General features: G+C 37.1%; 1 protein-coding gene and 1 non-coding gene across 2 annotated transcripts; both read left to right on the top strand.

Annotated features, from left to right (window-relative positions):
* Positions 1 to 19,741: 19,741 nt before the first annotated feature.
* On the top strand, positions 19,742 to 19,848 carry LOC141616053 (small nucleolar RNA R71). The gene has a single exon (XR_012530430.1). It is a non-coding gene; the product is annotated as a small nucleolar RNA R71 (small nucleolar RNA).
* A 23,773-nt stretch (positions 19,849 to 43,621) lies between these two features.
* Positions 43,622 to 59,514, top strand: LOC141612088 (uncharacterized). Its single transcript, XM_074430798.1, has 11 exons — positions 43,622 to 44,285; positions 44,387 to 44,465; positions 47,912 to 48,069; positions 48,156 to 48,367; positions 48,603 to 48,943; positions 52,653 to 52,913; positions 54,334 to 54,664; positions 54,745 to 54,842; positions 54,938 to 54,993; positions 55,417 to 55,466; positions 59,201 to 59,514. The coding sequence occupies exons 1-10, from the start codon at positions 43,940 to 43,942 to the stop codon at positions 55,443 to 55,445; spliced, it is 1,911 nt and encodes a 636-aa protein (XP_074286899.1). The 5' UTR covers positions 43,622 to 43,939; the 3' UTR covers positions 55,446 to 55,466; positions 59,201 to 59,514.
* Positions 59,515 to 72,089: the final 12,575 nt, after the last annotated feature.

Genomic DNA, 72,089 nt, shown 5'->3' with positions numbered 1-72,089 from the left:
CTTGAAAATTGACGGACGATTTTGGAAGTAAAATTTACGTATCAAATTGAAATGTGATTAAATGAGATACGGTCTGAGTAATTGAATTGTATCATTACTCGGATGAAATAATTGTTTAATGTAACAATTAAATTGAATGAATTGTTATAAATACAATCAGTTGTAATTTATAAATGGTAAAATATTTTGGCACAAGTAATTATAAAATTACTAAGTCGATTTTTGTATGTGACGTATTTTTATTAATACGTTGATTTTTAATATGTTAAAAATACATAACAAATTTATATCACATATGACATGTGACATATTGACAATTGACAAAAATAATATGGAATCCATATTATTAAGTGGGCCGAAAATTAGAGGGTTGTTGAGCTAATTATATGTTGATTGTAATTAGTGGAAGGCATGATGATTGCACTAGTCACTAGCCATGCAAGCCTATTGTTCATTGTGAAGAACAATTTTTCCATGCATTGGCTCCCCTAAAGCTCTCCTCTTACACGGTTTTGGGGAAGAAAAATCATCATTGTTTTTCTATAATTTTTACCTAATAATATACTAAGTGTAGTGTATTATTCATTAATTTTCTATCTATCATCCAAAATACAATTTTAGAGAGAATAAAAATCCTCCTCTCTTTCTCTCTAAAAACCGAAATATTCAAAGTGTTAAAAATATTTTGGTTCAATTTTCTTCTTGATTAATATTATACTAGTATTTGTAATATTAATTAAATTAAGAGAAAGCCTTGGGTATTAAGCTTAGGGAGAGATCTTACACTTAGATCTTGTTCATCCATAAGGGAAAGCTCAAGATCAAAAGAGAAAGGTGATCTCTTTTGTGCCCTAATAACCGAAAATCACCAATGTAAGGACATGATTTCTCCTCTATTTTATTATTGTTTGCATGCATAAAATCCGTTTTAATTTTATGACAAATTTATTTAGACATATATGAGTATGTTAGTTTGTATATGGATCTACATTTCCTTCAATTGGTATCAGAGCCACGGTTGTTTGCATGCAAATTGGTTAAAAGTTTTTCCGAGTTATAAGAATAACAAATAAAACTTGTAAAATTTGTGTTATTATGAGATATCACGAAATCAATCCATGCATGTTAATATTTCTGGTCCTAAAATGTTTTAGGATATTTTGGTTAATTTTTCGGATTTTTATTGTTCATATTTTACAATAATGGCATTTAAATATGATTTTATGAGTAAAAATGTCATTTTTGGTCTAAAATTAGCTATACTTCGAATTTTCACTTGGTTTTTGGATATGATGTCACATATATTATTTTGAGATAACCTGTAAATTTTCATAAATTTTGGACTTGTTATGCTCGAAAAATGAATTTTTCATTATTAAATTCGGATTTAGGTGAAAAATAGGTTAATATGAGTTAAATTTCGAATCTGGTCATAGAAAATTAATATGTTGTCACATGCAATTTTACAAGATGTGTGTAAAATAATTGTCTATAAAGAAGTCTTTTTGCATGATTTATGAATTTTTGAAGAAAAATAGCATAAATAGTGACATTATTAGTGGAAAATTAATAAAACATAATCTATGACTTAGGAAAAACGTCTAATGTTGCATTTTATTATATTTTTCAGATCTAAAATTGAAAAGTTAATGAAAATAATTTTTCCATGTTTTTATGATTATTTTATTAAAAATCGATAAACCGCAACATTGTTTTTCCGGTAAATTTTCGAATTTTTTAACCTAAGATTTTGAACATTATGAGTGTCATGGTATTTTTCCAGAATGTTCATGAATTTAAATTTTGAATTTTGAATTTATATGAAATTTTGTGATTTATTTGAAGTTTAATAGCTTATTTTTGTAATTTTTGGTCCATTTATGAACAATTTTGTTAATATGGGTTAATTATGGTCAAATTATTAGTGAAGACTATATTTTGAGTCCTAAGAGGTTAGGGTAATTAACTTATGCATAAATATGAGTTTATGTATTTTTGTGATTATAAAAATGTTGAAATCACGCAAATCCGTAAAAACCGAGTAATATACGATATTGGCTAATTAAAAGGCGATTTAGCATAAAATTGAGCATGTTCATACATATTATAATGCTGCATTTTCTTTATGATTGTCATAATTTTAATTTATGTAATTTTTAAATTATGTAATTTTACTTAGTATGGCCTTAGATTTTAATTGGTATTTCCCGAAATGTATGGGAATATGGATTCGGTTGTAATTTTTATTGTGATCTCGTATCACCGTTTTGTAATTTAATAGATTTATTTTATTTTAGTTACAAATGTATAATAGGAAATTATGTAATTTGTTATGTAATTTTATTCATTCCGGAGTTCCCAAAGACGAATTCTTCAAGAATGGCGATACATAAATACGGTGTTACCTCGAGATGCGTGCCACAACCGAAGTTCAAGGGACCAATGGAGTTGGTTTCCGAATATGTAATAGTTAAATAGTTTTTCTATTTTAGGAAAGGCCATACTAGGATTTATTTATCTTTATGCTTGCATTTTATTTTATGTCACATGCATCGCTAAATCGCCATAACTAAACATGCATTGTCTTATCGAGTTTATCGACCGTGTCAAATATAATTATCATAGTTCACCGCTTTAGTTCACTTAAAACGTGATAGATAATAATTTGACATGACCTCTCGCTAAAACAATTAATTGAGACATAGCCTTACCAAAGAGTAGAAACCATGAAAACCTATTTCGCGAGGGAGTGCACTCGGCTACCCCGGGGTACAAACCTTGTTACGTAGGGGAAGTGGGTGATAAATGTCTAATCCACCGAATTCATGTTGATGAGGGTTTCATCGGCTACCCCGTGCCTAAGTTAATGTGGGTTTGGATAATGGACACATTTATTCGAAATTTGGATTGAACTCAACAAAAGTAATCGATGAGGGTTTCATCGGCTACCCCGTGCCCTTGTTGATGTGTTTTGGGCTATAGATAAATATTAGAGTAATTTTATCGACCAAGAGTTCTAAAAGTAGAATCGATTAAAAGTTAATCCACCGAGTTATATTGATAAAGGTTTCATCGGCTACCCCGTGCCTAAGTCGATATGGATTTGGGTCTTGGAATCATATATCTAGTTGGGTAGAGGTCACTAGAAAAATGCATAAAACTTGTTTAAATCATACATTTTTACGAGTACTATTAAAACGACATTTGTTTTACTCCTTATATTTTGTTTTGTAGACCACTTCTTTTTCATAACAAATGGCAACATCAACACCAACTCCTAATGCTACACCACTCGCTAGTTCGTCTTGGCTCCGATCCTTTATGGATCGATGTAAACTTGAAAAGAATGGGTCAAATTTCTCCGAATGGGATGCCCAACTCAAATTAGCCGCCGAAGGTGACGACAAGCTTCGTTACCTTACCGAGGCCTCTCCACCCGAACCCTCCACTAGGTCCACCGCGGCCACTAGGGAAGCCTATGAGACTTACCAAAAGGAGTCCGCAATGAAAAATGTCTTAATATTTGCGATGGAGGCGGACCTCCAAAGGAGAGCCTTCAAAATGGGCAATGCTAATGAGATTTACTCCAAACTTGTGACCATGTTTTCACAAACTCCGCGGATCGTCCAATATGAGGCGGCCGTGGCATTCTTTGATCTCGACTTCAAAGAGGGCCAAAAGGTTAGCCCTCATGTGCTCAAACTCATGGAGCTTGTCGAGACCTTGAAAATTCAAAAGGTTGAAATCCCTAAAGAACTCATCGTAGATAGGATTCTACACTCCTTGTCCAAAGTCAAGGCATATGTGCAATTCCGGGTGAATTTCAACATGCAAGACAAGGACGTGTCTCTTGAGGAGTTGCACAAGTTACTTGTGCAAGCCGAGAGGGACATGGGGTTAAATGTGAACCCTCCCAAGGATGTGCTTAACATGAGCACAAAGAGTAAAGGGAAGTTCAAGAAGAGTGGAAGAAAGGGTAAAAAGCAAGCTCCCACATTCACCAAAGCTAAGTCTTGTGAAGCTAGCACTTCCAAAGTCAAGAAGGGTCCTCTTGATAAGTGCCATTATTGTAATGGAATGGGACATTGGAAAAGAAATTGTTCCAAATACCTTGGTGATATCAAAGCTGGAAAGATCACTCCAGTAGGTAAATGACTAACCTTCTTTTATGTTTCTAATTCAACTATGGTATTATGATGCAAAGTTGTGATAATGTATCTCCCTTTTATTGTAAATAGGGCCTCCACCAAGCAAAGACAAAGGAAAGGAAAAGCAAGCATAAGAAACCATGGAGAAGCTAAGGATAGCTTTTATGGAGCTTTGCTTTTTCATTGTCTTGTTTTAAGTTATGTTTTGGATTTTTAGAACTTTAAGTTTCCATGTTTGACATGGAAAGGTATTTTGGATAATGGGTTGTATTTTGGATAATAGTGACTTGGTTTGCAACCCAAGTCACCCGTTTTATCATTTATCCTTTTAATGTTCTAAAATTCATCTTTAAATGCTTGCGTTTTGAAACATAAGATCATTCACTTAAAATGATCTAATAGACAAATATAATGACGGGTTTCATTATATGTCCACATGCTTAAGGCATGTGTATGATCATTTATAAAGTGATTTTGAGTCTATGAACTCTCTTAAAGGAATGTCAATCACCAAGAACTCATATGAAATCAATAACAATTAGTCAACCTATGAGGTAGTTCTCCTTATACTTCAACATCATTAATTTGTGTCTCATATACTATCTTTGAATGTTTAGTGTATTTATTCTAAAGATAGAGTGGGAGAAAAATGAGAACACAACACACAAGGCAAGATAAAATTGTGTACTTGTATAAAAGAAGATCTATGCAAGAGAAAATGATTTGAATGAAGGTGTATCTATTTACATAGTATGCCAAATAGATGAGATCTATGGTCTCAAGTAAGTTCTATATGACTAATGAGACCACGTGAAGTACTCGAAAGAAATATTCTTAAGAATACTACGTGAGGACACCAAAAGTTAGTTTTGGAAGAAATGACTAATGTAAAGTCTTAACAAGTTTTTGACTAAGTTTATGAATATTTGACCAATTGTTTCAACCATGAGATTTACTTAAGAGCCTAAATGAATCATAGTAACATACTAGTTATGATCGAGTTGCAAGGATTCATATACCGATATCTTCAATAGCCAAAGTTTTAACCACGTAAATGTCATGCTTAACCTCACTATGAAATGGTTAAACCTCCTTCCAAAAGGGTATTTGCGAAGGATGTATTCTAAATATTGTTTATATTTGAAAATGACATTACTACACATCATTATGACATGAGTGTGTTGGAGATTTAAAATCTCTTTCCGTAAAGTTAAGATGAGACTACTTCAAAATAGGCATTTTGAAAGGATATGATGGGAACATATATGGTTTTATCCTAATAACTTGGCAATGCAATTCATATTTCAATTCTTGATAAATTTCGATTGAGAAGTCAATTTCGAAATGTGTAGAATTGAGTGGGAGTTAAGAAGATCTCATGTAAAGACATGGAATTTAGTGGGAGCTATCATCCTTTAAATGTTTACAAACTCATCACTCATTAAAGAATGACGAGCTAATACTTTCTTTCATAAAGAAACCTTTGAGTTTTCAATTCTGGATGAAAATGGACTATGATGAATCCAATTACATCAGGGATGTTGGATTAGTATTAAGAGATACACATCACATCAACATACACATAGGTTATTCATATGAATGAAAATGGAATTGCCATTAGCAGTCATGGTCGTCCATAGAACCCACGAACGGTTGATCTCATGATCATTAGTAACTAATGTTTCCGCCATTAGAATAATCATGTACATGTCCAATTATGAATCATATGCATAAGAGCATGATGATTGATTGGTGAGCCATAATGGAAACGTCATGAATTCTCAAGAAGAATCCGATGAGCAATTTCGGTGTTTAACGGAATACTCCATTATGTGATAAGAGGTTGCACATATTGTAGAAAATCCGAGCACATATGAGGATTTATGAGAGTCCCAAATCTTTCAAGCCTAGAAAGAGAAATAAGAAGTTTTGGAAAGATGCTTGGTTGAATAAGAAGTTATTCAAAGATAATCCTTCCTAGTTAAGCTAGGACTTGTGAGAAGTACTAAGCTAATAATCTTGTCAATTGTTACAAGATTCTACAAAACATATACCTAGTGCATTGTGTGTGAATGGGGTACTTGATCAGTACAAGTTATATCATTCATCACAAATTTAGTCATTATGTGATAGTCGATAAGAAAGTTCTTTCAAGTTAAAGAACCGAAACCAAGGTCGGGAACCTTGATGTGTACTTGGTAAGATTCATGCTATGAGAGAGAACATGAATGTGAAGGAAAATGCAAGTGTAAGAAGTTTGAACACATGGACACATGGGATGTTAAACTTCTATTGCAATCAATAAGTGTTTACACTTATTATAAACATCACAAGGTTGTAATATGATATTGACTACCCGAGTGTGATGTCGACATTTGTCGTTTGAGTTATTATTAACTCACCTTGTACTTTGTTGTATCCAAACGGGTTGTGGAGACAATTGAACCCCGTTAAAGTGAACACGGATTAACATTGTATTTGCCCATAGTTACTTGTATGAGGTGACGTCTCGAAGTGACTAGAGTGTGATGCGATTGATGGCAAGTTCAAATGCCATAGAGTCATGTGAGATGACTAGTCGATCACATAGGCAGACTGTTAGGAACTTTTTGTCGGGCCTAATGACCGCTTATAGAGTTCTGGCAAATTTATATAGCCTGGTCGTGGCGAGAGCTACTATAGTATTCAAAATGAGTCGATTCTTTTGACTAAAGGCTATTCGCCTAAGATGGCACGATTTGATTAACTTTGATTTGTGTTACTACGACCTTCGTAAATGGGGTCAAATGGGCATATTTTGGGTTATGATGGTGTGGCTAGTCGAAGGGAATGAGTGCGATAGGAATTGTCCACCCCTAGTCGGGCTATAACAATATCTCGGGGCCACTCGAGGAGTAATGAATCGGAAATGCGTGGCCACGCTCGGAAGGTATCCGAGTGGATAAATCCGGTCAATCGCTTATTCTCCGGATCGAGGAAACCACTCTCGATATGATCACTTGCAAGTACGACCTGAAAGACACCTTGCATTGAGTGGGAGATAGTAATAGGACAAGAGAATTGGTGACGCCCACTTGTCGAGGAAAAGTGGGAGATTGTTGGAATATGTGTCCTCCGACAATAATGCGATCACGACTGGTGATCATGATGATCACATGTTTAAATCTCATTATAAAGAATACAATTGGGAAGTAATTTTATATCGTCAATTTGGTCAACATATATCGGTAATGATGGTGACTAGAGTTTGACATTCGTCGTGCGACGGTGGTGATCAGTTGACCCCCTAGGTCATACCTATAGGGCAACACTCTTAATTGATTATTTAATTAATCGTATAATGTTGCGAGTTAATTAAATTACTTGAAAATTGACGGACGATTTTGGAAGTAAAATTTACGTATCAAATTGAAATGTGATTAAATGAGATACGGTCTGAGTAATTGAATTGTATCATTACTCGGATGAAATAATTGTTTAATGTAACAATTAAATTGAATGAATTGTTATAAATACAATCAGTTGTAATTTATAAATGGTAAAATATTTTGGCACAAGTAATTATAAAATTACTAAGTCGATTTTTGTATGTGACGTATTTTTATTAATACGTTGATTTTTAATATGTTAAAAATACATAACAAATTTATATCACATATGACATGTGACATATTGACAATTGACAAAAATAATATGGAATCCATATTATTAAGTGGGCCGAAAATTAGAGGGTTGTTGAGCTAATTATATGTTGATTGTAATTAGTGGAAGGCATGATGATTGCACTAGTCACTAGCCATGCAAGCCTATTGTTCATTGTGAAGAACAATTTTTCCAAGCATTGGCTCCCCTAAAGCTCTCCTCTTACACGGTTTTGGGGAAGAAAAACCATCATTGTTTTTCTATAATTTTTACCTAATAATATACTAAGTGTAGTGTATTATTCATTAATTTTCTATCTATCATCCAAAATACAATTTTAGAGAGAATAAAAATCCTCCTCTCTTTCTCTCTAAAAACCGAAATATTCAAAGTGTTAAAAATATTTTGGTTCAATTTTCTTCTTGATTAATATTATACTAGTATTTGTAATATTAATTAAATTAAGAGAAAGCCTTGGGTATTAAGCTTAGGGAGAGATCTTACACTTAGATCTTGTTCATCCATAAGGGAAAGCTCAAGATCAAAAGAGAAAGGTGATCTCTTTTGTGCCCTAATAACCGAAAATCACCAATGTAAGGACATGATTTCTCCTCTATTTTATTATTGTTTGCATGCATAAAATCCGTTTTAATTTTATGACAAATTTATTTAGACATATATGAGTATGTTAGTTTGTATATGGATCTACATTTCCTTCAGTGGTTTGGTTTTAGGCGGAATATGATGCATAACTATCATGTGAATGAAAAGCAATAGGAATGAAAAAAACGTAAAAGCAATAATAAAGTCCTAGTGTGGCCTATCTTATAAAAATGAACATTAAATACAAGTTTGGAATCCATCCTTGGACCCGAGAAGCTTGTCTCGATGTTCCATCTTGATCCAAGCAGCGGAAGTGAGCTCTAATCTCCATCTTTAGTCTTCTTTGAAAATTAAAATAAATAAATTTACATAATAAACCTATTTATTACATTCTAATTTCAAAACCCAAAACTAAAGGAAAAAAAAAAAAGAGATTCGAGATCTCATAATTACATAAAAAATCATGTTTCCTTCATTACGAAAACATAATTTGACTAAGGCCACACTAAGTATTACAAATTACAACCGATTGCAAAAAAAAAAAACGTAAATAAATTCATTCAACAAAAAACATAAAATGCATCAACTAAAAATAAATTAAACATACATGACACAATTCCTTAATTATGTTGATTAATTTATCCAAACCACCTATTTAAATTAAATTAAGTGACCATTCCTCAATTAATCACATTAATTTCAATCTTAATTCATATTAAACTTGTAATATGAATTTAATCCATCAATATTTTAAACTGCTTTAAAATAATTAGGTATCTATTAATTATGAACCGCTTCACAATACTCAAATTGGCCAAAATAAAAAAAAATCTTTTTTTTTTCTTTTGGTCTCGGCTGAACAAAAAAACAGAAATTTTTTTTTTTATATAATTTCAGCACGGCTAGGCTAAAAAAAAAACAGAAAACAGCTTTCCATATTTTTTCTTGTTATTGTTCACGATTTTTATCTGTAAAAAACCGAAACAAGACAAATTTTTTTTTTTTTAATATCTGTCCTCTGTGAACAGTAACCACATGAACAGTAACAGAAAAAAAAAATCTTTTCTCGGATGCTTTTCAAATCGGCATAAACAAAAACAACCGCAGAAAAAACTTTAATCGGTTTTTCAGGAGAAACCGAAAGAAAGAAAAAAAACAGAAAATATATATTTTTTTTAATAATACTGTTCATCCGTGAATAGTAACGGAAACGAAAAAAAATTCCACGGCTCAAAAAAAAATCCAGCCGATTATATATTTTTTTCTCGCAAACCCTAATTATTGTTTACAAACAATTTTATGAAAATCATCAAAATTAAAATTCGTGGCATTGGCTCTGATTCCACTTGTGGGTTTTATCTGTATGCATCCCTTTAATTTTAAGGACTATAACGAATTATAATGATGAAACTAGTCATAAAATTAAATTGCATAAACAAAATTGTAAAGGATTAAGAAATAACCTTCGGTCCTAGCAAATACGGCCTAAGAACAATATCAAAGTAGATATTCGCCTATCAGTTGCACCCAAGACGATATGAGAAATGCCCTTTGATTATGCTAGAATCGATCCAAAAATTAACTAAATAATTTTAGGTTTTTTGTGTTTTTCTGATGAGAGGAGGCAAGGTTGAGTTAGGGCAAAAATTAGGTTAGAATGAATTCACCCATCTCATCCTCTTAAACCGTGTATGAGGGTGGACTAGGGTGGATTTTTCATCCTCTAATTTCCGGCCCAATTACCGAAACAATAAGGAGTTTTTAATTCCTTATTTTCGGTTTCCAAAAATGTAAAAATGTGTTAAATATAAATTGTCATCTAGTGAGGATCGAACCCATGACCTCTTGGTTTGAGTACCCTCACTATTACCACTATGACACATTCATCTTGTTGATATTAAATATAACCGATTACATTTAATTACGAATTAACAGATTAATTCGTCCAAGCTAACATTACATACATTTAATTAAATATAACTTATTATATTCAATTTACGAATTGAAAGTTAATTCGTCTCAACTAATATTATTTAATCTTCATTAAATAATTGTCTCATCAACACATTGACTAACTGTTTAGTCATATAAGGCATCAATGTGATTATATTTCTATAACCACATCTCTCAAACACATCCTATAGGTATGACCTTTAGGGACCAGTTGATCACCCCCATCTGTATGATAATAACGTCAAACTTTCTAGCAAGCCAACCGTTATTAGGTAAACGTTAATCAACTGATTAAAATACGAAGTATACCCTTGTGAACCTGTAAGAGATTTACAAATGTTATCACACTAATTTGTGGAGAACACAAGCTCCTACATGGAAAGTGGAAGAAGGTAGTTTGTTCGATGAGCACTTAATCGGCATATCTTGGAAGGCAAAGTGAAACATCTAGCATCATTGGTTAGCCACCCATAATTGTTGTCAAGAGAGTTATGCTTGACCCATTTGTACTTGTAAATCATGTCATCCATGTCAATGAGATGACCCCCTTTGATCGCCACATAGGTGTTATCCTTGTTGAAATTTGCGTCAAAGTACTTGGCCAAGAGAGTAACTAGACCTCCATTTACAATATGAGCGGTGCCTTCCTTGCCACAATCAACATTAAGCCATCTTTCCATTAAAAGCCTTAGAGCATTGTAAGGCTTAGTGAATTCCCTTCCAACATTTAAGGCCGGCTCAAGTAGAACACAATCGAGCTTTGTAAAGTGATTAGTGCCTTTTCTTGCAATTATAGTGTTCCCGATGACCTTGTGCCACACTCTAATGCCCGGATGGTGGACTAATAGAGCGCGACAACCATGAAAGCTCACAAATTTCTTCCCGGAAATCGCCTCTCAAAGAGGAGCGGGATCATACTTTTCGGGCATCTTATGATAATATGGTGTATCACTAAGGCCTAATGCTTTACTCAAAACATCAAAGGTGATGCGCCTATTCACATTGGCAAGACGAAACTCGATGTATTCTCTAGTCTTTACCTTAGTCACTTTCAATGAACTTAAGAATTCCAAGGTAAGGGAGGGGTATGTCAATTCTCTTGTAGTGAACAATTTTCCCAGCCCCATGGCTTCAAAGAAGGCTTTTGTTTGTTCAAGGACACCCAATTTGTTCAAGGCATCTTCACAAATGAATTTGGTGGGCAAAATGGCTTTCTTAGCATACTTGGCAAATGTATCCCTATGGGAGTTAGAAATGAAAATTACCTCCGGATAGTTGGGTAATTGAGCGATTTTCGGAGTTGTTGTTGTTGTTGCTTCCAAGGGAGGATCTTGTGGTTGTTGAACTTCCAAGTTTGCACTAGAAACCACCATAGCCATTGAAGCTTTCTTTGCTTGAAGGCTTTGTTGCCTTTTCGAAAGTGTCTTTGCCTTGAGTGCCTTTATTGCTCCTTTTGTCCTTGCCATTGTTGATTATACCAAGAAAAGATTGAAAATCTTCAATTTCTAATTATACCCAAATCGATTTTTAAGATGAAAGGATTTGTCTTTGTATTTCAAAAATCGACTCAAAGGTTGAAGATTTTGGTGCTTGGATTGATTATTGTTGCAAAAGGAGTGATTAATTGTTGTTGTAAGGAAGTTTGGATTTAATTTTGTTGAATTTGGTTGAGGAAATTTTGTTTTTGGTGATGGAGAGGATGAGGGTTTTGGGGTTTATGGGTAGTGTTTGAATGAATGAAATGAATGTGGGAAGGGGTATTTAAAACACCCGAAAAATTCAAAACTGCAGGGGGAAGACGAGCGGATTCCCTTCGGGACGCTCAGATTCTGCTCAATTTGGCTTCAGGAAAACTCGCCTAAAGACGAGCGTCTTTCAGTGAAGATGAGCGGATTCTGCAATTCAGGACGAGCGGATTCTCTTACAGCAACTTTGCTAAATCTGCACTGGCAAAAATACGAGCGTCTTTCTACAAAGACGAGCGGCCAGTTTCAGACGAGCGTCTTCTCAGTTGGGACGCTCGGATTCTCTAACAGACCAAAATTTTTGATTTTGCAGCTCATTTGGACGAGCGGATTCTCCCACAGACGCTCGGATTCCTATAAGACGAGCGAATTACCCAGAAGACGCTCGGATTCCACCTAGTCTACCCGGATTCAGGTCCATCCGTGCCCTTGCATATCCCGTGGCATTTTCATTCTTCAAATCCCGTGTTCTTCATTGTAGGGGCACTATAAAGGCATGAATAGCCTAGGCAATTGCTATCCCACACTAAGTTAAAGCACTACATATCAATAAAATCATTAGTCCCTCCCTCACTTCTCTCAAAAATGATGAATATCTTGATCAAGGCACAAAAATCCAAAGATGACAAAAATGCAATGTAAGAATTAAATGCAAGTTAGGGAGTTAGAAATATTTACAAATGGTGGTTTGGAGAGGACTCCACCAAACTCTCATCCTTACAGAGATGTCATGGGGGCATGGCCAAGGTGTTGTTGATGTTACTCAACACCTTGAAGAAGTAGTCAAAAGCTTGTTCATTATCATGATCCACAAAAACCTAGAGATAGAGAGAGAATGAGCGATTAACAACCCGTGCCGCCATAGATTTTCAAACTGATGGCTAGGAAATCTAGCCAACAGAAGCAACGAGAGATGAATTTAAGAGGAAGAAGTATTCCTGTTAAGGCTAAAAGTGTTGAAACAGAAGTTGAGGAAGAAGAAATAATGGAAAGTAGCAACCTTAATGCCGTGACTGCTGGACCAAATGTTGAAGAGGAAAGGAGAACCAAAAACGTTCATGATATTGTGGGAATCCCTGAATTGGTCGTGGAGACTGAAGAGGAGGATGAAACAGATGAGGAAATAGTTGAAAGTGAGGAGGAGGAAGAATATGTTTGTGATAGTTTGGAACAGAGGAGTGAAGATCGTGAAAAGAATGATAAAACAGAGACTGAGGATTTGTTGCAAATTCAGCCTGAGGATGTTGCAGAAGAAATTGACTATTGGAAGCAGGCAGTGATATGTTTTATCCTAGAAGCCAATCCTCCTTGGGAGATAGTTGAGGGCTTCATAAGGAGGATATGGACAAAATTCAACATTGATAAAATCTCGTTTATGCCAAACGGGATTTTCTTGGTTAGGTTCAAAACAATGGAGATGAAAGAAAAGGTACTTGCATCAGGTCATTATTTATTTGACAATAAACCAATGATAGTAAAAGCATGGGAGAAAGATTTGGAAATGAAAAAGGACGATGTGAAATCTGTTCCAGCATGGATTAAAATTCATAAGTTACCAATTAAGTTCTGGGGCAAGAGTTTATCTAAGATTACTAATATTGTTGGTAAATATGTCAAGTGTGATGTGGCCACGGAGGAACGTACCAGATTAGGATATGCTAGGGTGATGGTGGAACTGATGGTTGATCAGCAGCTACCTGCTCACATATCATTTAAAGATGAAAATGGAGGGGTAGTGCAGGTGGACATTGAGTATGAATGGAGGCCTGTTAAGTGCACGATATGTCAAGGAATGGGTCATGAAAAGGAGCAGTGCAGGAAAGGAGAACAAAAGAAACTAAATCAGCAGCCTGTTAAAAAGGTTTGGAGACCGGTTAATAAAAATTTGGCTGTTCCTGCATCTGTACCAGCTAAACCAGCCATTCAGAGCCTTAATAAGCCTGTCCAAATGGAAGGAAGATCCCCTGTAGGTCATCAAACTCCTCTGAAACGACTGGTAAAGATGCACACGAGAGAGGTGGTTCATGCTGGCTATAGTACTGATACTTTTGGAGCTTTTTCCTATAAAGAGGTAGCAGCTTCCCCGCCAAAGAACAGAAGTGGAGAAAAAGGTGATGAGGTTAGCCCTAATTTGTCTAATGGATAGGATTGGTTTTTGGAACATTAGAGGAATGAATAGAGTAGGAAAGCAAAGAGATGTTAATTATTTTTTGCAACTTCAAAATATAGGATTGTTTGGTTTACTAGAAACCAAAATAAAGAATAAGGCCTTTTCTAAGGCTGCAAGTACTTTTTCTAATTGGTGTATCACAACAAATAATGGTTATCATTCTGGTGGACGCATTTGGGTAGTTTGGAAACCTAATCTCTTTAGGGTGAATGTGTTGGAGTATAATGCTCAGTATATCCATATGAAAGTGGATTCTCTGGAGGATAGAAGGACTTTTTGGATCACTATGGTCTATACCTTTAATGGGATGCATGATAGAGAGCCTTTGTGGGATAATCTGAGACGGGTTGCTTGTACTGTATCAGGTCCTTGGGCAGTTGCAGGGGATTTTAATTGTGTTCTGTCTGCTTCAGAGAGAGTAGGTGGGAGTACTCCCTCTAGTGAGATGGAGCCTTTTAGAAGATGTGTGTCTGACTGTGGGGTGATGGATATTACTGCAGTAGGGGCATTGTTTACATGGAATAATAAACAGAAGCCTCAAGATAGGATTTACAGCAAGCTTGATAGGTTCTTGGTGAATAAAGCCTGGTGTGACAGTTTTACTGATGTTTATGCACAATTCCTGCCAGAGGGGATTTTTGATCACACACCATGTATTCTTAAAAGCTCAAATCAAGGCCAAAGTCAGAGATGCTTCAAGTACTACAATATGTGGGGTGGTTCAAAGAAGTTCTTACCCATTGTGAGAGAGAACTGGGATAAAAATAGGCCTGGCACACCTATGTTCAGACTGGCAAAGAATCTGAAGCAGTTGAAACCTGAGTTAAAGAGATTGAACAAGGAGGGATACAGTGACATTGAGAATGCTGCTAATATTTTGCAGAAGCAGGTGGAGGATATGCAAGAGGTTATTAACAAAGATCCAACTAATATGCAGCTTCTCTCTGAAGAATATGAAGCCTCACTGCAATTACAGGAGTTAACCAGGGCCAAGGAAAGCTTCCTGTCTCAGAAATCCAAGCATGAATGGATTAGGGATGGGGATGTCAACAGCTCTTACTTTTATTGCTTGTTGAAAAAAAGGAGGAGTATGAATAAGGTGGTTATGGTAGAAGATATGAGGGGTAAGTTGTGTGATACTCAAGAGCAAGTTCAGGATGCATTTCTTGAATACTATCAGAACTTGCTAGGTACCAGCCAGGACATAAAGAAGATTCATAGGAGTATTATAAACAAAGGCCCTGTATGTAATGATGCTCACTGGGCTAGCTTGAGGAGACATGTAACAGGAGAGGAGGTAAAAGAGGCCATGTTTAGCATTCCTGATATTAAGTCACCTGGACCAGATGGCTACACTAGTAAGTTCTTCAAAGATGCTTGGGGAGAGGTTGGAGGGGATGTTATAAGAGCTGTTCAGGATTTCTTTCAGAATAGGCAGCTACTTAAACAGCTCAATTCTACTACTCTAACCTTAATTCCTAAGGGTGATAGGCCAAAGAGTGTACTTCAATTTCGACCTATTGCCTGCTGTAATGTAGTGTATAAGGTCATCTCCAAAATCTTATGTGCCAGGCTTGCTGATGTGTTGCCACACCTAGTGGGACAGAATCAAGGTGCGTTCATCCAACAAAGAAGCATTCAGGAAAATATTCTTATCTGCCAGGATTTGATAAGATTATATGAAAGACCTTATGCATCTCCAAGATGTTTGTTCAAGATAGATTTGCAGAAAGCTTATGACACAGTGGAGTGGGCTTTTGTAGGGCAGCTATTAGAGGAGCTCAAATTTCCATCTGAGTTTATTGAATTGCTAATGCAGTGCATAACTACTACTACATACTCCCTATCTGTAAATGGAGAATTGTTTGGGTACTTTCAGGGCAAGAGGGGCCTCAGGCAGGGGGATCCCTTGTCGCCTCTGATATTCACTTTTTGCATGGAATACTTGACCCGTACTCTGAATTATGCTACCTCAAAGTATGACTTCAAATTTCATCCCCTATGCAAAAAGCAACGGTTAACCAGTCTGATGTTTGCAGACGATGTTCTTCTTTTTAGTAAGGGGGATGCCAACTCCATCATGCTGCTTTTGAAATCTTTTGCCACATTCTCCAAAGCAAGTGGACTGAAAGTTAGTGCTCAAAAATCAAATGCATATTTCAGAAACGTACCTGAACAGATAAAGAATGAAATCTTGCAGGTTTCAGGATTCACTGAAGGAAGCATTCCTTTCAAATATCTAGGGATGCCAATACAAACTACCAGGATTGGAAGACAAGACTGTGCATGTCTGGTGGATAAAATCTGTTCAAGAATTCATGGATATGGCTCTAGGAAGTTTTCTTATGCAGGGAGACTGGTCATTGTGAGAAGTGTCCTTAATTCACTGCATTCATATTGGGCTTCCATCTGTATCATACCCAAAGGAATTATGAAGCGAATAGAGGCAGTTTGCAGGAACTTCCTTTGGGACAATAGTGCAGACTATAGGAGATCTCCTCTTGTGGGGTGGGATACTATATGTAGACCAAAGGAAGAAGGGGGACTAGGACTTAAAGATCAGGAAATGTGGAACAAGGCCGTGATAGGTAGGCTTGTTGACTGGGTTGCAGCGAAAAGGGATTCAATCTGGGTTCAGTGGGTATATAATAACTATCTAAAGGGACAAGAGTGGATGGAGTACTCCCCTACCACGAATTCAAGTTGGATTTGGAGAAGAATATGCAAGGTTAAAGAGGAAATGGCTGCTGGATATACAGATGGTAAATGGGTGATACAGCATGATGGTTATACACCAGCTGGGTGTTATAACTGGTTTAAGGGGAACTGGCCTTGTGTCACCTGGTATAAAGTAATCTGGAATGGATGGGCTATTCCCAAGCATCAATTTTTGGGGTGGCTTATTGCTCATGAAGCTCTGAACACGGTTGCTAGATTGAAGAGCTTTGGTTTGGACATAGAGGACAAGTGCTACTTATGTGGAGTGGATGAAGAAACTGCAGGTCATTTGTTTTTTGAATGCACGTATAGCACAAGGGTCATCATAGAATTAAACAAGCAAACAAGGTGGGATTTTCCCATGAGGAATGTGGTGCACTGGTGTGAGCAGAGGACGGGAACAAAGGCGCAAAAAGAGGTACAGTCAGCTCTGATGTTGAGTGCACTCTACCAGGTATGGAAACAGAGAAACAAAAGCAAGAATGAGGTTGTTTTGATACGGCCTGAATGTGTGGCAAAGATGATTATGGATGAGATGAGGTCACGAGTTCGAGGATTGGAAAGAGCTACCCTAACACAGGCCGAGAGAGATTGGTTTATTCAAATGCGTCTAGTAGAAAGATAATTGTACTTATGTTGGCTTTATAAACTCTTGTAATTATCTTTTGATATATTTATATTACACTCACATTTCACCAAAAAAAAAAAAAAAAAAAAAAAAAGATCCTCAATAGATCTTTGCACTTGTTGTCCTTCATGTTGGTCTTGATCGATAGCATTACCAATGTAGGGATTGAAAATCCCTTCAAACTCATCGTCCCAAAGACCACAAACTTCGTCTACTTGATCATTAAAAATCTCTTAAGTTGATAGAGACAACTCTCCTCCTTTCCTGTTTTGGCCAACAAGGCCCTCTTCTTCACTTGTCATGGGTGAGATTTTCAAGCTCTCTTTGTTACAATTCTATTGCTCTTTTGATGGAGCATCATCAACTTTCTTTTTCCATTGAAATTCTGACTTCTTCCTCTCATCCTTCCGGCTATAATGATCAACCATAAAACATGGTTCATGTAAACGGGGAGCTCTCATGGTCTTGTCAATATTGAAAGTTATGCTCTCATCTCCCACCTCTAGAGTGAGCTCTCCATGATTCACATCTATCACCGCACCCGCGGTGTGCAAGAAAGGTCTACCTAGAATGATTGGAGTATTGGAGTCTTCTTCCATGTCAACAATGACAAAGTCCACCGGGATGAAAAATTTCCCAACTCTTACGGGAACATCTTCCCATATCCCTAATGGTGTCTTCGTCGATCTATCGGCCATTTGGAGTATGATATTGGTACATTTAAGCTCTCCCATCCCTAACCTTTTACTCACCGAATACGGCATAACACTCACACTAGTCCCTAGATCACATAGGGCTTTGTTGATCGTTGTGTCACCAATGGTACACGGTATTGAGAAGCTTCCCGGATCTTTAAGTTTCGGAGGTGAACTCCCTTGAAGGATTGCACTACTCACCTTAGTGAAGGCGATAGTCTCAAGCTTCCGGATCGACTTCTTTTTCGTAAGGATGTCTTTCATGTACTTTGCATAGGCCGGCACGTGATTGATTAATTCCGTGAAAGGAATCGAAACTTCCAAATTCTTCACAATTTTCATAAATTTTCCAAGTTGGTCATCAAATTTGGGCTTGGCTTGACGACTTGTAAAAGGAAGTCTAATCACAATGGGTTCCTTCTCCTTGGCCTTGTCTTCATTTTTCTTTGAAACTTCTTTTTTTGATGGTTCTCCATCCTTGGAGTTTTTCACAACTTCTTCTTTGTCACTAGCTTCCACCACTTCATCCTCAACTTGCTTCTTTGGTGCCTCATATCTCGTACCACTCCTCAAGTGAATGGCACTAACCGTTTCATGTCTCGGGGGATTAATTTGAGGTGGTAATTGCCCCTTTTGTCTTTGTGAGCTTGAAGATGCTAGTTGAGTCAATTGGGTTTCCAAAATTTTGGTGTGGGCTAGGATGTTGTTGATGGTGATTTTCTTTGCTTGACTATCCTTTTGCATTTGAGTGAAAAAACTCTTGTTGATTCTTTTGCATTTGGAGGACCGCTTTTTAAACATCAAAACCTTGGTCATTTTGTTGATTGTATGGAGTTTGATTTTGGTAACCTTGGTTTTGGTTGTAAAAGGGTCTTTGATTTTGGTTTCTCATGGGAGGTGGGGTGTATGTTGGTTGAGGGTTTTTAACATTTTGGCTTTTGTATGAGAGATTTGGGTGGAATTTGGTATTTTCATTGTAATAATTTGAATAAGGGGTACCACTCTTGTATGCTTGAAAAGAATTCACTTGTTCATTTGTTCCCCTACATTCACTTTGGTCATGTCCCAAATTTCCACAATTTTCACATATCCCACTTGGGATTGATGAAGATGCCGTCATGGCATTAACATGATGTTTTGGTGATTTTGAGGCTTCTTCAAGTCTAGCCATAGCTTTTTCGAACTTCAAATTGATGGTATCAATGTGAGCACTAAGTTGAGCACCCAATTGAGTAATATAGTCCACTTCATGCTTTCCTCCTCTAGTAGCCTTGCGAGGTCTACTATATTGTGAATTATGGACCGCCATTTCCTCAATCTTGTTCCAAGTTTGATTATCGTCAATTTCGGTGAACATACCATTTGATCCCATGTTGAGAATGTTTCTTGAGTCTTCATAAAGACCATTCCAAAATTGTTATACCAAGAACCACTCGCTAAGTCCATGATGAGGACATGAGCGACAAATTCCCTTGAATCGCTCCCAAGCTTCATACAAGGATTCTTCATCTCTTTGCTTAAAGCCCGTAATTTGAGCTCTTAGCATGTTAGTCTTTTCCGGTGGGTAGAATTTTTTGTAGAAAGCTAGAGCCAATTTCTTCCAAGAGTCAATTCCGAGAGTAGCCTTATCATGGCCTTTCAACCATTGTTTTGCGGTGCCAATTAGAGAAAAAGGAAATAAGACCCATCGAATTTGGTCTTGAGTTACACCGGTTTGAGAAATCGCATCACAATAGTCACAAAAAGTCTCCATGTGAGAGTGAGGGTCTTCACTAGGCATCCCCCCAAATTGGCTTCTTTTGACTAATTGGATAAATGCGGATTTGGCAATGAAATTTCCGGTGAAGTGTTGTGGTGTGGGAGTACCATTGGGTAGGCTCTCCTCGGTTGGTACGGAATGTGATGAAAATTTAGGCATTGTGGGTTGATTTTGTGTTGGATTTTGTGTTGGGTTCTCCTCACCTTCTCTTGCAAAAGGGTTGACGAACTCAATAGCGTTTGGTTGAATATCTACAACCTCACCAATACCTCTCAAAGTTCTCCTAGCAAGTCTTCTATTGTTTGTCAAAGTCCTTTCAATTTCGTGATCAAAGGGTAACAAGTTACCTTGTGATCTTCTAGACATGCAAAATATCAAACTTGAAAATAATTAGAACAAAACTTGAGGAGTTTTACTTCCCCAAGGCAAAGAAAGACACAACTAATAACAATCTAATAAAATCTAAATCAAGTTAACACCGTCCCCGGCAACGGCGCCATTTTTCGCCAGCCTCTCTTGAGAGGTTTAGTTTTCGGTACTTGTCGTTAGGAGCACCTAGACCAAAACACTATTTATAACTCCACAAACAGCTCTACAATTAGTAAAGAGGCAAGTAAAGGTCGGATCCCAAGGGACGGGAATTGAGATGAGATTTTCAATCGCAACTAGCGGTGTCTAGGGGTGTCACAATTTGGGGTTTTGAATAGAAGATCACTAAACTAAATAGCAATGAAAGTAAACAAGCAAGATGATTAAAAAGGGGTGTAAACAATTGATAAAAGGCACTAGGGTGTCATGGGGTCATAGGGGATTCATAGGAATTGATCATACAAACATATTCTCAAATTATAAGCAAGCAATTATTGTTGTGATGGATCGAGTTGGCTTATATCTTACGATCCTAGGAAAGTTTGGGTCTCGGAGCCGAATCGATTAGATTGTACAACACCTACAAGTCGACTTAATCTTCCCTACTCAACTATATGCATGGTCTAATGAGACTCGAGTTGGTTTATGTCTTACAAGTCTCATTGAAAAGATAGGTGATGGGTAAAAAATGCAAGGATTCATAGGCTCGCATTTCATCAAACATAACATGTGCATAAGTTGAGATCACAACAAGCAAGCAAATAAACTATGAAAACATATTAATTTAAGCATGAATCATCCCCCATGTTGGTTTCCCCTAATTACTCATTAACCCTAGCTAAGGAAACTACTCACTCATTATCATGTTGAACATGCTAGCAAGGTTGTCAATCATACCAACAAAGTAAAACATGATGAATAAATGATGTTAATTAACAATAATTAAAAAGGGATTAAGAGAATTATACCTACTAATGATTCCAATAATAAAGCAAAGAATAATAGAAGTACTTGATGATTGATTGGAAGGTTGTCAATCTCCCAATAATAACCCAAATCATCTTCAATTACCCAAAATGAAAGATGAACAAAAGAGGGAAATGAGATTTGTATTAAGACTTGATTAAAAGTTGATTACAAGATTAAAGAGAGATTAGATTGATATAAACTACACTAGAGATTGCTAAGAAGAACATGATTATCTAATTAGACTAATGGGGTATTTATAGTGGGGATTAGGTACACAAATTAGGGTTTACTAAGGGCTTAAATGACGATTAAGTCCTTGAGGAATCGCTCCTCTCAGAAAAATATGCGAGTCTCCTTTTTGCTAGTCTTTCCCAAGGTATGCGCATCCTTCATAGAACAAGTAGAAGACGGATTAGCTGTCACACAATCCGAGCGTCCAGGCCACGGGACGGGCGGATTGTGAGTCTTTTGGACGAGTGGATTTGTGGGGTGGACGGGCGGATTGTGGTGGTTTTGGACGAGCGGCCTTCTGAGGAAGACGCTCGGATTCCTTCTCTTGGACGGGCGGATTGTGGGCAATCCGCTCGGATTGTAGATCAGCTTCTTCCTTTCTTCTTTTCTTCCTTTCTCTTCATACAATCCTTGAGGATTTCCTCGGGGATGCAAGGATCTTTTCTCATCATTGCCCATCTACTATAGTATGTACAAAGGTCTTCTAGTCTTGTCTTCTCTTTGATGCTTGGTCATTGAATTCAATCAATTTAGCTCCATTTTGCCATGAAAATGCAAGGTTTGCACTCCTTTCCTACCAAGGGATCAAAACCTCAAAGAATATGCAAAACAAAGGACTAAAGACAATAAATGACCCAAATATGCACTAAAAAGCATGGGAACAAGGCTAATTCGGGGACTAAATACGCTCAAATTATGGTCACATCATGGAGTCACATTAGTCAGTTTTTGGGTCCTATCTATCCGGTTGAAGTTGTTCAATTCTTTGATAGTGTGTCGATTAATAAGGGAGTCTTGCATGCGGTGGTTAATGGGGTTGATGTGACGGTCTCTGTTTCGGATTTTTGCTCTGCTTTTTCGGTTCCCGATGACGGAATTGAAATTAATCCGAGTCTTGAATGGTCTAATGTGGTGAGTGAAAAGGAGATGTTAGTTAAAAGGTATTTTGAGGAGGTTGGGACGGACGGAGGTAATATTGTGGTTCGTCCTCTCTCGGCTAAAATCAAGTTCCTCTTGAACTTTCTTTGGAACACGGTTGTGCCGAGGAGAGGAGGTCGTGATAAAATTTCGAGTTATGAGGCTATTGTAATTTATTCATGGTTGGAGGGACAAAAAGTGAATTTGGTAAGTCTTGTGTTGCATCGTATCATTCAAACTAGTCTCACGGTTACAAAGGAAAAATTAAGTACAACAATCGACTTACCATATGGGATGTGGGTGTCTCAGTTGTTAGAGATAAAACAAGTGATGGGACGGGATAGTTACGGTGTAAGTGCACGGGATTGCATGTGTGATCGGTTGATCAAGCTTATGGGTCTTGTCGTTGATGGACCCGAGTTACTTCTTGTTAAGGATGTTGAGAAAAGCCCGGGTGATTCGGGTTTGGGGACTATGGAGGCTAAGTTGGAAGGGTTTATGAGTGGTTTAATGGAAAAGTTTGAGGAGCATTCAACAAACTTGGCTACGGTATTGTCACGGGTTGGACCATCTCGGTCTTTAGAGTCGGGTTTGGATGCTTCTCGGGTTTATTCTTGGATGGATGCTGTGGATAAGAGGTTAGAGGGGTTTGAAAGGGAATTGAAGGCAATCCGTGGGGAAGTGTTCCCACATGGTGACCGTCTTACTTTCCTCACGAGTCAAGGTGGAGCGTTGGTCATGCACGGAAAGGCTATGGCAAGTGATCAATCGCTTACATTGGAGGCCACGAAAGCTTTGTCTTTGAAGGTGCTCAACTTTGAGCGTAGTATTCAAACTCTTTCTCAGCTTGTGCGGAGTTCCTTTGATCATCTCGATGCCTTGGAGCATCGAACTCGGCCTGACTACGTGAACCCTTACCGAACCCGCAATATTTGATCTACCTCTGCCTTACCCTATTTAGCCCTGCCTATTTTCAGCTTTCTTTTTCATTTTATTATGGTGTGATTTACAAACTTATCATTCGGCCCAATTTTGGCATGCACTTGTGGATTATGGCCCAAGTGTTTCTTTAAACATGTGTTTCATTCTGCCCATCGGCTATAAACATGTTTCTTCAAAGTTTGTTTGATAATTAATTTTCTTGATGCTTTTAGTTATGTATGATAATATTAATTTCTGTGACGTTTTATCTCTTGTCTCGTCTTATATTATTCTAGTCATTTTTGATTTGTTCTTAACTTTTCGATGATGTCAAGAGGGGGAAAGAACGTCTATAGTAATCATCTACCTAAGCTTGCTCCTTGTCAAGACCAATTGTCTCTTAAAGTCCTTAAAGTTTCGGTTTTTGATAAATCGTTTTGATCTTGCGTTGAACTTTATTATTAAGATGACAGTATTATATTAAGGGGGAACTCTTTACTTAGTCACAACATTAGGAGGTTTGCCATCATCAAAAAGGGGGAATTTGTTGAACCATATAGCTTATATGTTTATGTTTTGATGATGTCAAGGTGTTTTATGTTTTATATACTTGTTGCGTGTAATCGTTTGTCTAAGTGTTTTAGAATCAACTTATTACAAGCAAGCAACAAAGAAGATTGTGATAATAGTATGAAATGTTCAAGCCTCTATTCAAGATCAAACGATATAAAGATTCATTCAAGATTTATATGAAGACGAAGTCCGTCTAAAGATTAATCAAGCTTAGATGATGACGTTGTTGGGAAATGTGTCCTCAACAATAGTGCGATCACATGATTTAAATATCATTATTAAATCTAATTACAAGAATACGGAAGGGATGATACATTACATATATATAGTCAACTGATCCACACATATCGGTAATGATTGGCTGGCTAGAGTTTGACATTACTGTCGTGCGACGGTGGTGATCAGTTGATCCCTTGAGGTCACACCTAAAGGACGATTCCCTTAATTGAAAAGGTTAATTAATTGTATACCGTCTGATTAATTAATTCCTTAAAATTGAACAAATTATCATAAGAGAGAAAATGACATCTTATTATAATGTGATTAAATGAGATTTTATTTAGTAATTTAAGAAGTTATATTACTAAAATTAATCGGTGTTTGCGAAACGCGCGAGATGAGAATGATAGGTTAGTTATAATTACAAGATATTGTGAATTATACTAACTAGTAATTAAATGACCATTTTATGAGAAAGTAATTTTACATTACTAGTCAATTTGTTAAATATGATTTATTTAATTTATAAATGATATTTAATTTGTTAAATATGCATTTTAAATTAAAACATGACATAAGACATGTCACATGTCACATGAAATACAATTGTACAATTGACAAAAATAAAATGGACTCCATATTACAAACATAGAAACCGAAATTTGGTGGACAAGGCTTTAGATTTTTGTCTTGTTCATTTGTCTTATTCTTTTGTCTAAAGACACTTGATAGTGACTTGACCATGCAAAAGCCTTACACCTACTTGTCTTGTGAAGACAAAAAGCAAAATAATTATGGTCTATGCAAGCCTTAGGCCACCGGTTTTTGTGTGGGATAATAGAGAATTTTTGTAATTTTTGGTCCATGAAATATACGATATTGGCAATTTAAAGGCGATTTAGCATAAAATTGAGCATGTTCATACATATTATAATGCTGCATTTTCTTTATGATTGTCATAATTTTAATTTATGTAATTTTGAATTATGTAATTTTACTTAGTATGGCCTTAGATTTTAATTGGTATTTCCCGAAATGTATGGGAATATCGATTCGGTTGTAATTTTATTGTGATCTCGTATCACCGTTTTGTAATTTAATAGATTTATTTTATTTTAGTTACAAATGTATAATAGGAAATTATGTAATTTATTATGTAATTTTATTCATTCCGGAGTTCCCGAAGACGGATTTCTTCAAGAATGGCGATACATAAAGACGGTGTTACCTCGAGATGCGTGTCACAACCGAAGTTCAAGGGACCAATGGAGTTGGTTTCCGAAATGTAATAGTTAAATAGTTTTTCTATTTTAGGAAAGGCCATACTAGGATTTATTTACTTTTATGCTTGCATTTTATTTTATGTCACATGCATTGCTAAATCGCCATAACTTAACATGCATTGTCTTTTTATCGAGTTTATCGACCGTGTCAATTACAATTATCGTAGTTCACCGCTTTAGTTCACTTAAAACGTGATAGATAATAAATTGACATGACCTCTCGCTAAAATAAACAATTGAGACTTAGCCTTACCAAAGAGTAGAAACCATGAAAACCTATTTCGTGAGGGAGTGCGCTCGGCCACACCGGGGTACAAACCTTGTTACGTAGGGGAAGTGGGTGATGAATGTTAATCCACCGAATTCATATTGATAAGGGATGTATCGGCCACACCGTGCCCAAGTTAATGTGGGTTTGGATCATGGACACATTTATTCGAAATTTGGATTGAACTCAACAAAAGTATTTGATAAGGGATGTATCGGCCCCACCGTGCCCTTGTCGATGTGTTTTGGGCTAAAGATAAATGTTAATGTAATTTTATCGACCAGGAGTTCTAAAAGTAGAATCGATTAAAGAGTTAATCCACCGAGTTATATTGATAAGGGATGTATCGGCCCCACCGTGCCCAAGTTAATATGAATTTGGATCTTGGAATCATTTATCATAGTTGGGTAGAGGTCACTATGTAAATGCTATACTTGTTTACAAGTATTAATAAAACGATAAATGTTAAGTTTTCCAATATTCCGTTATTATATTGTTCTATTTCTTTACCACAATTCATATATGATATCATTTCGATTGTTGATTCAAGTCTCCTTAAAACATCGTAACTAAAGACAAATATGAATTTGCTTCTAAAACCTCAAATGAACCATTGCTAAGGATCTCTTGCAAGGAGTATAGATTAAAGTTATTCATTATCAAACAGGTTTTTGATTCATGACTAACACTTCTACTTACAATGGATTATGTTTCATATACTTAATTGAATTAAGTACCTTGAAGCGATAAATTGTTTTGGTGATTAGATTTTCAGAATTCGTAATTGACCAAAATAACGCAACCACTTCAATGAAAGTTTTAAGACTAAAACGAACAAATGAAGGGTAATCTTCATGAATTCAATTTTGCTTCTCAAAGCAAAGACTCATTGAAATGAGTGGGAGCATTCTCTTAAACCGTTAAGATGAGGACAAGGTTCAAGAAGTAAAGATTATAATGGAATTGATACAAGGTAATGTTAAAAGTAAAGTTGTTGAGAATGACGATACTAAACCTATCAATTCTGACCGATAAAGTTTCCATTGTCTTAAATGTTAGACACTAGAGAGGAAACTACCCCAAATTATTGAAGGATCAACAAATTAGTTGTGGGACATCTAATAGGATCTTCTTCTTTATATGTTTATATGATTGACATAAATTTTGCTAGTACCATTTCGTCAGTATTAGAAACCAGTGGAGGTTTTCATCATTGTATGCGATACATAGAATGATTAGAATATGACGACTAGCAACAATATCGAGAGATAGAGTCATTGTGTACTAAATCTAGTTTTCGGGATTGGAGTTGTACTTAATTGTGACTATTAAGTGCATAAACTCTAAATAAGAATACAAACTTGTTAAGATACAAAAGAGGTTTCACTTTTGTGACCCTATACACCACGATTTGATGTATGGCTAGCCCATTATCAAGGTGATTATATTCTAAACCAAACTAGAATGATATATCATGAAGATGATGCAAGACTCAAAATTGGTAACCCAAGATTAAACCTTAAAATTTTGGAATGATGAACGCAAAGAGTTATCGAGTACTCTTGAAACCACTAGATTGTTAATGGTATATGCGTATCTTGTATTCAAAGCAAGATATCTCGTACTTTTTGGTTGAAAAGGAGATCGAGATTGTAAATCATTGATCCAAAATAGGTTGATCATTTTCTTTTACCAACGATTTAAGTTGACACTAATATGTTCACTTACTAAGGTAAATAGAGAAATCTTTGAAGAAGTTCAAAGTATTCAAAGAATCACGATTTGGTCGTGATGGGATTATCAAAGTGAAGACTTTGATATAAGCCAAAGGAAAGGTGATTTAATATCACAAGTTACTCTCTCTTAACACACATTATGGGACAATGTGTGGTTGGATAAGAAATCAAACGCTATTCGATATGGTTTGGACTTCGATCAAGTTACTTTGAGTTACTTGATCCCTTGGGGATTTTATCATTTTGTCTAAATTATTTTTCCACTAAATCATATGAGATATGAAATGGTAAGGGTACCATATTTGTAAGTTTTCACAAGAAACAAATGCTCATTTTTCCCTTTTTTTCAATTATCACGAGTACGAAGGGTTTGCGGCTCGTGAAGCTGTCTTTCTAAAATACAAGTTTATTTTAGAAGACAGAGTGGGAGAAATTATTCAAGAGCCACAAAGAATGCCACAGAGAATGTTATGTCGCAAGAAACTGGTCTTTCTTGGCTACATGAGACGTTTTGTGTAAAATATTGTTTCTTTAAAACCTAGGAGGTTAAATTCGTCACTTGTTAAAAATGATGAATTCATGCTACTTTTAAGAAAGTAAAGAGCTTATAACTTACAAAAGAAATTGGTTGATTCAAGTTGATTACTTCTAGAAAGTAATGAACATATGACTTACATAAGAGTGTTTAAGTCACAACTCAATACAAGGCTTAGAGCCATGAAAATCCGAAACAAAGGGCTTGATTAGTGACAAAGGGTTTTGCACTAATAAAGAGATATTTCAAAGCAAGATTGGTTGCAAAGGGTTTTGCACTAATTGAAATGATTAAGTCTATTTGGATCTTCTTAGGGATTGTGTTTCATTATGAAGTTATGAAATACATAGCAAGCGAATCTAAAACCCACTTCTTCAATTAGAAGGAATGTATTCAATACATGTCTTGAGTTTTGAAGATTCTTGCAATCCTAAGATAATGTGAAACTTAAGAGAGAATCTTAAGTAGGACATCAATGAGTTAGAATCAACATTTTTGATCATGTGATAAAACATTTCTCGATAAGTCGAGAAGTTGTGTTTATACATGGAGTTTAGTGGGAGTTACGGAATTTTAATTAGTCCGATATGTGGATGACATATTGATCATTGCGAATGATTTAAGACTTTTGGAATATTATAATACATCTTGAATATCCGGATTTATGAAGATAAATCCACATGATATTAGCGTCAGTAAGAAGTCTTATGTTGATAAGATTCATGACTAGTTCAATTAAATTGAACATATTTGATTGATTTCATTTGCTTCCGCTGCCGAATCAATTAAAAAGAAATGATGTATAACACTTCATATGCTTTGAGTATGATGAATTGTTTTCAAAAATCGAATTTAAGTAATCTTTACCAAGTAAGCTATAAAGATTACCCTTAAGTGCTTGCAGAAGCATTAAAGAAGTAAAGCAAAGTGTTTATGATGCAATATTGTGTAAGGGTGTTACACAAGTGACAATTGACAATTGAGATTGTGCATGGTTTCCGACAAAACCATAATCAAAACACATTAGGATGGTTAAGATACCATTGTGGCAATGTTAATTAAGAAGTAGATTTTCTAGAATCGTTCTAGGCAATAAAGAACAATGAGAGATATTTATAACGGAAATTGAGTACACTTGCGATCATGAGATGTGCAAGAAAGATGAGTCCCGCACACTGTGAAAACAGTGGGAGCTATTCTTAGGCTAGAGGGCCTATGTCTTGATTGGATCTCGACACGTACTCATAAAGTTTTGTAATGCAAATGTATACATTACAAAGGAAAACGAGTATGTAGTGAGGTTGAGTAAGGTACAAGAAATTGATAAAACCTACTAACCAAAGCCTTCTCAAAGGCTAAACATGATGAGTCATGTCATTTCAATTGAATCGAAATGAACAACTATGTACAAGATCAAATTAGATTATAAAACATGAAATAGTAATCAGGCATTGACTATTCATATGTGATAATCGCATTTGTCGTTCGAGTTTTACTTTAAAAACTCTTTTATTATACTTTGTTACATCCAAACGGGTTGTAGAGACAATTGAACCCCGTTAAAGTGAACACGGATTAGCATTGTATTCGCCCATAGTCACTTATATGAGGTGACGTCTCGAAGTGACTAGAGTGTGATGCGATTGATGGCAAGTTCAAGTGCCATGGAGTCATGTGAGATGACTAGTCGATCACATAGGCAGACTGTTAGGAACACTTTGTCGGGCAGTGACCGCTTATAGAGTTCTGGCAAATTTATAAAGCCTGGTCGTGGCGAGAGCTACTATAGTATTCTAATGAGTCAATTCTTTTGACTAAAGACTGTTCGCCTAAGATGGCACAGTTTCAGATTAACTTTGATTTGTGTTACTACGACCTTCGTAAATGGGGTCAAATGGGCATATTTTGGGTTATGATGGTGTGGCTAGTCGAAGGGAATAAGTGCGATAGGAATTGTCCACCCCCTTGTCGGGGTTAAAACAATATCTCAGGGCCACTCGAGGAGTAATGAATCGGAAATACGTGGCCACGCTCGGAAGGTATCTATGGTAGATAAATTCCGGTCAATCGATTATTCTCCGGATCGAGGAAACCACTCTCGATATGATCACTTGCAAGTACGACCGAAAGACACCTTGCATTGAGTGGGAGATAGTAATAGGACAAGAGAATTGGTGACGCACACTTGTCGAGGACAAGTGAGAGATTGTTGGGAAATGTGTCCTCAACAATAGTGCGATCACATGATTTAAATATCATTATTAAATCTAATTACAAGAATACGGAAGGGATGATACATTACATATATATAGTCAACTGATCCACACATATCGGTAATGATTGGTTGGCTAGAGTTTGACATTACTGTCGTGCGACGGTGGTGATCGATTGATCCTTGAGGTCACACCTAAAGGACGATTCCCTTAATTGAAAAGGTTAATTAATTGTATACCGATCTGATTAATTAATTCCTTAAAATTGAACAAATTATCATAAGAGAGAAAATGACATCTTATTATAATGTGATTAAATGAGATTTTATTTAGTAATTTAAGAAGTTATATTACTAAAATTAATCGGTGTTTTTAAAACGCGAGATGAGAATGATAGGTTAGTTATAATTACAAGATATTGTGAATTATACTAACTAGTAATTAAATGACCATTTTATGAGAAAGTAATTTTACATTACTAGTCAATTTGTTAAATATGATTTATTTAATTTATAAATGATATTTAATTTGTTAAATATGCATTTTAAATTAAAACATGACATAAGACATGTCACATGTCACATGAAATACAATTGTACAATTGACAAAAATAAAATGGACTCCATATTACAAACATAGAAACCGAAATTTGGTGGACAAGGCTTTAGATTTTTGTCTTGTTCATTTGTCTTATTCTTTTGTCTAAAGACACTTGATAGTGACTTGACCATGCAAAAGCCTTACACCTACTTGTCTTGTGAAGACAAAAAGCAAAATAATTATGGTCTATGCAAGCCTTAGGCCACCGGTTTTTGTGTGGGATAATAGAGAATTTTTATTCTCTTAATTCACACATCTTTCATTCTCATATAACATGCAAAATGTTCATGAATATTCTCTCTTCTCTCTCCTTAATATTCATTAAAAAGATGAGTATTTGATTAAAATTATTCACATAAATTACTAAGATTACTAGAAGTAGTATATGAGTATTAGTAATAGATTTTAAGGTAAACTACAATACAAACATCTAGTACATGTTTATTTGTGGGATTAAGGGATTGTCTTGGGTGCTACTAATTGGAGAATCTCTACTTTGGGATTTTTGTATGTTCATCCATTATTGGAAAGCTCAAGAACTAACAAGAAGGAGAACTTGTTGGTGCCCAATATGACCGAATTCATATGGTGAGAAAATGTTTTCTTATCTTCTTTTGTTTTAGTTTGCATGCATAAAATCCAACTTTAATTTTATGACAAATTAAATTAAAACATATATGAATATGTTAGTATATAGATCTACATTTCCTTCAGACGTAACCTATACTCAAAGATCTCCTTGAAGATTAGAATAGTATATGTGATTATCTCATAATGATAATCAAGAATGAGTTTCTTGAATTGGTAAAGTTATAGCTTTGCAGCTATAACATTACTAGTAAAAGAGCTCAATGTTATAGCTCTCCTACTATAATATTGAGATTGTAATACCCGCCCTTTTAGGGACCCTTTGACCGTCAGTGACTGTCCTTGGGAGCGGGAGTAATCTTAGGAATGTATGCCGAAACCATCTGGGGGTGCGTGATAAGAGTGGTACTCGATAGAGTAGAGGCTACTCGATCGAGTAGCTAGGTTACTCGATCGAGTAGGGGGCTACTCGATCGAGTATGTTGGGTACTCGATCGAGTGCCGGGTTTTCAGCGAGGGCTTTATATCGCGTTTTGTTAAATCCGCAAATCACTTCCGCCACTTTCCTCCTATCCTTCAGTCGCCTCTTTCCCTTCCCTTCACCTCAAAACCTCCATGGAAGCCTTTTGAAGATCCTTGAACCTTAGGAAGGCGTCTCTTGAGTCGGGTAGCGGTCGTTCGCTGAGTTTACCCTTAATAGGTACGTCACAATCATCATCCGTGCCTTTGTCTCTTTAGTTAGGGTTTGCTTGTTAGTGATAGATATTTGTATGGTGGTTATAGGCTTTGCTTGGTCGCTGGATGTGCTATCTGTCAGCGTGGATTGGTTGCGGTTGCTTAAAGGTAGGTTCGCCTACTCAGTTGCTGTAGATCGTCTAGTGTGTCGGTCGTTGTGATAGTATTGTGATTGCTTGACATAGTAATTGTATTGTGTTGTGGTTGTGGTTGTGATCGTTGTTGTTGGTTCTCGAGATGCGTTCTCGGCTGAGTGGGGTCGCTTGCGGGAGTGACTTCATGCCCTAGTTTCGCCCTTCGTGGAACCCGCCACGGAAGGGGATGTGCACATTAATGGACAGGGTTATCGCTCGGTATGATGAGCGGGGCTTAGGTGGGAACGGCTGCGGTCCCCCACTGGCAGGACTGGTCCAGTGGACAGTCAGTGACAGAGTTGGTTGGATTATGGTGGTTGTGTTTGGGGACTGATAGTAGTGTTGTATTGATAATTGTAGTTATCGTTGTTTTGTCTTATCTCAGTACTGACCTTGTGTGGTTGTTTGTTTGTTGTGTGTCTGCCGGCAGTCGGTCTTAGCAGGTGTTGATGTGGTTGATAGCTGGAGTCCGGGCAGGGATGAGTCTTCACGAGATTTGGTTATAGTGTCGAGTAGCTTCTGAGTTGTATCTTTTATACCGTTTGTTGTTTAAATCGCTTGTAATATAACTTAATAATTCTTTTATTGACGTTTGATAATTACTTACCTCGGGCAGCCGAGATGGTGACGCCCTTATATGCTAAGGAAGGCCTAGTTAAGGCTCCTCTGAATATCGGGGTGTTACAAAGTGGTATCAGAGCGACGATTTTGGAACCTGTAATAAATGAACATAATGAACGTAGGGAGTCTAATAAAATGAACCTGGTGTATGTGTAATGGGAGCCCCGGCTGATGCTAGATTTTGGGTGAGTAGGCGCCCTCATTTCAAAATCTTGGCCCCATGACGCTTAAGCCAGTCACATGGGATGGGAATGTGGAGTCCGTGTGTCTATGTGTGCTATGTATGTTAATTGTGCCGGAGCTACCTCCGGTTAAGTCTTTGTTAGAATTGATAGGGGTGTATTAGTGATATATTAGACCGTGTATGGTAATTGTCGATGAAATTAGTGAGGTTCTTTGGATGATTAGTGAGCTTATGTAATGGCTATGAGATGTGACGAAAGTTTACGTGATAGGAATGCGTGAAAATGTGGAACTGAATGTGTAATATGAATAGCGAACACGTAGGTGTTTGCCATAAAATTAATGATGACGGAAGTTGTACGTGAGACTATAGATCCTACCGTGATGACTATAATGATAATTATAGTATAGATGAGTAATAATCCGAATCACGGTATGTGGTAATGTGTTTATGCTTTGCTATTTAGCTGAAATTTTTCCGCTGCGTAATGTGTGATTCGTACTAAAATAAATTGCTTATGATAGAATGTGAAATATGGTAGATTAATTTGTTTTGAAAAGTATGCGTTTATGTAATACGTAACAGAAAGAATTAATGTTAATTATACGTTTCAATTTGAAGCAAACACGAGTTTAGTAATAGCATGTAAAGTAAGTTTGAGTGTAATAAAATGGCACGACTAGGTTCATAAATAACTCGGTGACAGGTAGACCGAGTTGGGTAATTTGTATAACGTAACGTGATATGTCTCTTAGTTGTTGAAGGGTTGTATTTGGTGCGACAATGGTTATAAAACGTGATTGAATGTGATAATTAGTGTCGGATCCCGAACTTAGTTTGGAATCGACACGCGGCGTTGTTTTGCAGGTATCTTCGAGTTACTTAGTGTTCAGACCGAGTACTTAACTATACTTGACCGAGTGCGAGTGCTTACTTGACCGAGTAGACCTCACTCGATCTAATTAGGAAGCTATGGTGTCGGGATGTGGGAAAATTCCTGCAGTTACTCGACGATTTAGCTCCTACTCGATCGAGTAGGGTGGTACTCGATCGAGTACCCCAGGCACTCGATCGAGTAGGTTACTGTACATTAATTCCTACGGGTTTTCCTAAAACCGCTAATCTTTCTATTTCTTCTTCTTATTCCTCTATATTTCGACACCCTACACCTAAATCCCTCTCAATTCCTTATTTCCTCTCAAATCCTCTCATTCTCTTGGGTTAGTAGTGATTCTTGGGGTTAATTTCTTAGTTTAATTTCGTTTCTCTACTTTGTTCATCAATCAAGGTATGCTATTCTTCCTTATGTATATGGTTTATTGCTTTGAATGTGTTAAAATAGTGAAATAATCTGAAATTTTCGATTCACATGAGTAGATAGTTGCTTTTGATTGTTGAAATATGATTCACATGTCTTCTTTCCATGTTTGTTGGTGGTTAATTGCTGTAAATTAGATTAGAAATTGCAAAGATTGAACTCGAAATTTCTAGGGTTTCCAAAATTGAAATTGATTTTTGGTTGTTTTACAATGGTTAGATGATAGAATTGAGCCTTAAGTATTGTTTATATCATGTTGGAGGATAGATTTTGATGATTTTACCCTTAAAAAGTTGCCTTAAAACTCCGTCTTAAAAGTGCCTTAAATGGAAATTCGTGATTTATAATTGGAAAATTGATGTTGTAGTTGACAATATAAGCATGAGTTGAACTTCAATATGCTAATAGAAACAATGATTGATGAATATATACCGAAATTTTCACAGCTGTAAAGACCGTCTGCAAATTCTAATTGAATTGTTGTTCATAATATTGAAGGGTGATAATGATATGTTCTAAATTATTCTTGTCCATGAACTAGTAAGAATGCCTCACATGTGATTAGAAGTGTGTTTGGAACAACCTCTAGAAGCATGCTAGGATATTCAAATTTGTTGAGCATATGACGTATGAGTAGTAATAATTGAGCTTGTATGCTAAAATCTTAGAAACTGCTGGTGAATGCGTGTACATAGCTTAATATTCAAGGTAAATGGCATGACTTAGGTGCTTCACATGTTGAAATTTGTTGATAAAATGATGTACCTAACTGAGTAAGTTAAGTTCAAGATTACATGAGATAAATGGTTGCATGTTTATATAAATTGTTTGAACTTATACCCAAAGCAGATGTCGAGACTGAACCTTGGAACCCGCCAAAGTAAACGGGGGAGGGGTGATCCACCTGAGAGGGGGGAAGCTAGTGGACCGGTGGTACCCGCAGTTTCCGAATACCCTTCAGTTGTTTTTGTTGACTTCAAGCAAAGGGAGCGTTTTGTAGCCTTACAAAAACGCAAGATGAGACCTACAAAGTGTATAGACACCAGTGTGTTAGAGGAGTTGGAGATAGAGACGGATGTCCGTCACATATTCGAGACCTTGGGTTTTGCGGGTTTGTATAGGCTGAGGAAGCATACTTACCCTTTTCTTACTTTGGAATTCATGAGCTCTTTTAACTATGACCCAGCGGGTCAGACTGTCGAGTTTAGATTGATGAATACCAGTTTTCTGTTGACCATGGATTTGTTTGCCTCTCACCTTGGGTTGGACAAGCCTCCCAAGGACTCCATCACCGACATTCCAGCTGAGTGCGGCGTCTGCCGCCTAATGCCTTGCTTGACTGGGAAGCAAGCTCCCACCTCGAGCAACATGCTGATTAATGATGTTCAGCATGTTACCTTGAGGATCTTTCTCCGTTCTCTCTCGAACCTCCTCTATGACCGAAAAGATATCAGTAAATTGAATAACCATGAGGTTTTACTTTTGATGTCGTACCTCAACCCGGAGCGGGCCAAGAAAGTGGTCTTTAATGCTCCTTCTATAGTTTGCGCTGCCCTTGCCTTGATGGCTTCTTTTCCTTCTCGGTACCTGAGCTGTGGTGCCATTGCCACTCGGTTAGCTGAAAAGCTAACCTCCTTTGAGGCTTCTTCGGCGTACGTGCCTCTAGCTACCCCAGTGCCTACCATGGATCGTGAATACTATCTCGACCTGAAATGGTTGAGGACCTTGGCTGACGGTAGCCTAGCTTGGAGGGTGTATGGCATGAGTTGGATGAAGATTCCAGCTCCTGAGCACCTCCCAGCCACAGAGCCCCTAGAGCCGGCAGTGGTGACTGTGGATGTGGATGAGGAGGAGAAGGAGGAGGAGGATGATGACGGACCCCGCCAGCTACAGACCTATCTCATCGACGGTACCATTCTTGAAGAGATGCCGGAGCCGACGAAGGGTGAGAATGCGGGAGTTCAGGTGGCGGAGAGACCCAGAGTGGTGAGGGGACCCCGTCGAGTGAGGGAGAGGGCCACGGAGACTAGGCCACAGCCAGTAGCACCGCAGCAGCAGCAATCCTTTCCATGCTACCCTTACCTCGACACCCCGGAGACGCGATCCAGTTACCTGGCGGAGAGAGTGTCATCTACCTTGACACTCCGGAACATGCACGAGATGGCATACACTCAGGGGATAGGGACCGAGGGATCGCATCCAGTTTGGTGGAGTGGAGTTGGGAACTACTCGGGGGTTTTCCATTCCTACGGGGTGGATCAGTCGACGTGGGGGGCACCTCAGTCCTTCCCTTACGGTGGCTTGACCCCATGGTACGTGGGCCCAGGAGCAGGAGCAGGGGCGGATGCGGGGATCGGGTCAGCAGGAGCAGGTACTTCGGGTGGTGGTGATGATGAGGTGATGTTCGAGCAGCAGCAGCAGGAGGAGTGATACTCCTCGTTCTTATCTTTGTTGATAGTAGTTGATGTTAGGTGGTGATATTGTTGTTAGACTTTGGTAGTTATTTCCTTTTAGTATTGAGACTTAGTTCGATTTGTATGGTTGGCCATAAGGCCGGATTTCATATTCTAACTATTGCAGGATATTAGAAGTCGAGGAGTCGTCCCGACTCGATCTTATACGACCTATATACGCATGTATGTTATCTTATGACAGGCTTTACAAGGAATTTGTCCTGTAGTTACTCGACAGAGTACCCCGTACTCTATCGAGTAGCTGCAGGAAGAAAAGAGAGAAAAGTTTCTGACCTGTAGGCCACTCGATCGAGTAGCCAAGACACTCGATCGAGTAGCATGGCACTCGATCGAGTACCGCTAGTTACTCGATCGAGTAGCACTGTTACAGGAGGTTTTCGAAAATTATAAATGCTCAATTGTTTTATAATTGCAAGTTTATTGTTTAATGTGGTTATTAGTGTGTAGTAACACCTTTGAACCGTTAATTTCATGTGTTGGAAGTCGTGTTTGAAGTTTTATAAGCGTATTTGTCACAATTAGTAAGGCGGTAATAATTTCTTATTACTTTTATTTTGTATACGCCTCATCACGATCTATTTATCGGAGTTGTAGCTTCTCGTACATTTGTGCATACCATATTAATATATGTTATCAACGGTGACTAGTTATTCCGATGACGTGTGTGTGATTTTAATTTAACGAGTGTATAATTAGTGAGTAATGTCCATAATAAATAATGTGGTTTTCTTTCATGTTTTGATGCCTATAATAAGTAATACGTGTTGATATTTGGGGTGGTGAACTTCGGGGACGAAGTTCCTTTTTAGAGGGGAAGAGTAATGTCGCGAAATAAAAAGGTTGTTTTTGAATAATGTTTCGCTCGTTTATAATGTTGTGGTAGTTGGTCTATAATGTTGTTGGTATCATGTGTTCAAGTATTGCTAAAAAAAAAAAAAAAAAAAAAAAAAAAAAAAAAAAAAAAAAAAAAAAAAAAAAATTGAGAGTGGTCGTATTTGAATCGCGTTGCCAAGTGACATGGTGGCATTAGTTGTACCACATGAAAGTTGATATGAGACATGTTCTAGATTGATAGTTGGATAGTAATTATTGTATGTTGGGAGATCGTGAGTGACGATTCGCATTGCGAGTCGGATGCCTTATATATACATAAAATAACGGTTGACTGTGATAAAGCTTGCATGATAGTGGCAAGAATCGATAGGTATAGATATGGACGGTGATGATGATGACATGGGGGGGGGGTGGTGTTTACAAGGAGTAGTAGTTTGGCCGGGAAGATTGGTGAGATTGTGTTGGTTACGAGTCATGAGCGGGAGAGGTGAGTTGAACTTCGGGGACGAAGTTCTTTTTAAGGGGGGAAGACTGTAATACCGCCCTTTTAGGGACCCTTTGACCGTCATTGACTGTCCTTGGGAGCGGGAGTAATCTTAGGAATGTATGCCGAAACCATCTGGGGGTGCGTGATAAGAGTGGTACTCGATAGAGTAGAGGCTACTCGATCGAGTAGCTAGGTTACTCGATCGAGTAGGGGGCTACTCGATCGAGTATGTTGGGTACTCGATCGAGTGCCGGGTTTTCAGCGAGGGCTTTATATCGCGTTTTGTTAAATCCGCAAATCACTTCCGCCACTTTCCTCCTATCCTTCAGTCGCCTCTTTCCCTTCCCTTCACCTCAAAACCTCCATGGAAGCCTTTTGAAGATCCTTGAACCTTAAGAAGGCGTCTCTTGAGTCGGGTAGCGGTCGTTCGCTGAGTTTACCCCTAATAGGTACGTCACAATCATCATTCGTGCCTTTGTCTCTTTAGTTAGGGTTTGCTTGTTAATGATAGATATTTGTATGGTGGTTATAGGCTTTGCTTGGTCGCTGGATGTGCTATCTGTCAGCGTGGATTGGTTGCGGTTGCTTAAAGGTAGGTTCGCCTACTCAGTTGCTGTAGATCGTCTAGTGTGTCGGTCGTTGTGATAGTATTGTGATTGCTTGACATAGTAATTGTATTATGTTGTGGTTGTGGTTGTGATCGTTGTTGTTGGTTCTCGAGATGCGTTCTCGGCTGAGTGGGGTCGCTTGCGGGAGTGACTTCACGCCCTAGTTTCGCCCTTCGTGGAACCCGCCACGGAAGGGGATGTGCACATTAATGGACAGGGTTATCGCTCGGTATGATGAGCGGGGCTTAGGTGGGAACGGCTGCGGTCCCCCACTGGCAGGGCTGGTCCAGTGGACAGTCAGTGACAGAGTTGGTTGGATTATGGTGGTTGTGTTTGGGGACTGATAGTAGTGTTGTATTGATAATTGTAGTTGTCGTTGTTTTGTCTTATCTCAGTACTGACCTTGTGTGGTTGTTTGTTTGTTGTGTGTCTGCCGTGATCCCTTATGGTGAGCAGTCGGTCTTAGCAGGTGTTGATGTGGTTGATAGCTGGAGTCCGGGCAGGGATGAGTCTTCACGAGATTTGGTTATAGTGTCGAGTAGCTTCTGAGTTGTATCTTTTATACCGTTTGTTGTTTAAATCGCTTGTAATATAACTTAATAATTCTTTTATTGACGTTTGATAATTACTTACCTCGGGCAGCCGAGATGGTGACGCCCTTATATGCTAAGGAAGGCCTAGTTAAGGCTCCTCTGAATATCTGGGTGTTACAGAGATGCTGAGTTTATTATACACGACTTATAATGTTTCAAAAATTGTTTTGAAAACTGTTTGAAGTTTATTTTAAATGTTTTGATAAAAGTATTTATATAATAAAGCCCGGTTTAGTGCGGAGTTTGGTTTTATGTTGGACGTTGATTAGTAGTCATGTTGGGTCAACTTATGAGTTGGACTATGCTACTAATTAGGGTTTTAACAAAGCCTCTCCTAAAACCTAAATTCTAACCCATATATTGAGCTAGGATTTGCACGAGTCACGAGGCTTATGAGCCGTGACATCTCGTATTACCTAGGATATATTTAGTAAAGATTTTATTCTATAATATCTTTACATATCTTATATATCTCATTCAATATATTTATTTATGATAAAAGGTATTCTTGTTTTAGGAAATCTTATCATATCTTAGAATTTATAGTAAAGATAATATTTGAATAGATTGTATTCTATCTTTTGGAATATTCTTTATTATCTTTTAAGGCTTTTAGGAAAGAGATAATAGAAGATATGATTTGTTAACATATCTCTTTTATTCGACCAATTAGGGTTTCTATAAACCGAATTGCCTTGCTCTTTCTTTCCTATAAATGCTTTGCTCTTTACAACATTTAAAGTAGAGACCTTAAGCATAAAAATTGATTTTAATTTTACAAAGCAAACCGTGTGTTTTCAAGCAGAAAAACCGATTTGTTATTTTTGAAAGGTCGTGTGTTTTAAACTCGTATACTCGTTCTTATTGTTATCGTTGTAAGATAATAATGCTTAGTTGATTTCTTACTTATTCATTAACGTGAACCTTTGTTAAGATCATTAGTGTTTTCTTATTAGCGTAAGTTAGTCACTCGAGTATTTAACGATACTCATTGAGTTACAGCTAGAGTTAGTTGTACGAGTTGGGTTAGTAAATTTGTAATCCGTAGAAAGGTACTAAATTTATTAATCGAGAATAGTGGACGTAGGTTTCGACTTGTGAAATTGAACCACTTCAAAAACCGTGTGTCTCCTCGTTCTTTCGTTCGTTTGTTTATTTCGTTTTACATTCACTAGTTGATTAGTTAAAGTTTAATCAATAAACTTTAAATAATCAATTACATACACATAATCGAAAAAGATTTCAAAAGTTTTAAATCCTCAATTCACCCCCCCCCCCCCCTCTCTTGAGTATTTTGGATCAATAGACTCTTCAACCTCATTTATGCACCTCCCGCAAACCACCCGGTGATGATTGGGCCGCATGTTTGGTACACGGAACGATTTATGACAGTTCGTAAGTTTATCATCAAGTGATAGCTCAAATACTTGTGTCTACCCCTTGGTCGTCATCTACGCGCCATTACGATCGTTTCGTTTTGACAGTAATTAGAGTTTATTTGGAGTCCGGGTCAAAAACCGTCTTCATTTTCTAATAAACCGTTTAAAAATGTTCTGGAATATTCCGGATATTTCTATTCCATAATTTTAATCTTTTCATATTTTGGTAAAATATATCCCGAAATCTTATTTTAAACGATAAGGAAGTTGAGATCTACCGCAATTCCATAACAGAAATGCGGAAATCTTTCTTCCGCGGGAGGAAACCTCTGGGGAAAGGACGCAGCACCTGTTGCGCCTCTTCCAAGAGTCGCACTGGCTGTTGCGCCTCTTCCCCATCCCTTTTCTGCGTATTTTCAGATCTTTTCGAGATTTATTTCCAAAGTTTCAGTTATACAATAATTCCTCCATGTGATTAGTATAAATAGGGACCTCCATCCCACATATTTCTCACGCGAGTGTCCGCCTTTCTCTTCTCCCTTTACATGCTAAGACCGTGCTCTAAGCTTATTGACATCTACGTGCTTGATCAATCGACCACGTAAGCTCGGATCCTTCTGAGTACCAGTCTCGTTGCATGACCGACCAATTTGACCAACTACACTCATTAATCAATCAATTTAATTTAAATCCTCTTACGAGGGCACTTTCATCATACATTCGAGTCGAGCAATCACTAATCGTTAACTTAGTCAATCTCGTTTCGTCAAACATGTAAGTCTGAGGGTGTAAATCCTATATTTCATTGTTGTATTTTATTATTGTATCAATTAATGTAAGGTTTACGTCGAAAATATGTTTAAAACCGATTTATAAAACCCTTTATCAAACCTATTTTTACGGATTAACAGAAGATAGACGTCGAGAAGAAACGCAGCAACTGCTGCGCCTCTTCGAAGGGTCGCAGCATATGTTGCGCCTCTTCCTGAGGCTGCCGCAGTTTCTGCCTTTCTTCTTCTTCCTTTGTCCCTTGTTAATTCGTCTCTTTTGTTCCGTCTTTTTTTTTTTTTTCTTCATGTTCCATTCACCTAATAATTATAATACATAGTTCATAATATTTGTCTCCTTTAATCCGACTTAAATCCCTTATAATCAATATTTGCGGGTTTTCGTCATTAAAATCAAACCTGGATTTTGGAGATTCGATTTGTTCATATCAAATATTTGGAATTCAACTTTTGTACATATTTTCATCTGTTTATCAACCCTTCTTAATAGTTCAATATAAGTAAACCTAATTAATTTGTATCAATTAGTTATATTTCGCCCACGATTAGTTTTAGTCCGCTTTAATTCATTCTTTATCGCTTTTATGACCAATTCGCATGTAAATAACCTGTTAAATCACTTTCATTCGAGTCAAATATCGATAATCGATCATTAAATCACCAACGAACATTAACAATATGCAGTTCCAGCTTCACAGCCAGAACTCACCTCAAGAACAGACACAGTGACCACTGCGGCTCTTCCGAGGGACGCAGCGTTGCTGCGCCGGTTCCGGGGCGATTTCTGTCTCTGAACTTCCGTTCTTGCTTTGACCTAGTTTGTTAGTTTACGTATTAGTCGACTATTAATTGTAATATCACCACTAATCTGTCCGTTTTCTAACCCTAATTATTTTCCTTTTCTTTTCTCAAATTATCCGTCTTAAATATATTTTCGACGTAAATCATTAAACCATTGTAATTATTGTAATCTATTTATTTATTGTACTTTATTATTTTTTATCGTTTGTTTGCTTGTTTTTCACATGTAATCAATCTTAAATCCCTACTTCGACCTATTGTATGCTAAATTATATGTTCACCGACTTAGTTAATTCTCACATGCTAGGATTAATCTATTGTTTATTGCATTGCATGCATATAATCGACAACATATCGAGTATAGATAATTTCCCTAATCATTAGTAGAGGTCGCTATCGAAGCGGGCGGGATTAGGTGTTCGATCAAAAGAGCTTCCTAATAGGTACCCTCACCCCTTACTCCAGATCTCTGTGAACATCCGTGTTCATTGGCCTCCACGAGAGTCATTCTAGACATAGAATGCTAAAGGTAACGAGTTCTTAGTGTCTATGTCACTACTTTGTATCTTGACATGACACGAGGTATTCGAACGGTTTCCAATTTTCCACAATAAATTGGTGGCGACTCCACAAATGCAAACGCTTGTTTCCCAAGCGCCCCCGTGGGCCCCTCTGTGTCCACAGAACCGACATGTTGTAGTCATTGACCCGGTTAACCTAACCCGTAAGTGACCCAATACGAACCCGACTCAAACCGAATAAGTAACCTGACCCGATCAAACCAAAACTCGACATGACCCGAACTGTCTTAACATGATCAGTAAGCCACACGAATGACATGATTGCCACCTCTACATGAAAGCGATATAATTGTTGTTAATGATTAATTGGTGTATTTTTTTCAACTCAACTTTTGGGTCAATTTCAAGTTATCTTTTGGAACGAGATCAACTTTCAGGTTACATTTGGGTCGGGTCAATAGTTAGGTCGAGTCTGTACATGAATCGAGTTGACTCGGGTCAAGCCGAGTTCGGTTTCAGGTCACCCTAATCGGGTTGCTTGCCATCATCATATTGGGTTGAGTCGTATTCGGATCGCAACATTTTAGGTCCTATTAGATCGGGTTAGCTTGGGTTCGAGTTAGACCCTAAAGGTTAAGGCACCCCTATCCCCAAAACCCTAAATTTTGTTGATCAAATTACTCTCACCGCCCTTTCTTACTCTTGTAAACAAAATTTACTTTCTCAAACCAGTTGAGTGAGTTAATATTAAATAATCCACATTTCTTCTTCTACAAGACGATTTTACCTGTTTACGTCCACCATCGTCTTCCACAATCCACACAATTCAATCCAAAGTGTTATCTCAATTATGATTTTACTTTCTTTTCTAATGCAGTTTATTTAATAAAAAATGTTTTCTCTATCATTAAAAAATTAGGGTTTATTGTTTGGAATTTTAGCAGAGAAAAATAATTGATTTGGACCTAAATAATTAAGATGACGACGCTATCAGAACGATTCGCAGCTATAATACGATTGGTTGATCTATTCAAAAAGGCTAATAACTACGAAGCCGCGGCAACTCATGTCAAAACTGGTCTAAAAGCTAATGATGTCAGTGAGGGCGAGGTTGTTTTGTTGTTTGAGAAGTTGCTAGAAGTTCAAGAGGTTGAATTTAGGGTTTGCCTTGAAAATGTTGTTGATGAATTTACAACTTCGGGTGATTTCCGTGCTGCTACCAGGTTGATTATGGCCCTATTTATTCATCATCGGAATAAGAATACTGATCGTATTTTTTCCCAGTTAATGGTGCTGATAACGGACCGTCAGGGTGATCTTATAGGTCAGTTAGTGGTTATTTAGTTTTAGTTGGGTTGAATTATTTCTAAATTTGTATAAGCATTACTATTAACTTAATGTTTTGTTGTATTTCATTTGACGCAGCGTTGGATGAGGCTATAAAACCTCTAATGAAGGCGGCGGCGAATATACAAATACAACCACGCATTGAAGCGATAATAGCGTATGTCACATGTGTCCACCTATTTTTAATTGTATACAACACGAGAATCTTTGTGTATATTATATGATCAATTGACCGCTCTTAAGACGGATATATACAATTGAGAATTCATCTTAAATGAGAATTTCTCTGTCATTTTCATATATGACATGCTTATAAGTTATAACAGTTTGTGGACCCCTGCAATAATTCCCTCATGCGAAAATAATGTGAAATAAAGTGGGTTATAAAAGGATTATGCTCATTCATGGACATGATTTACTCAATCATGGACATAAATGACTACTATTATACCCTCGTCATTTTTACACCCTCAATTTCCATTTTGAACAAATTCTCTCAAATTACAAACCAACTCCGTCCGTCCAAACCATCATTCTCCCCACCACCGCCTCCCCTCCCTGCACCGGGGATACTACCGGCCCATCTGGATCGGACCCCTTCACCGGATAAACCACACTTAACATTTGATAACGCAAAATCTGGGATCTCCATTTCTGGAAATGTCTTAATTAATTAGGGTTGTTCATTTTTTAAAATTCCGAATTTTGATCAATTAATTCAAACATATTACTCCATACGTCCCCGCTACTTGTGATTATTATCGTTTGCAATAATTGTACTTAGGATACAAAATAAGAAAAGGGAAGCAAAAATCTTGATACTTCAACAAACAATCAGTGAGAATACTGATGCCGTTTGTTCGAAAAAGAATGAGAGCAATAACTGAAGCAACATGTAGGAGGGCGACAAAATGCAATAAATGGGGATTATTTGGCCATAATTGTGTATAGAAATGCTAATGAGTAATATATGCTGTATTGACACGAGTCTATAATTGATTAATTTGTTCGATTTGATTGATATTGTGAGGAAGAGAAATAGAGAGAATTTGATAATTTTTTTTTTGGGCAAGGGCAAAGTATGGAAAACAAATGACAAAAAGTCCATGAAAGAGTAAAGTTTGTTCATGAAAGAGCAACTCAAAATTATGTATATGTATATTTTTATATGGATAAATCGAAGGGAGAACTATTATGGCATGAACAGCTCTTACCAAATAAAGTATAGACTATTTGGTATATGAATAATATATTGAACACCTCCTAGGCATCATTATTGTCAATTTATTCCCATAATTTTTGCATTTATTCTAATTCTAGGGACAAATTTGTATCTTAATAGAATATAGAGTTTTTGTAAGACGGTCTTGCACTTTGAGACGGTCTTATTACACTCTGAGACCATCTTATTCTAAAGTTGTGAAAAACTTTATATTAGCCGATCTCCTTCTCACTTTCAATTAGGACTACTCATTGAGAAGTCAAGTCACCGTCGAAGTAGGACAATGGGTGTACGTTCTGAGTAAAATTATCAAAATAACACCATAATATGATGAGGCTTGACAAAAAATTATTTGGTTATGATAAGAGAACCTTGCCCATCTCCGTAAATTTGTGTAGAATTGGTAGATAGTTTGAAAAGTGTTGTTCTTATTTAGTAAACTGATTCTTATCAGTCTGACCGTCCAAAGAGAAAACGTACAAGGAGTTTTGTTTTGACAATTATTTGTCATAAACATTTTAGCATTGCAATGTGTAAACAATGAACTCCAATATTATGAAAAAAAATGCACTCTTCTGATTACTCCACCTTAGGCTGTACAGATCTGAGGAAGCTTATAGACTCCCTGATGAAAACCAGATTTGTAAGAACTCGCTTTTCATGAGTTTGACATTATTTGATTGCAGCTAGTACCACACCATTACTTGATATTTTGTCAAAAATTGAGCTGACAGTGTTCATCCGATTTTAGAGTGACTTTGTCCGATCAAGTTTCACTTAGCTTAGTAACAATTACAAAAGAAAAAGGTAGCTGGTAGACTCCAAGTCGTATAGTCTAAATCACAGAGAACAGAGATTTAAACCCCCTTTGACATCTCATTATAATCCCCTAGACCCCTACTCATAAGCTCATAGATTGTACTGAGAAGATGAGGATAGAGAGACTTGTGAAAGCTAGTAGAAAAAGTAGCAGTGAAACTTAATAGATGAAGAAAGTCTGGCAAAAATCAAAAGTAGATCTCCTCACATTCATAGAGGAGTGAGCAGAGACTGTAATACAGTTGCAAGATACTTTAGGGAGGTTGAATAACATACTCCCTCCAAAACAAATGTTACTAATGGGTTAGATTAGAGGGAGTAAATTCTACTACTACATTCCATATGATCCAGTTGTTAGCCCATGGATGAGAATGTTATAAGCTTCTCCATGCTTCTTCAATAGGACAGCATTATTCATGATAATCCGATCTCACAGTCCCATGACAGATCCCAACCTTGTCGACATTTGGATCGAGTATTATCATTCCACACTAAAATAAGATCCAACATTTCAATAGTGTGCTGTAAAATTATAGAACACGAATGTGTAACATTACCAACTTGCATGCTCCTTGTCTTTGACGTTAAAGTGTTTAATACTATACACCTTGCTAGTGTGTCTGCGCTTGTTCGAAATCCTAAAGCTGCGTCTAATTGATCATGAAATAAATATCAAGATGTTATGAAACTTAAATGTAGACCGTATTCTACAGAGTAACAAACATGCAAATATGAATAAAAGTTAAAAGAATAACTCTTATATATTGACAACGCATGTGTGAGGATTATATGATATACATTTCATAACAGCACCCCCTCACATCGTTAGCAAAACCTTAATCCGAAATTCACACCACCGCCTAATTTAAATTTAAAATGAAAAATCAACTCGACTAACTGGAAAAAAGCTGCACTAATATTTTTGGGGACAAAATTCGAAAGTGGTTAGGCGTAGAAATCATACCTTACAAATATTTTTCTACATTGGTACAATACAGAGAGAAGTTTAAGAACTTCGTATTTATATAGAAATCCATTGGAACTCATAGAATTGAACCTCTGATCTTTAATTTCTTGGGATGGACTATACATTAAACCCATGGCAGGTGAATAGTTGGAGAAACAGATTACTGAAACAGATTACTGAATAACTGAATCGACAAAGTGTAAACTCAGTACTCAGCAGTAGAAACACATAGGAATGGAGGGTATTTCACACTGACACGTGGAATAAATTGTGTTTTTGGGTAGCCTTTTATTAGTATTTATTTATAGATAATCATTTTTAAAACCGATGTGACCCCACCCGTATTAACCCGACTTGCAATTGGGTTGAACATCTCTAGTCTGTACACATCTAAGTAAGGCATAGAATTGGCAAAAAAAAAACAATTCAGTTTGCTTTCTAACATTAACATTTGGATTTTGTGACACCAAATAATGATTTCATAATGCTCAACCTCGTTAATCTCTAACGATAATAAGTGCATAGAGCTGATGAGCAACACAACAATTGAGCTTAGTCATTATTAACTGATTTGATTGTGTGTGACTTCATGCAGGGATCGTTTCATTGTGAGGGGAAAGTATGATTTGGCCATGACGATTATAGAGCCAGGGCTAGAACAAGCTAAGCAGAATAATGATAAAGTGTTGATCGAGAAATATACTCGTCTTTCTCAAAGAGCAAAAAAGCTAAAGAAGCAGGACGAAAAAACAGGTTACCACTTGGTAGTTTACTCTAAAAATGACTTATGCTTTAATCTATCCAAAATACTAATTACCACATTTTTTAAAATCTTTTAGCACTACGTCTCATTAAAGAGCAGAAGGAAAGCAAGAAAAAAGCAAAAGAAAAACTGGAGAAGACTAAAGAAAAACAAAAGCGGGAGAATAAAGGAAAGCAAAAACAGGAAATCAAGGACACAAAAGAAGAAAATGAAAAAACGGGAGGAGGAGAGAAAGAACAAGGCCAAGATTCGGTAGAACAAAATGAAAGTGCTTTTGTAAGAGAAAGGGTATATAATTACGTGCTCATGTTATTTTGTTGTAAAATTTCTTGAGAGGAGGCATATAATGCAATAGTCAATGACAAAAGATCACGATTTCCATGATTAAAATTGAAGAAGTCATAGAAGAAGCAAATTTGTCAAAATTGAGAGAAATTGTTGTAAAAGAAGAAATATCTTGATTTCATCCGAGATTTATTCCTCTAATTTTGGATTCTCATTTTGATAATTTTGAATTTTGCAGGAGGAAATTTCATTTCACATCGTTCGAGAAGAATATTGCGGTCATGATTGTTATGTGGGGTTTACAAAAACCAACATATGCCCTGTTAAAAAAGCTTTCATTAGAGCTCAAGATCCACACATCAACCAATTTCAAAAACTTGTTGATGTTTGCTCCAAACATAGGAGTTTGTTGGGTGTGGAGCAAGCAGTGAAAGTTGGGAAAGAAAATTCGATCTATCTTGTAACTGAGGTTGTATACCCTGTTACATATTATTTCCGTTTAATGTGCCAACAGCATTGCCCAAGATCCCTTGAGGAATGGTGGGAAATAATTGAGGAGCAATTCTGGATCATATTCAGGTAACTATGATTTTTTTTTTCCATATGCAAACAGTGATTTAAGTAAGACATCAGTAACAACTCTGTTAAAACAGAGCTGCCAGCTCAACTAGTTGGTTAATAATAGTTTGTTTGGTTGTTACAAAGTTGGCTAAAAAAGTTGTTAGGAGTTCGAGTTGTTATGGGTCATCACAAGTATGTAAGTAGAGAAGTACGCTTTCTAATTCAATCATCTCTTTTCAAAACATTCCAATCAATAAAATTCACTCTTCAATCGAATTCCTTCGTACTTTAGAATTCCTCTGTTGCTTCTCCCAATTGTAATTGTCTTTTCGGTATGAAATCCTGAAGAATCATTTAAATTCCTGATCAATATTTCTTGGATAAAGTTATTGGTCAGTCGAAACCTACCATTAAACATTTTGTGAAGGCGGAACAAACACAGGTCTCTAATTGGTGCGGTGGAGTATGCTAGGTTGCAAGAAGACACCATTAAGCTACCAAAACTTTGCAAAAACCCATTTTGGAGAAATCTGTGATAAAACCAAACCCTTTTCATTCACAAAATGCCTTTAAACCCAATTTTTCCGCTACCAGCATCCCTGTTAATAAGTACAGTCAGAACTATAATACCTATGCTGTTTTTCAAAAGAACAATTTTACCTTCAGAAATACATCCTCCATTCAACTCCACTCTACCCATATTTTCTTTTTCATCCATTCAACTCCACTCTACCACTTTCCTAAAATATAATGTAAAATGACCCATTTGTCCTAATGAAAAACTCATATTTACAACTTTTGCCACTCTTACCCCACTACAAATTAACATCAAACTCCACCCTAATTAAAATAAAACAACTTTCACACAACCATTTGTACTTCTATTACTAGTTTATTATTACCTTAATAGTTGTGCATTTTAGATTATGGTAGAGTGGAGTTGAATGGAGGAAGTAAATCATCTTTATCATTTGATGTAGAGGGAAGGAGAAAGAAAAACTTTTGCTTTCATTGTGATGAGCAATATTCCCCTGATCTAGGTGTAAGACTAAACTATATAAAATCCAGATGATTCTTATAGAATCAGGCGAGGAAGTGAATGACGAAGTAGAGTGGGATAAATCAACTCATGGAGAATGTCCAGAGGAATATGGTGTGAAATACTCTGAACCCCTACTAGAAAACCAACCCATAATTTCCCTTAATGCGATTTCTGGAAATAATGCCTGCCAACCCATGAGGATAACTGGAAGGGTGAGAAAAAACCTCTTGCACATTTTGATTGACTCAGGAAGTACACATAACTTCTTGAATGAAAACACGGCAAGAAAATTGGGTTTGCTAATTTCTACCACTTAACCCGAAGTATCAGTGGCTAATGGAGATTCTATCATTATTACTTAAGTATGCAAAAATGTCAGAAGTGCATTATTGGAGATAGAATTGACTGCTGAAGTGCTGATTTAATGATAGTTCCTTTGAGTGGATGTGAAATGGTGTTGGGGATTCCATGGTTAGCATCATATGTATAAGAACAGGAGGATAGTACTCAGAGGAATCACAAAAGGAAAATTCAATTGGATGAGTTCCCAGCATTTGGGGAAGGAATCGAATAAGAAGGGGCATAATCAGCTGGCCAAGTTCATTTTTGAAGGGGCATAATCACCATATTGTATTCGCAAGCAAGGCTTTATCAGATAAACATAAATCATACTCTACTTATGAGAAGGAACTTTTGGCGGTTATTTTAGTGGTAAGTGCAGACCATACATAATTGATCATCATTTTGTCATCAAGATTGATCATTTTAGTCTTAAGTATCGCTTTAATAAAAAAATAACCAGTTCTTTCCAAAGTAAATGTCTTCCAAAATTTTTAGGTTTAGACTATGAAGTGTTGTACAGAAAGCGAAAGGATAACGTGGTGGCAGATGCTCTGTCTCAAATTGGGAGTGGAGAGTTAGTGACTACTATGGTTACCGCAGTAAGATCAGATATATTCAGCAGCTCAGCAGTTTGGATCGAGGATCCTGAGCTACAGCACATAATCCGACAATCGTAAAATAATCCTGTATGGAGTTACACGTATAAATAGGTTAATAAACAATTAACTAGGAAGGGAAGATTAGTAGTAGGAATGGATCTTGCCTTAAGAAGTGACATCCTAAATCTAATGCAAAACACATCACTTGGAGGACATTCAGGAGTTCATGCTACTTATAAGAGAACATCTGCTGCTCTATTTTACTGGAAGGGTATGAAGAAAGACATCAGAAATTTATTTATTGAGAAGCTGTGGTGTTTGCCAACAAAACAAGTCTTTATTGCACTCCCCTGCTCGATTACTTCAACCATTACCTATTCCCAAGGCTATTTAGGTGGATATTACCATGGATTTCTTTGAAGGGTTGCCAAAATCACAAGGGAAAGACACTATTTTGGTGGTGGTAGATAGGCTTAGCAAATATGCTCACATTTTGTTGTTATTTCACCCTTTCACAGCAGCTACAGTAGTAAAATGTATTTTGAGCAAGTACTCAAGCTACATGGTTTACCAAGAAGGCAAGAACCATTATCACTATCAGCTATCACTGATAGGGACAAGATTTTCCTTACAGTGTGTTTGGATAGCAAAAGTAGATAGAAAGGGAGGGGAGGGGTATGGAGGGGAGGGGAGGGGAGGGGGAATGGAGAAGTGGAGTTTTCCCTCCCAATCTTTCCTACGGTGGAAGGATTTTGATTAGGCTTGGAGGAGGAAAATGGATAACTCCAAACCCTTCCCCCTCCATTTCCCTCCTATCCCATTTGTTATCCAAATAAGGGATTTTGTCTCCCTCCCCTTCCTTTCCCTCCAATTCCCCTCATCCAAACAAGGCCTTGGTCAATTCTGGCAAGAGCTCTTTAAACTGCAGTAGATCTTTTAATGTCCTCCACGCGTCACCCGGAGACCGATGGCCATCGGTCTCTCTGAAATAGTTAACAAATGTTTGGAGGCATACTTCAGGTGCATGACTGGTGAAAAGCCAAAGGAATGGGCAATTTGGATACCTTTGGCAGAATGGTGGCACAATAGCAACTTTCACACTCCAATATACATCACGTCTTCCAGCTACCAAAACACCATGGGACAGACCCTATCACTATACTCACTATACTGGTTCCAATGGTTGATGAATTGGAGCAATTGAGGGCTGAACCTGTGGGCCTGTGGTGCTACTTGAAAGGAAAATGACAAAAGAGGGGAATGGTTATGAGGTGTATTTGCTGATTCAATGGTCCAAAGGTACTGCCGATGACGCTTCATGGGAACATTATGTGAAGAGATTTTCTGAATTTCCAGTTAATTGAACTTGTGGCCAAGTTTATTTTTGAAGGGGGATGAAATGTAACAACTCTTTTAAACAGAGCTGGCAACTCAGCAAATCAGTTAATGATAGTTTGTTAGGCTGTTACATAGTTGGTTAAAAAAGTTGTTAAGAGTTGTTATGGGTCATCACAAGTATATAATCAGAGAAGTAGCCTTTCTAATGAATTCATTCAGTTTTAATCAACAATTCCTGTTATCTCGTTTCAGAACATTCCAATCAATACTGTTCATTCTTAATCAAATTCCTTCTTACTTTAGAATTTCTTTGTTGATTGAATCCCAATTGTAATTTTCTTTTCGGTATGAAACCTTCAAGATTCGTTACAACATCTCAAATATAATTGATTTTATTGGTTTGCAGGGATATCATCCATGGTTTAATGCACTTGTTCAAGACTGGCTATGCATGTGGCAATGTGTCGTTTAACACATTTGTCACTCCAGACGGTAGAGGGCGACTTCTACCGTCTTTAGCCTCACCAAAACCGAAGGATGATATTAAGGAGCTTAGTCAATTGATGAAGACCGTGATTAGCTTCCCTTTTGAAGGAAATGATGATCGAACATTTATCCCACACGATCTTAGGAGTTTCTTGGATCTTATCGACGACATCATTAAATCGTATGTGACTTTTCTTTTTATAATATATTCAATATTTTGGCTTAATTCATAGGAATTCCAAAGAGAACAACAGAACTTGGATGAGTAATATGGTCGCGGATTGGATATCCGATCCGAACTTAACTTTCGGATTGGATATCCGGTCCAAAATTTCAAATTCTCAATATCCGATATCCGATCCGAATGGTTTCGGATATCCGAAAATCGATCCAACGGGTATCTAAAACATTTAGGATGGGATGTGTATATCTGGAAACTTGTTGGCTATTCTATTTTAATGTCGGTTTTCCATGTACCTTTGCTTTATTTTTTTGCACTTTTCTGAAATAATCTACACTTATATTCATATCTGGTAATACGTAAATTAAGCACAAAATCATATAAGTTGATGAATTTTGCATTTGCAAGGGTCTGAAGCAAATACTTCCTCCATTCAACTCCACTCTACTTATTTCTATTTTTTACACTATTCACAAATGCACATTCAATCTCGATTTTCTCTCAATACATAAGTGATAATATATTCATGTGGGATCTTGTTTGATTCGTCTTTACGAGTACATTAAAAATATCTAACTTTTATAATTTTTGCAAATACGTAGCTAACGATATTTACCGCGTAAAACACGCGTTGGTGAACGTGAAAAAGTAAAGTGGTAGAGTGGAGTTGAATGGAGGAAGTACAAATGAAGCGAAAATAAATAAATGATAAAAGTAAAGATCCTAAAGATGAATGAAAGCCTATCTTTAACAAATGCGGACTAGATCATGTCTGCATATGTAAATTGCAGGCAAGCTTCTTTCCCAATCCCAGGTTTTCAACAGATCCGAACCATTAAAGTGGCAATAACAGATTTACCCTATTCCCGAACTTGTTCACGTAACCTCAAATGTTCCCTCTTTTAGGTCTAGTCTACAGCTAAATTAAGGAATGCCCTAAACTTAGATTTGCCCTTGTCATTTTGCTTCTTAGGAAGATTTCTTCTACCATTCTTCCCCGGAAAATGAGGTGAGGAAAAGCGTGAGAATCAGTTGCCCTTTTTCTTGGTCTCGCATCTCTTTCTTTTCTTGCTTACCCTTGTATTTGTTAGAGGGCCGAAGCGTATTTTCAGATTTGTGACTATGGTAGGCTGTGGCATGAGGACAAATGTCTTTCGTGCTTCAGCTGGCCTCATTGTCTTGCGTAGAACTTCGATCTCCCTAGTTAGAATCCGCCTCGCTTTTCTCTCTTCTCTTGTTTGTGTTTTGGGTCCAAGTTGCCAAGCGCAGTCTTGCTCTTTTTCTTGCTTGTCCCTAAAGTAAAGAAAATGAGTCTTTAAGAAAACTTTGACTTCCCTTTCCGGCATAAACCGCACCGTATTTTCCTTAACAACCTTACGGGTCTAGCATCTCTAACTCATAGGCTCGTTATATTTTACAGGTTCAAGTCCATACCTATGCTTCCAGAATTCCTTTTGGATCATCCCTATTTCTGGACTATTGGAGAGAAAATTGATTTCTGTTTCAAATTAAGAAAACTGATTAAAACTGATACAGTGTACGTGGCCATTGAGAAAGTGCTTCAGACATTGGGCTTGTTCAAGAATTGGAATACTGTAATAGTCGAAGGTGTCTATCATAAGGTTTTGGATAAACCCAATAAGTCGGGTTATCTTAGTAAGTACAGGACTTCTGTTGACATTGTTCGATTTTTCTATGCTGTGTACACTCATATCAATGAGAAAGAATACAAGGACCTTCGAGGCAAAAAGGTGTGATTATTTATATAGTTCTATAACTTAATAGTGATTTTGTTCATATTTTTACTATGTTTTTGGTTTTTTTTTTGCAGAAGCTAACAGATGAGCAAATTGAGGAAGCACTAATGGGTTACTTCCCAAACTTCTACTCAGACATGTTCAAATGTCTGTGTGACTGTGGGGGGAAACGGTGAGTGTAGACGATTTGAATGTTTTCATTTACAATTTAATATACCCAATCGCCGTGAAAATAAATCGTTATTTAATTTTTTTCCTGTTTAATAGGTCAATATCTGCCGAACATTTGCTGAAGTTATCAAGTGTCTACTCCCAAGCTGCTGGTAAGTAGTTAAATTCAGTTTTCAATTTATACAAGTAACAGTGATCATCAAAATTTAAAACTAAAGTAGATTTTGAAGACCAATTTGAAAGTTTAGTAAACACGGCAGGAAAAAAAGTGATAAAGAGTGAGAGGTTTGAAGAAAATAGAAAAAAAATCATTTAGAGGCTCGATAGATAGATGACTCGCCTGAGGAACCCGAATTGAACTGGCCCGGTAGAACCTGAAAATGGACCGACCTGCCCCGCCCACAACTGATAACAACCTTATTTGCCCCGATCTGAATCCGACCTAATTTGACGTGAACCAATTGTGACCTGATTGACGCGATTGCCATCTCCAAAAGCATCCTGATTATCTAACCTTTTAAATCATTGTTTAATTTTTCCCTTAACTCAAATTTTTGCTATTGTCTTTTTTCCAGAGCGTCCTATAAAAGCTAGAAGGAATTAGATCGTATACGATTTGACAACGGTACACGAATCACTATTTATTCACTTATCTTATCGCATGATGAAGTTGTCTGTTATAATATGTTCGTTTTTTACTCTTTAGCTATGGACTTGCATTCAATAGTACCTTTTGTTTAAGTTGCCGATACCATATAAAACCAAGTTGGCCGATACATGCAGTAACGCGGTTGTTTTTACCGATATTTTCCTATTTAAAATTTACTTGAACATCTGGAGGTATCTCGTATCATACGGGCCTCCAATATCAGTACATCTCGGGACCGTGATTGTCAGTATTTGTTCAAAAACCGCGTTGTCAGTATTTGTTTTAATAATACCTTCACAAGGGGGAGACGACTGGTTACTGGTTACTGCACTCTCTGCGTAGAACCATAATCTATAACAGATCTATCATAGCCAGCTACAAGTGATGCCCTAGGTATTGCTTCTTCCTCAAACGCTCTTGCATTTCGAAGATACCATATTGCCCAACCTTGGCCTAGAAATTACCCTTTGGATCATCATCAAGCTGTATTGCTTCATAAACGATGACCTGGGTGCCATGCTTACTAAACCTTACAGCCAACATTCCTCCCACACCTCCTGCACACACCTGAACTCGATCAAAGAATGACAAACTCTCCTCCTCTGCCCCAGAACCTTCACACCGATGACTAGTAATGCAGTGGCGGAGAAACTATTTTTTTTTCCTCACAGCTAAGATGTCCTTGCAAGCTTCCCAAATGAAGTGGGCAAGCTTAGATGGTATTTTGAGCTTCTATATCTCTCTCCACAAGCCCACATCTCCATTAACACCACCAATACCTCCTCGTCGTTGTTGCCTTCGTTGACCCATTTAATATCCAGATTTCAGTGTACATACCTCTTATTCGGCCACCAGAATAATTGATCACAAGGGAAACGCTTGCTAAGAGGGATCGCCACAACATGCTTAATATCAGCATCCATTATGATTGCTCGCAACTTCACCAGCCACTCTGCCTTTTCCTGGTCTATAAAATCCAACGCCATAAGATTCGGGTCTGACTCAAGGTTTGGCGTGGGCACACACTCCTATTTTTCACTCGGCCCCACGCTTCATCCCAAACCCGAATTTGATGCCCATTACCTACTTACACTGTAAGACCCTCAGGGAGAGTTAGGGAGAGATTTGGAGCCCAAGAGTAGGTAGTCATGCTTGAAATATTTTGCTTTTAAAATCCTCCCCACTAAAGATGTCGGGTTCACCACCTATCTCCACTCCAGCTTCGCTAGTAAAGCTTTATTGAAGACACGTCGATATGTAAACCCGAACCCCCTTCCGTCTTCGATTTGCACAAGAACTCCCATTCACAACAAGATGTATTTTGCATTGTGCTTCCGGCGACCCCACCTAAATCGGCCCAAAGTAGAACGGATCTCATCATTAGTACCCTCGGTAGTGCACATAAGCTAATCATATACACGATTACACGGGGATGGCTTGAGCCACCACCTGAATCAAGACTTCCTTACCCTGTTTTGACAGCATTTTCTCCTTCCATTTCGCTATCTTCCGGATACGCTCTTTGAGGCTCGTAAATATGACTTACCTGTATCTTTCTGGAATTGAACATAGGCCAAATACTTCTCATGTGCTTGCACCCCAACACGTTTTTAATAGACAATCTTCTTCCGGATGTCACTTTTTTTTTTTTTTTTTTTACTAAAAACAACTTTAAATTAGAGTAGTTATAATTTCCCCCCATGTTCTCTTGTACTTAGTGATAAGCTATGAAGGAACATTCCCTCATTGTTCTAGTAAATAAGATGCTATCATCTGCAAAAAGAGATGTAGATCTACTTGTAGTTCAAATTGGACACTATGAACCTACCGAATCCTGGCCTCGGCCGTTTTTAGGCCAACCTACCACCGTCCTCTATTCAATATTGGAATTTTTGTTCAAACGTCCATTTGCGTATTAGAAATATTACTAGTTCTACCCATATTACTATATCTACTTGTATTATAATTTTCTTTAAGGTTTTTTTTTTGTCAAACACAACCTTTAAAAAACTTTTTTTTTTCCAAACACCACCTTTAAAAAAAAAATTTGTCAAACCCAACCTTTAATAACTTTTTTTTTGTTAAACACGACTTTTTGCCAAAATTTGAGCACTTGTAATGGGGTGACTTTCAGTCGATGTTTGAGATAGCAAACGAGTTCGCTTTGAGGTGTTCTTGAACCCGTTGGAGAGGTGGGAGTATAGGCTTTCCAGGAGTTGCCAACACGGTTGCCAAAGGTGGCCTTATGTGGGGTGGGTTGGAAATTTGGGTTTACAGTGGGTTGTTAGAGGGGTTTTCGAGGGTCTTTTAATGGGGTTATGATGTTTTATTTGGTCTGAAATTTGGTATGTAGGTTGAGGGGAGTGCAAGGTATGTCGTAGTTGTGTTGTTTGTGGTGGTCGTTGGTTGCAAGTGGTGGTTCAAGGGGAGTGAATTGACCAATAGAAAAATCATACTTTGACTTACATCAACCGCATGTGACCAACCTTACATTACACACCAATCTACCCTACATAAGGCCACCTTTGACCACCGTGTTCATAATCGTTGGAAAGCCTGTACTCCCGCACTTCCAACGAGTTCAAGAACTCCTCAAAGCGGCCTCGTTTTCTATCTCAAACATCCACTGAAAGTCACCCCATTGCAAGTGCTCAAACTTTGGCTAAAATGTCGTGTTTGACAAAAATTTTTTTATTAAAGGTTGTATTTGACAAACTTTTTTTTTAAAGGTGGTGTTATGGAATTTTTTTTAAAGGTTGTGTTTGACAAAAAAACCCTTTCTTTAATTGCTTAGCCTAGTTGTCATCTTCTTTTGATGGAACACAAGTTGGTTGTTCCATAGGATTTGTCGTAGAATCTTCGATAGATTAGTATACTTACGGCCTTGTATAAATAGACTTCTTGTATCTCATTGTTGTTCATACAATATCTCAATAAAACCCGTCTCATTAATAGACAGTTCCAGTTAAAAGATTCATTGCTCTTAGAGGTGCTGTGCTCCGTCCCCAACCGCTACTTTCATATTGGTATCAATGTTGTCCTCTCTCTGCCTAGGTCGTTCGTTTAACTGGCTCATTGTCCCCAACATCTTCACCAATCACATCCCCATTACTCTTCCCAGCCGTGGGAATGTGTGCTGCTCACCCTTCTTCATTGTCCCTTGTACCACCATCGTATGTCTTTTTGCCCCAGAGAATTTCCTCTGCTTATTACCACTCAAGATAGCTGTAGAAGTGGTACATTCGTTTGAGTCCCCCTCCTTAGATGAACTGGTACGGCTATTGCCTTTCCCATTCTATCCCCTATTCCAAGAACTGTCACTTCCTTCTTTAGACACCCTTTCCATCATTCAGAGAAACTCCAATAAGCTTTTCCACCATTTCGTGAATTCCTGTAGCCTCATCCTGTTGTCCATTCCCCACGTCATGAGGACACTTTTAACCAATCTCATAAATGTCTCCCCCACAACATGCATTTAGTACTTAATCTTAATTATATTTTCTCTTTTTTAAATCTTTACTTTTCTTTTCCCTTTTCCGCTTTGTTCATTTTTTTACATGATAATAATGTTCCTACATATTGATAATTTCCTTGCGTGCCAAACAAGGGCACTTGTAAATTAACGCCATTTCCACTTCACAAATTAGCTGATGTAGGTCTTGTAGCAAGCACATTTCAGTGCTTATGTCTGGTTTTTCTCTTTGATACAGGTCTTTGCTGTGAAGAAAGTAGACAGAGATTGCTTTAAATGTGGATAAGAGACTTGATTAGCTGATATGGATGGGACTGACTAGGAGGATAGAAGTAAATTAAACTCAGTGATATCTTATATCTTACGAGTACTTGACTGAGGCTCTGATGCCAGAACTCTACTAGCTGTTCTTATTACTTTGGCACTACACTTGGCTCAATTATTACTCAAGCTGTAGAAACTTGTATTTTGCTTCGTTTAACTAACTATAACTAACATTCAACTGTGAGACTAGTTGTTATTAAGAACGTGATTATCAGCCTTTCTCGTTAACCAATCCAGGGTATATACAAGATGTGCCTTATGTGGACTACCCTAATTTGGAAGATTTTGACTGATACTATGTCTATTGGACCATTGGGGATGAGTTTCAGAAACGGAAATTGGATTTTGGTTCTAATAAATGTGTTCTTATGTCCTGATGCTATGGAGGTTGAAAGTTTAAACCATCTTTTCTGGGAAGTCATTTGGGTATTGTAACTGAAAATGGAAATGATATAAATGTCCAGGATTAGATTGTTAATAAGGGGGTAGGAGGGTCAGGCTTCAGGTTTCAGTAATGATAAACTAGAGGGCAAGACTTTTAATCTAATGGCAAATGTCGATAACTGGGATAGAACGCCTTTGGAAGACCCAAGCATTACGCCTTTTAATCTACTGCTAAATACCCAAGCATTACGCCTTTTCCACTACACTCAAGGTTACTAGAAAGCCAATCCGTGATGGTACCATTGTAAAACCCGTTGGGAATTTGGGATATCAAAAGGGTCCAACACTTGGCGGGCTCTAACTCAAGGTTACTAGAAACTCAATCTGTGATGGTACCACGGTAAAACCCCGTTGAGATATCAAAAGTGTCCCACATTTGGCGGGCTCTTAACACAATTTCTCAGAACATGAAGGGCATTCTCGTTGTCAGAGGGGCATTTGTTTGAGTTACACACCCCTTTAGTGAAGAGGGAGGTCCTAGCGGGAAGACGATCCCAACTAGCAAGCCAAAGAAAGAATCGGATCCTAGGGATAGTGGTTTGAAGCCATGGTCGAAAGCCCGAGATAAAGAGAATTTGCTTTGATCCGCAAAAATAGAGGCATGAACATCCATAAAATTGAATAAAGAAATGAGAACACTATTTATCCGTTAGGTAATAGTAGAAGGAAGAGAAAATGAACAATTGTTTTTTTTTGGACAAAGGTAAATGAACAATCACAATTGTTTTTTTTTTTTTTTTTTTTTTTTTTTTTTTTTTTTTTTTTTTTGACAGCAGAACAATCACAATTGTTAAGACACCAATCATCATATATTATATTAAAGCAACAACCAGCAACTTATTTAATCGCCACGTGTCAACACCTATTCATACGACACGTGTCATTTGCTGGATTTCTAACAAATATGATGATACAGTTTCCTAAACTGACGCCTAGATATTCGGGATATATTTAATCAACTAGGTATGATATTTTTAATATTGCTTGCCATTTATACAAATATATAATTTGCCATTTATAAAAATATATAATATATAATTGCTATCCATTTATACAAACTAACTAATCAAGTCGTCAATTAGCCATATAATACGAAATCTCAAACTTTAATAACGGCAATAGTATATGATGTTTCCTAACTCAATTAAAAATCATCCTAAAATTTCGTTTACAGCTTATACGATCTTAAAATTTCGTTTACAACTTATTTCCCTAGACTTTGTAGCCTACATCTTAGGATATTTGTTCAGTTACGATTTTAGGATAATTTTTGAGTATCTTTTAAATAATATATAAGATGCTGATTAATTACTTAAATTTGACTTATTAAGTTTTAAATCTGACTAATTAAGGTTATAATATACACATGCTGATATTTTGAATACATTTAAGAATCCCCCAGTGAGTTTCAAAAACAAATCTTACTTTAAATCATATTATCCTAAACTTTTCATAAATTCAAAATCAACTAATTTAATCATAATTATTTTAATCATCATAATTCAAAATCAGTAACTAATAACTAATGATTGTCAATTTGTCATCTTATTTGGCCCCACTAAATTTTTAAATTTTTAAAAATGACAGGTAAAAAATTCTAAAGTAAGATATTAGAAAGTGCATAAAAATGAACAAACCAAAATTTAAGCCTTGATTCTTGATTCTGAAAAGATACTAGCATACAATCATTTCCAAATTTACTGTTGTATGATTTTGGTAGAGAAGGAACTTAGCAAATACGAAGTATAAGTGAGTAACAATTATTTTCGGAAAAAAAAATGCATGTTATCTTCTGCCATTTTTAGCCACTAATATACATATTTTTAGCTTCAATAATTAATGTCACCAAGAGTATTAGACTATTAGGACTTGGTATCCCCGCATTGTATCAAGTAATTGTTACTCTTTCTGATCTTCTGTTACTTTGAACATATATAACATGTGTGCGAAATTGTCCACTACGATCATATGGTTACTTTCAAACGCCACCCACCTTCGACCACCATCATCTCGCCGCACCATCATGTTTCCGCCTCTGCCACACGTATAGGCTATGCCAATTGTCCAGGGTAACTATTGGAACATTGATCATATATTTAATGAGGTCAGCACTATGATTATGTACTTACTACTACGAGATGTTGTTCATCTTAATTTTGTCATTGTATTTGATGAAAACCTGAGATCCATTCGCACTTGGGTTACCTCTCACAAATAGAAAATGACCTTCAGTATATCACCACTATAAAATATGTGAAATAGATGAAATAAAACCCAACTATCAACTTACAATATCCTTACATTTGTCATACAAATAGGTCACTGGGTTTAGACTTAGCAAATGGGTCAACCCGGTCGGATTCTGATCGGATTAATTCGAGTTAAGTCATATTGGGTTTGCAAGAATTATAGTCGAGTCCGGGTAATCTACGGATAAGCTATTTTCAAGTTATTCAGTGATAATAGACCGTGTGCAACAATAAACAATAGGATCGCATTATATTTAATCGGGTCAATTCATATTATAAATTGCAATATTAACAAACTTAAGTTTTAAATCAAGATTCTCTCTCTGTTTTTTTTTATTAAACCAATCTTTCAAGCCAATGAGTCATTGTCAAAATCGTATCTCATAAATAACTATAACGAGTAAGTTTGCTACTAATCATAAATTTTTATTCTTTCACTAAATCAAAGTGCGTCGTTTAACGAAAGAAGCGAAAGACAATATTTCAATACCTTGAAATAATCTTACTTTATTCTGATATTTGGTTTTACAAAAAAAAAATAGAAATAAATATAATTTGCTAAAATTTCTCAAGTAATTATTACATAATATATCTCAGATCATGAGTAATAGATAATATAAAATTATTAGAAATTCAATTTAGATACTTAGTATTATTTTCAATTTTTATAAGTTCGGGTGAATTTATAAAAATTATCTAACAACTAATGCAAAACATTATGACATTGAAAGGTAATGAGTAAATAAGCTAAGGTGTTAGCAAAACAAATTATCTCAAATCTCCCATTTTAAATCATCTCAAATTAACTGTGTTGCATGACATAATGATTTACAATGTTGAGAGGTAAGTGGTAACATGACTCAATGGCAACTTAAAAAGCGAATGAATGGGCGGGGTTGCTATTGGGAGGTCGTGATAAGGGAGAGGTCGCGATGGGTGGGTAATGATGGGGTAAGGAGTCGCATAAGGTTACGAGAAGGGTTAGGGATCATGGATGGGTTTGGGTCGGGAAGGTGGTTATATATGCTAGAGGCATGGTGGGGGATGTAGGGGATGGTGGAGGCAGGAAGGGGTAGGATATGAATTGTTGGGTGTTGGTTAGGTGGGGGGGGGGGGGGGGGGAAGGTTGGGTGTTGGTTAGGTGGGTAAGACTTGAGAGGTATGTCGTGGTCCGAGGTGTTATATGTGGTTACACTACGGTGGAGTGTCTGCTGGTGAGTATTGAGATAGTCGGTCAGTTGGCGAACACTGCTTCCAGACGATGGTGGATGGGAGGGGAAATGAGACAGAATTTAGAGAACTGAGTAGAGAAGAAACAATAGGGGTAATATGATAAATAAAAAGCAAGGTTACAACAATGAGTATAATCAAATCTATATTGCGTAAATAAACAAGTTATAAAATCTACAATAATTATATATCCACTTTTCAGATTTCACGTCTCACAAGTTAGAAAATTCGAGAGAAAAAAGTCGAGTATTTCAAAAGTTTAATAGGGTAGACAAAAGTGTATGGTTAGACAAAGTAACATTTTCTAAAATTTAGTAATTTACTCATTCCAATATATACGTAAGTTTCTTCTTTAATAATACTTTCCGTTACCACCCGTGCAGTGCACGGGTTCCAAAACTAGTTGTTAATAATGCAGTCACTGACAACGAGGTTCTCATTGTGCGTAAAGGGGCCTTGAAAGAGGTTTCTAAGACCATCTTCACTTCAAGCACTGGGTCGCGTTAATTAGGTCGCGATCCGATTTTATTCTTAATTCTACCTTATTAATCTTGATCCATTTTCACTCTCTCAAGCAGAAGGTCGCGACCTAGTTCATCAACCCAATCATTTTCTACTTTCCAATCCTTTTTGTTCTGTTTACAAACAATGATAATGTGACACATATTGGATCACCAATTGACCTAATAGTGTCAAGAGTAACCAAAGAGGTCACAAATTGACTTTTTCACCAAAAGGTCACGTTAATTTGCAAAGAGGTCACGCTAATCTCGTGCTTAATTATTGGTTAAGGCGACCCAACAAGGTCACGACCTTCCTCGTGACCTTGCTTGGGGATGGTCTTAAGACCATCCCCAAGCAAGGGTCGCGCTAATTAGGTCGCGACCCGGTTTTACTCTTAATCCCACTTTATTATCTTGATCCACTTTTACCCTCACAAGCAGAAGGTCACGACCTAGGTCATCAACCCAATTATTTTCCACTTTCCAACATTTCCAATCATTTCTTCCCACATTCTCTACCCTACCAAATTTTTTCTCTTACCTTTTCTATTATTATTTACTAACAAATTAATTAATAACTACTCCAATATAATAAGTGTTTTAATTATATTTCGTATACGAGGGAAAAAATGTTTTTAAATCACACCGTTAAAAATTGCTTCAACATTTAATACCGCATTCATATAAGATAAAAAAAATATAATTCTAAAAAATTACTCGTACAAACTAATTCTAAAAAAGTCTTACATCTCACATTCTAGTATCTTCCATCTCCTTATTCATCATCATCATCGACATCTTTGTCCATCTCCAAACTAATTTATGTGCTTTGTTCATCAACATCAACATCATCATCATCATCATCATCATCATCTACATCAACATCAACATCAACCAATTGATAAATCAATTCCTCTCCCTTCTTTTACCCAGATCGACATCAGCATCAACTTAGCTCTACTATTTTCCCCAAACCAAGAAAAACTCAGGTCACCAACTCAATTAACATCATCTCCTTCCCCATGAAAAAAAAAACAGATCTTCAATTAACTTATATATCATCAAGCTTATATTCATTCCCCAAACATTACCAACAGGGTCACCAATATCAATTGAGGGTCACCAACTGACCTTCAGTTGAACTTCTTTGCTAGAGGGTCATGCTAATTTTCCAATTAGTTGACGATTAGGGTGACCCAACAGGGTCATGACCTCCCTCATGACCTTGCTTGGGGATGATCTAAGAGGAACATCAGTGGCCCAAACATTAGACCAGAAGCGGACCGTCTCCCCGTTCCCAATCACCCATCGAGAAGAATTAGTGAAAAATTGTTAACTCCCCCCGATATTGTAAAAAACATCTAATTAAATTACTTATGAAATAAGATAAGATGTTTTAACTCTTACAATATTATGGTCATTAGTAAGAAAGTTGTTTCTTTATGAATATGTATTAATATAAGAATGTTATTATTTGAACAAAACATTCTCATATTAATAAGAAAAGTGATGATAAAATGTTACAACTTTATACCGAATATGTCTTAGTCTAGTGGTTAAGACGGAACGATCCTGGACAATAGGTCTCATGTTTGATTCCCCTCTCCCTATTGTAATGCGATTAAGTGCGCGCTCCGTTGAACCAAAAAAAAATGTTACAACTTTATAAAAAATTTTCATATTAATTTGCTAATATAAGGGTAATGATAATGCAACCCAGTGAGTTGTATTTAAGAAACAAAAGAGGAAATAAATTCTTGATATATGCATTAATTGTATTGGTTAATGTGTAATTTAGTTCTTAAGCCCTTTTCTTTCTGGTTTATTTCCAGCTCACTTCAGTTCAGTTCATCTCAGCTCCATTCAGTTCAGCTCAACCCAGCTCAGCTCCACTAAATTTGGCCAATTTCAACTTTGCGAATCTTAAACTTAATAGTTTTTATTAATGTTATTTATATTATATAATTATAATTATAATTATAATTATAATTATAGTTATATAATTATAGTTATATAATTATAATTATAATTATAGTTATATAATTATAATTATATAACTATAATTATAATTATAATTGCAATTATAATTATAATTTATTTGTTAAAGATGAAATTAGGGTATGTCAATTTTTATTTATCTAATTAATTAAATTCGGATTGTTGGTGCTTCGTGTTAGTTACCTAATCTGTCAAATTAGGATGATAAACGGCTAGACTTTGAACATCAACCTAGCAAATTGGTGCTTCATTATTTCACCTAACTATATTGATGGCGAACAGTGGTTCATGGTGGCTACCTAGTTAACCACTCAAATCAGTATAATTACTTGTATTAGTATTATTGTTATTATTAATCTTCTTCTTCTTCTTCTTCTTGTAATAATAATAATAATAATAATAATAATAATAATAATAATAATAATAATAATAATAATAATAATAATAATAATAATAATAATAATAATAATAATAATAATAATAATAATGGCTCGCTTCGTCCTGCGGATTTATTGCTTTATTCTTGGGACAGGGGGCGTGATGTGTGCGTCGACCTGACAGGTTCTTCACCTTTGACTCGGATCGGGTTGGCGATTTTGTGTGGGCCGGGTTGTTCCGATCTTGCTCGGCGAAAGTGTGCTAAGTATGGGGATTTGTGCGCGGTAGCGGGTTATGGTTTCCTACCTTTCTCTTTCTCTTCTCTTGGGAGCGGGTTCGGATCTTTGTTGCCTTGCTCAAGCGGATCCGAAATTCTCCGTATCTCGGGATGCGGGGCTCGGGTAGCCGCTTACATTTTTACTAGACTTAGCTTCGCTATTGCTAAGGGTGTGGGAGCCCAGATTGTCTCTCGGCTCCCCACCAATTTCATGTAAACCTTTTACTTTTATTTTAATGAAAGCTGCGTGCATCTTATAATAAAAAAAAAAAAAATAAATAATAATAATAATAATAATAAGCTTTAAGCTTCTTGCTGTTTAGGGGGGCTTAATGACCCCCTTAAACAGCAAGAAGCTTTGAGCTTCTTGGTGGAGAATAAAGTGGATTGTGGTGCCATTATTGAAACTCACGTCAAAACTAAGGCACTGTTAGGTATCTGTGGTAGTACTTTTTCTAGATTTCAGATGATTCATAATAATGATTTGCATCCTAATGGAAGAATTTGGATTTTTTGGGTTTCTTCAATTGTCTCTCTCACCGTGCTCTCTAAATCAGCTCAGCATATACACTGTCTTTTGCTTCATCATGCTTCTAAAAGGAAGTATAAAGTGACATTTATATATGCTTTTAATACTAGATTGGAAAGGAGGGCTTTCTGGCAATATTTAACTGACATCTCTTATACAGTTTCCAACCCCTGGCTTTATATGAGAGATTTTAATGTTGTTTTAAAAATGGAGGAAAGACTGGGTAGTGATCATCTTCACTTGGTTGATATGAATGACTTTGGTGCTTGCTTGGATACTTGTGGGCTCATTGATCATTCTCCCATTGGGTGTTACTTTACTTGAAACAATAAACAGGGTGATGGGTTAAAATGGGCTAAGCTTGACATGATTCTTATAAGCTTATATTGGATTAGTAATATTTGCTCTACTACTTCTTTTCTTGAAGCTGAGGTATCTGATCACTCTCCATCACTGGTTACTATTCAGGAAGCAACTACTGTACTTAAGAAAGGTTTTAAATATATGAACTGTTGGGCTCTATCACCAGATTTTTTGGTCTGTGTTCAGAAGAATTGGCAGATGGGCTATTTTGGAGGTAAAATCAACACCCTGTTTCAGAAACTCAAACATCTGAAGAGGGCTTTAAAGGGTTTACATTCTTCCAATTTTAGTGGACTAACTGATAGGGCGAAGTCTGCTAAGTCTGATTTGTTTGTTTGCGAGACTCAGCTTCATGGTTCTTCTCAGGATCTTAATCTTCTACATTAGGAAAAACGGTTGGTGTAGGCTTATACCTATCTTAAGAGAGAGGAAATGCAGGCTTTACATCATAGGGCAAAGGTTCATGAACTGAAGCTTAATGATTTTAGTACTAAATTTTACTACTCTAAGATTGCTGCAAGGAAAATGAGAAACACTATTGACTATATACATGATGAGGCCGGTGTTAGGAGAACTGGATTGCAGGAGGTTATTGCAGGGTTTGTCTCTCATTATCAAAATCTGCTTGGGTGATCTTCCTCAGTTCAGCCACTCCCATCAGATCTCTTTCAGAAGAATTTACTTCCCCAGGAAACTCATTCTGCTCTTGACAAGTTTGTCCATGTAAATAAAATTTTGGATGCTCTGAAATCAGTGGATAGGAATAAGAGCCCATGCATTAATGGTTATTCCTCTGGATTTTTCCTTGATGCTTGGAGTGTAGTGGGACATGACTTTAAAGAGGTTGTCTATGAATTCTTCAATTCTGGTAAGCTTCCCAAATCAACCAACTCAACTCTCCTAGGCATATACCTAAAATGGACACTCCTTCCTCTGTTAAAGATTTTAGACCAATAGCTTGTTGTACTACTTTCTACTAGGTAGTGAGTAAAGTAACTCCAAGGAGTATTTGATTATATTATTGGACATGAGCAAGCTGCTTTCATTGCTCATAGAGATTTCTTTGATAATGCTATGATGGCTCATGAGCTGGCATAAAGATATGGTAGAGCATACATTACTCCTAGATGTTTACTGAAAGTAGACATTAGGAAGGCCTTTGATTCTGTGAGCTGGGAATTCCTTCATTCTGCTTTACTGAATTTTGGTTTCCCTACTAAGTTTATAGGTTGGGTGATGGCATGTGTGTCTTCCCCTTACTACTCTCTTAGTATCAATGGTGGGGTTGAGGGTTTCTTTCTAGGGAAAAGGGGGCTCAGGCAGGGTGACCCCCTCTCACCCTACTTATTTGTTATCTGCATGGAGGTTTTGTCTAGATTACTCAGGCAATTGTCTAAGTATGCTGGGTTCTCTTACCATCCCAAGTGTGTTCAGCTGAACCTTACCCATTTGGTTTTTGCTGATGACTTGTTGGTCTTCACAAGAGGTGATGATGCGTGTCTTTTATATAAGGTTTTTACCTCATTTTTACACGCATTTCTGTACGTTTTATGTAGCATCTAGCTACAAATACCCCCGAATATTCTACTTTGGTTCGTTTTATGTAATTTGCAGGAACTGACCAAAGATGAGCTAAATCGAGCCTTAATCCGTCCCATTTGCATGCATTTATGAAGAGTGAGGAGCCGGAGCTTGGAAATCTAATATTTGGAAGACGCGTGAGCTGGATTCAGGAAGTATTTCAAGGTTTAACGTGCTTAAATAGCTCGATCGAGTGATTTCTTGCTCGATCGAATGCTTTTTATGCTCCAAGTTGCTCGATCGAGCAATCCAAGTTGATACAAGATAAGACATTGCGAGAAGTACTCAATCGAGTGGTTTAATTCCACTCGATCGAGAGGTTTTGTGCTCAGTTGCTCGATCGAGTGGTTTAATTCCACTCGATGGAGTGGTTTGTCCTGCTATTGTTTATTTTCCGCCTAATTTCGAATGGGCTTTTGTAACTAGTCCATAGATTAGGTTTAGAGTGGATTCTTCGTATAAGACTAGAGGAGTGAACGACGTAACTCCTCTCTCTCCCTTCTGTTCAACATTCTGGATTCCATTCATACATGTTTTACTCTATACTTTGCTACTCGGAATTGAATTACGATCGGTATTATCATTCTTCTTTAATCTTTTAATTACAATTATTATTGTTATTGTGTTGTTGTTCTTCCTTATTACTTCATCTTTACCTTATTAATTCCTTATTAGTTTATTATCATGTTTAGTTCCAATTATTCATTGGTTGTTATTGTTAATTCGATGATAATGAGTAGCTAACTTCCTTCTGCTAAGGCTATAGGGGATCCATAATTATGAGGGAATAGTAATCGATTTATTGGGTTAATGCTGGTATAATCTTCGTTGTTAATTGCTACATTTATCTGTATAATTGAGTCGACGCAATTAGACATTTATATCTTAGTGGCCCTTGACCTGGACCGAAAGGTTGGAAAAGTGAGACTAGTAGCGAACAATAGGGTATTGCAGTTAGGGCGAAAGCTAAGCTGTTTACGCTTTAGGGCGAATTGAGACCGAAAGGAGATATTCACTGCCCCTTGGACCGTATTGCATTGACCCGAGACTTAGATTACTTGACCGAATGATTATGGTGAACCATCTGTCTTAGCTGTTTTTCTCTCCTTGGTTGATCTTTATTCTCTTATTTTCTCTTCTTTACCTTCTTATTAGTTTAGAACTTCACGATTAAAAACCCCCCAATTTGGTTACCTTGACGAACTTAGATTAAGCTGACAATTTCCTACCTCTCTGTGGATTCGACCCGACTTCCCTAGCTATATTAGTTAGAGCCAGTTGGTATTTTTGACAGGTACGCGATAGCCGTGTCAAATTTTGGCGCCGTTGCCAGGGAGGTGGCGCAATTTTGTTGCTTTAATTAAGTTTGTTTCTCGTCTCAGGGAATTTATTCCTTGAGGCTGATCTCATTTCTGCAAAGTTTTTATTAGTTTTGCAGGTTATTCGGTTACTTTGTAAGTCTATTTGCCAGAATGTATAATTCACAACCATGTGGTAGATGTGGCACGGAAGGGCATGACCCTATTGGGTGCATGGAAAGTGTAGAGCGCGTCCTTGCTTATCAGAAGTACAAGCAAGGAGTTCCTTTTTCTCAGCTGTATGAAGAAATAAAGAATGTCTCTACTCCTTCTACGCCAGCGCTGCAACCGGTTTCCCCTTCTGCAAATGAAGAAATCGCTGAATTAAAATCCTTTGTGATGAGCATATCACAACAGTTTGATGAGAAGTGCATTAGGAAAGAAACGGTCATAGAGGAATTGAGGGAACAAGTCGCGCAGTTAACACTCGCGAGTGACCAAGCCAAGCTTCTATCTACATGCAATCCGGTTAAAGTGACGAATCTCCAAGTTGGCCTTATTCATGAAGAGCCAAAAGAACCGGAAGACGGGGTTCTGATAGCTGAAGATGCCCCGGAGGATGATATGGATGAGTTTTTAGCCGAAATACTTGCTGCGTGTAATCAAGACACTCGATCGAGTGATTTATCTACTCGATCGAGTGAATCAATTCATCCCATCACTCGATCGAGTGAAAATACTGGTCGGTCGAGTAGTGCAGAAATTGAAGATGGTCGATCGAGTGATATTCTTACTCGATCGACTGAATTTGCTGAAGAAATCACTCGATCGAGTGATAAAGATGGTCGATCGAGTATATTGCAATGTGAAACCACTCGATCGAGTGGTAATTGTGTTCAATGGAGTACCAGAAGTGGCGGAGATCCTATTTTACTATCTAATTCCGCTACTGTGTCATCTTCCCCTGCTGTGGAGGTGTCACGTATCGATAAAGGTCAAGAGAAAGTTGCGGGTCCACTCATTGCTACCAGAGTGCCCTTCCCAGTGTCGCCTCGAAGGACGCAAAGATCGAGCGACAAAGACGGTAAGTTCGTGGACGTTGTGAAGAACCTCAGTAATCTTGTCCCTTTTCCGAACTTGTTACTCGGTACCTACTTACGCTAAGTTTATGAAAGATATTGTGACGCGTAAGAGAAATTTAAGTGAATTTGAGACGATTTCATTTATGGAAGAGTCTAGTAATTTGCTTTTAAATAAAGGTCCACCTAAAATGAAAGACCCGGGCAGCTTTTCTATTACCTGTATTATAGGCAACATGGTCATTGATCAGGCTCTTTGTGATTTAAGAGCCAGTGTTAGCGTCATGCCCCTTCCTGTCTGCAAGAAACTGAACATGAGTCATTTTAAAGTGACTAACATTACCCTACAGATGGCTGATAGATCTGTTAGGAGGCCCTTAGGTGTCTTAGAGGACGTGCCTGTGAAAATAGGCAAGCTCTTTATCCCAAAGTGGATTTCATTGTTTTAGATATAGCCGAGGACAGGACCCCAATTATCTTAGGAAGACCTTTCCTTTGTACAAATTGGGTCGTTATTGATGTCGACAAGGGCGTTTGACTCTTGCAAAGAGGGGATGACGCGATCACTTTCAGTCTGCCTAGTACTTTGGCTCGACCAATGATAGAGGATACTTGCTATTCGGTTGATATTATTGACGAGTCTATTTATGACTTCTGGTCGGGTTCTTTTATTAAGGACCCACTAGAAGCTCTTATGCTTTTTGATGAGTGTGCAGATAGCCCAGATGACGATGACGCTGTGTTGGAATTGCTTGCTGATGATTTAGATGAGCGTGAGGGAGAGCAAGCGGAACAAATGATTAGCACTCTTTGCTCCATTGAGGTAAAGGTACCGGAACGTAAGCCTCTTCCTTCTCATCTAAAATATGTTTTC

The sequence above is a fragment of the Silene latifolia genome, chromosome 11, assembly GCF_048544455.1.
Source record: "Silene latifolia isolate original U9 population chromosome 11, ASM4854445v1, whole genome shotgun sequence".
NCBI lineage: Eukaryota > Viridiplantae > Streptophyta > Magnoliopsida > Caryophyllales > Caryophyllaceae > Silene > Silene latifolia.
This window is presented reverse-complemented; position numbering and strand designations above follow the sequence as displayed.

Coding starts and splice junctions, on each gene's coding strand:
- LOC141612088 (XM_074430798.1), top strand. CDS start 43,940: ATGACGACGCTATCAGAACGATTCGCAGCTATAATACGATTGGTTGAT. Junction 48,070..48,155: donor GAAGCAGGACGAAAAAACAG/GTTACCACTTGG, acceptor AAAATCTTTTAG/CACTACGTCTCATTAAAGAG. Junction 52,914..54,333: donor ATCGACGACATCATTAAATC/GTATGTGACTTT, acceptor TATATTTTACAG/GTTCAAGTCCATACCTATGC.